Source organism: Trachypithecus francoisi, unplaced genomic scaffold, assembly GCF_009764315.1.
Source record: "Trachypithecus francoisi isolate TF-2019V2 unplaced genomic scaffold, Tfra_2.0 Lachesis_group3, whole genome shotgun sequence".
Classification (NCBI taxonomy): domain Eukaryota; kingdom Metazoa; phylum Chordata; class Mammalia; order Primates; family Cercopithecidae; genus Trachypithecus; species Trachypithecus francoisi.
In genome coordinates, this window is record NW_022681468.1 from 145,225,754 (window position 1) to 145,290,277 (window position 64,524).

The 64,524-nt window shown below is 42.3% G+C and overlaps 2 protein-coding genes, 1 long non-coding RNA gene, 3 other non-coding genes and 1 pseudogene across 6 annotated transcripts; 3 read left to right on the top strand and 4 right to left on the bottom strand.

Annotated features, from left to right (window-relative positions):
• Positions 1-1,096: 1,096 nt before the first annotated feature.
• TERB2 (telomere repeat binding bouquet formation protein 2) lies at positions 1,097-23,459 on the bottom strand. Its single transcript, XM_033187251.1, has 7 exons — positions 23,370-23,459; positions 23,175-23,256; positions 21,681-21,820; positions 18,684-18,745; positions 14,685-14,770; positions 6,706-6,794; positions 1,097-1,851 (listed from the first exon to the last, which is right to left on the bottom strand). The coding sequence occupies exons 1-7, from the start codon at positions 23,431-23,433 to the stop codon at positions 1,709-1,711; spliced, it is 666 nt and encodes a 221-aa protein (XP_033043142.1). The 5' UTR covers positions 23,434-23,459; the 3' UTR covers positions 1,097-1,708.
• On the bottom strand, positions 6,985-7,088 carry LOC117071661. Its single transcript, XR_004432426.1, has one exon. It is a non-coding gene; the product is annotated as a U6 spliceosomal RNA (small nuclear RNA).
• LOC117069248 lies at positions 9,435-10,080 on the top strand (annotated as a pseudogene).
• On the bottom strand, positions 17,648-17,751 carry LOC117071655. Its single transcript, XR_004432421.1, has one exon. It is a non-coding gene; the product is annotated as a U6 spliceosomal RNA (small nuclear RNA).
• Positions 23,460-31,432: 7,973 nt separating the features above from the next.
• On the top strand, positions 31,433-31,535 carry LOC117071663. Its single transcript, XR_004432428.1, has one exon. It is a non-coding gene; the product is annotated as a U6 spliceosomal RNA (small nuclear RNA).
• Positions 31,536-36,095: 4,560 nt separating this feature from the next.
• LOC117070736 lies at positions 36,096-39,607 on the top strand. Its single transcript, XR_004432031.1, has 3 exons — positions 36,096-36,496; positions 38,771-38,912; positions 39,248-39,607. It is a non-coding gene; the product is annotated as an uncharacterized LOC117070736 (long non-coding RNA).
• LOC117070735 (golgin subfamily A member 8S-like) lies at positions 38,655-59,807 on the bottom strand. The gene is made up of 19 exons (XM_033190266.1): positions 59,726-59,807; positions 57,913-58,029; positions 57,272-57,331; positions 57,017-57,089; positions 56,116-56,156; positions 55,804-55,851; positions 55,631-55,715; positions 55,429-55,535; positions 54,292-54,378; positions 54,079-54,186; positions 53,794-53,881; positions 52,975-53,093; positions 52,543-52,611; positions 51,124-51,199; positions 50,637-50,695; positions 39,449-39,549; positions 39,266-39,366; positions 39,021-39,176; positions 38,655-38,934 (listed from the first exon to the last, which is right to left on the bottom strand). The coding sequence occupies exons 1-19, from the start codon at positions 59,771-59,773 to the stop codon at positions 38,750-38,752; spliced, it is 1,728 nt and encodes a 575-aa protein (XP_033046157.1). The 5' UTR covers positions 59,774-59,807; the 3' UTR covers positions 38,655-38,749.
• Between the last annotated feature and the right edge of the window lie 4,717 nt (positions 59,808-64,524).

Sequence of the window (64,524 nt, forward strand, 5' to 3'; positions counted from 1 at the left end):
GGAAGAAGTACAGTTCTACGATGATAGCTTCACAAATTACACTCTCATTTACAAGTCACGAAAATGTAATAAACCAGTCAGACTCTATATAGCATGATCATACGAATAAAGATAACGAACGGCCTTCTTGAAATCACTACACCTCAATACTAATCAAACTGTCTAGGGTCAATGGTCTTGTAGTCTGAGGTGTTATCTGAGCTCATTGTCTCACAACCAAGAAAATTAAGGAGCCTGGACACAAGGGTGAGGTTGTAGCGAAAGTTTCATAAGCAAAAGAAAGAAAGCTCTCCACGGTGGAGAGGGGACCCAAGTGGGCTGCTGTTTTTACAGATAAATCCAAAAGCTTTTATGAGAAACTCCCCTCATCTCTGTAGCTGTTTGTGTAACTTCACTTATGTATGAAACTGTCTGTGTAACTCTCTTTATCTGTGTATGTCTTGGGTAAGCACAAAGTGCAGCTTCTCTTGTTTGTGTAACTGTGGGTCTGTTTTAGGTAAGTCCCCCACCTCCCTGTGCAATGTTGCCATGGAGCCCAGCACATAAATGCCTGAAAAGGGGAGGAAATTTTTTCCTGAAAGCCTGCTAATCACACAAAGAACAAAGGCTCTATGCTGGGCCTTGCTTTCTTATCAGTGCAGCTGCAGTTTCGTTTTTCCCAGGTTGCTCTATTTATGCCTGTAGCTGTGATTTTTTCAGGCTGTTTCTCAGAGGACTAGCCTTAGTGGTCTGCCTAACTGATTTTTCCTTTTCTTCTCTTTCACTATTTCAGCTTATTTAAAAGACAAGCATGTTGGCTTGTTTCTGGGTCTGCTTTGTGGATCTGCAGTCCTATTATACCTGGCACAGAAGCTACAGCATATGCTATTTGGGAGAGTAGGGAAGCACTTGCCTAGAAAATCAAGAGGGTTGTGTTCCAATTCTGTTTTGGCCCCCAGTTAGTCCCCCTAAGTAAGACATCTTCTCAAGATGCTTATTTCCTCATTAAAAACAATAAGTGAACTGGACTTGTTCTTTAAGGTCCTTTCTAGAACTGTGATTCTAAGGTGACTTGCAGGTTCATCTAACAAGACATAACACTCATAGTCTGTTTATGTTAAGTCACTTTTCAAATATTTATTATCAGAAACCATCCAACATGAAATATGAATTATTAAAATATTTTTCTCCATATGTTTCAAGTCAGAAACAGTAATTCAGAACTCAACTAGCATCCTGATTTTTTAAATCATAAAACTTAGCATTCACAGTATTCAATCTAGAAAAAATATAATTAGTAGAATGTTAAAGCCAAAAGAGCATTTGACAGACAGAAAGAGAAAGAGGAGAGAGAAGGGGAGGAGAAAAAGAGAGAGGGAAAAGAGAAAGAGAGAAATAGAAAGAGAGAGAGAGGAGGAGGAGGAGGATTGAGAGATGGAGAGTTTGAGACTGAGACTTCTCATGAAATATATTTTAATGACAATTACTCCTTAACAACTGTGCATTGAGAATATTTGAACATATTGTTATAAGCTAGGGAAAAAAAGTCCAGCCCAAATGTGAAAACACAGAACCAAAATGATTCTGAATTTCCTAAAGACATATTTTGAGAAACAGAAAAATTCTTTCCCACTTCTCTATCCCCCAGTACCAAAAGGGAGCATTTTACGTTATGCACATCTCGATAATATTTTATAGAAAATAAATGCCAAGATATTTACAATTTAATTTAATATTTATTCTTCAATTTGTTTTTTATAGCAGACATATTAATTTCATTTTGAACATGATATGCCAAATACCCTGAGCTTCCAGGAATGAAGTCATGTAGCTCCCCAAGGAATTTCTTCATGGCATCAATTGATATATAACCTACAAAATAAAATAAAAAATATATAGAGATATATACTTGAAACCCTCTCATACTATTTGCTTTTCAGTGTCTTTGATTTATTAGAGTAAGACTTCTAAAGAATGTTTTTAGAAAAGAGGTAAAAAGAAGAAATAATACCAGTGAGAAGATGCTCCATGAAACCTTATAACTATCAGGGAACACCTCCTCTTCCCCTTCCCACAACTTTCTGCCACCTTTTAAGAGATTAAAAGGTGGATTAAAGCTGCTTTGACTATTGAGATTGTGATGTCTAGGTTGGGGCTAGAACATAAAAGTACTTAAACTAAAATAACTGGGAAGTATATCTAGCTTAGAGGGTAATCACTTAGAACTATCCATCCAACCAGCTACTAACAGTGCAAAGAGTTCATCTTCCCTGTTTCAGCAGGTAACACTTTCCTGCACTGCTAACACTGGAATAGGATTAAAAAAAGATAATGAAAAATCGATATTACTGTTCAGTCAACAAAGATAATGGATAAGAGTAATTTTGATGTCAATTAGTTATCCAAAATAGATAAGAGTCATATAAAAAAACACTGCCTAGAATGGGGACAGTTTAAGGACTCTATCACTAAGCAATATTAATTTGATATCAATTGCTTACTATTTAAATGATTACATTTTATGTGTAACACAAGTGTTTGTGGCTTTTACTAAAATTGAAATCTAATTTAAAAGTAAATATTGTGTGAAAAAATTCTGATAGAGCTCAAGGATGACTGAATTTAGAACACTGTACCATCAAGATCAACAGGATATCCATGCATACTGTTTAATCATTTCTAATAAAAAATAATAACTTCACAGTTAATAAATTAACTATGAATCCAAGCATATAAAATTGACTAGTATCTTTAAAGATATTTTAATCATGGTCATTTACTTTAGGAGCTCTTCAAGCACTATTACTATACTCTATGAGTTCATAATCGTTGCCTAATGGCTGTGTATCTGTGTAAAATAAACTAGTGCAGAAAAATATCACTATTAGTGTTTAGTTAATTGCACACATACACTGTGTGAAACCTCTGAAAATGTGTGAGGATAGGAATTTAAAAATTACTACATTGGTAAAAAATATTCCTGTAAGTATAAGAAGGATAGGATATTTATAGCATCAGAAATAGATTATTGTAGCATTTTTGAATAGGTAAGGACTTTAGGATGAAGTGGACAGAAACCTAATTTAAACTAATTTAAACAAAAGGGGAGTTTACTGGAAGGACATTGCCATATCATCCGAGCTGTGAGGAAGGCAGGGATATTGCTGGGACTCAGAGTTAATTAGAACCAGCTATGATCGCTCTCAACTAGTCTGAAGTTTTTAGGGTTTTTTTTTCCTGGTCTGTGTGTGTGTGTAATTTTTTTTTTTTTTTTTTTTTTTTGACAGGGTCTTATTTTGTTACCCATGCTGGAGTGCAGTGGCACTATCACACCTCACTGCAACCTTGGTCTCAAATTTTTCTCTATGTGTTGGCCTCATTTTCCTTTTTGGAAGCAAGTTGGCTTTCTTTTCATGGTAGAAAATATGGCCAATGACAGCGCCTAAGTTTTACATCTTAGACTTTTGATCACCTAAATGAGAATGACTTGATTTGCTAAGTTCCATATCTAAAAATCCAGAAGAAGATCTGCCATTAGCCCAGTTCAAATCAGACATTCACTCTCAAAGCAAATGTTGAGGGTGGGGAGCAAGCTCATGTTTAAAAAAATGTCTGTTCCTGTGTTATCCAGATAAACTGGGAGGGAGAAGGGAATTCCTAAGAAAGGCACTCCTGGTGGACAGTCCCACATGCATCTGTGATAGCCAGCCACTCAGTGGTCCCAACTGATCCCCACCTCCTGATATTCACAGTCCACTATCATTTTGTACTTGGTTTGATCTGTATAACCAATGGCATATGACAGAAGTGATGCTATGTCACTTCTGAGAGTCAGATGTAAAAAAGACTAAGGCTTTTGTCTTGGACATGCTCTTTCTTATTATTGGATTTTTTACTCTGAGGGAAGCAAACTACCTACCATGTTGTGGATAGTCTTTATGGAGAGGCCCATTTGGTGAGGAGCTGAAGCCTTTGGCCAAAATCCAGCAAGGACCCAACACCTGCCAATAACCACTTGAGTGAATTTTGAAGTGGATTTTCCAGTCCCAGTTGTACGTTGGAATGACTGCACTCTAGCTGACAACTTGACTGCAACCTTACAAAAGGCTATGAGACAGAAGTACCCAGCTAAGATACTCCTGGATTTCTGACCTTAGAAACTGAAATAATAAATGTTCACTGGGCCAGGGGCAGTGGCTCATGCCTGGAATCCCAGCATTTTGGGAGGCCAAGGCAGGAGGATTGCTTGAGCCCAGGAGTTCGAGACCAGACTGGGCAACCCAGTGAGACTTCATCTCTATAATAAATAAATAAATAAATGTTCATTGTTTTAAGCTGCTAAGTTTTGGAGCACTTTGATTTACATCAATAAATAACTAATATAGCATCTATTATAGATTTCCAAACTTTTAATTATCAGAACCTTTTGATTTGAAAATTGTTGCCAGCAAAGTATTTACAATTATTAGTAATTGCTTTCTTACTCTTATTAATCACATATGTAACTGTCAATCAGAACTTCTTATCATGGGTGATAACAAGTGATAGTAGTCTGAGAGAATTTAATTCCAGTCAAAAACTGAAAACAAAACAAAAAATCTTTTGATGTTTTAGGGGATATTTGGCAATGTCTAGGGACATTTTTGGTTGTCACAACTGGGGGAGAGATTTGTGCTGCTATGGGTATCTAGTGGGCAGAGGCCAAGGTAAATATTCTATAATGCACAGGGCTGACACTCTCCTACCCTCGCGCAAAGAATTATCTGGCCTAAAATGCCAGTAGCACCAAAAGTGAGAAACCCTGTTCTAGGCTATTGCCCCAACTTGTATTTTCTATAAATAAAGACCACAATTAATTCTATTTTCAGAAATTTAATAGTCAATGAGTTGAACCCAACCCATTCCAAGGAAGAGATAGTCAAGTTTTAGTCTCAAAAATTGATACCACAGCCTAAATTAGAACTCTTAGTCACTAAATGTTTAATTAACACAAGCTGATTTTTTCCAACAAGAAGTTATTCCTTCCTGTGCAAGCAGATGGGCATGACAAAAAAGAGAAGGACTTGTCATTTCACATCAAAATTAAAAACAAATAAATTATCTCTAAAAATAAAGATTTCTTTCAAAAAATTGCTATTATTTAATGCAGAAATACAAAAAAGCAAATGTATCCAATTGAGCAAATAAAAACATTAAAAATTTTTACTTTATTTCTACCAATAAAATTCACAATAGAGTATTACCACAGATTGAAATTATACTTTTAAAATTGTAATTTTTAAATAGTTTTAAAAATTTGTTTTTGTGTTACACTGTTATGTCTTTTTGAACAATCAGACTGTTTTTTATCCAGCAATAATACATAAAGCAGCACTATTACATGTCCAAATTTAGGTATATGTCCTTATCTATGGCTGATTTTAATATTTAGTGTTGCTCTTTTAAATATACTAATAAATGTTTGGTAAGTCCAAATGAACAGGGATAGTAATATGGCAAGACATCTAGGATCTAGGAAACTGGACTAGCTGCAAGAGGTAGTTTTAACATTGCTAAATAAAGAGAAAATGATGAATACACAAATTATTTTTTAAATAAGTGTTCAAAAACCCATACTTTATTTTTTTATTTTTATTTTTATTTTTTTTTGAGACGGAGTCTCGCTCTGTCGCCCAGGCTGGAGTGCAGTGGCGGGATCTCGGCTCACTGCAAGCTCCGCCTCCCGGGTTTACGCCATTCTCCTGCCTCAGCCTCCCGAGCAGCTGGGACTACAGGCGCCCGCCATCTCGCCCGGCTAGTTTTTTGTATTTTTTAGTAGAGACGGGGTTTCACCGTGTAGACCAGGATGGTCTCGATCTCCTGACCTCGTGATCCACCCGTCTCGGCCTCCCAAAGTGCTGGGATTACAGGCTTGAGCCACCGCGCCCGGCCAAAAACCCATACTTTAAAAATTGTTCTTTTAAAAACAATTTTTAAAAAAATCTTTATTTTTAAAATTGTTATCAATCACTCCACTGAATACTACTCAGATCAAAGTATCTAAATATCCATCTCACTCAACACAATTCAAACCCTAATGGCCACTTTTCAGTTGGTCTCCTTGGATCTACCCTCTCAGTGTCAGCTGTGGTTAGTTGTCTTCTCCTTATGTAGGACACTAGTATAGGAAATCCAAATATGGAGTCCATGGACACCTGGGTAATCCATGTATAGGGTTCTGGGCATCTGTGAGTCTTTTACAATTATATGTAAAGTTTGTGTGTTATGTTTTTTGTTTGGTTTTTAAAAGATTTATATATTTGATATTGAATGGAATGGCAGTGTGTGTGTTATGTTTGTATGTGTGTATGCTAAGGAAAGGGGCCTGTGTTTCATCAGATTCTCAAAAGAAACTATGATTGGGGCTGTTCATCTAATTTATCTTCCAAACTGGGACACCTGAGAATTAAAAACTAATGCCAGAACAACAGCATAAACCACATGTAAATAGGGACATGTGGTCACCCTACCTTGATACCATTGTTTTAGCATGGAAAATATAAAAGCATATTCCTGGGTCAATTCTGCTGGTAATTTACTCAATATGTAAAGGATGTCTCCTCCATTACCATGCTTAATAGAGAAGGCTCTACTTTCTAGGCATTTGAAATACAACAGCTTTATTCAACACAATATTCCCTTGTTTATTCCCTACCTGAGTTTACTCTAAATTTTATTTTAAACTACCTGTTACCATGTTGTTAACTGGGTAATTCTGTAGAGGGAAGTACATCTGCTTTTCTACAACTGGAGTTCTTATAAAATGCTTTTCTGGGCTGTAAAATAAAACATACAGAAAGTCACATAGATATACTATGTATATGTCTATATGTATTACATTTATATTAAAATATATTTATAATAAATATTTACATTTACTACAGTATATTACACCACATATGTATATATTTGGATTTGTTTTACAAGTGAGAACTCATTCCAGGCAATATATATAGTGATTTTAAAAAATATATAAAATGCTTCACAAATACGCATGTCATCCTTGCGCAGGGGCCGTGCTAACCTCTGAATAGTTCCAGTTTTGGTATATGTGCCGTCAAAGTGAGCACATATATAGTAATTTCATTGCTCTTTGATCAGACTTCAGTCTTAATGGGGGAAAATGTTAACTATGAACTTCTTTTGTGCTTTTAAGTAATACAAAAACCCATATAGATATTCTGGTGTTCTTGGCCACTTTACAAAACAAGTATTTGAGTCTCTAGAGTCCTGGGTCTTTTTCTCAATACCCCTGAAAGTACAGTAATGCAATACTATATATTCAGACAAAATACACGTATACATATGTAATATTAAATCTGCCAAAAGAAAAGCATAGTAGATTCTATTTTAAATGATCACAACATTTTTGTTAGTGTTCAAATAATTGGGCCTCTATTAATTAGTACTTCCACAGTTTACTATAACAAATAAAAACTGATGTCTGGGCCCGGCTCAGTGGCTCATGCCTGTAAATCCAGCACTTTGGGAGGCTGAGGCAGGTGGATCACCTAAGGTCGGGAGTTCAAGACCAGCCTGGCCAACATGGTAAAACCCCATCTCTACTAGAAATACAAATCAGCTGGGTGTGGTGACATGTACCTGTAATCCCAGCTACTCGGAAGGTTGAGGCAGGAGAATCGCTTGAACCCAGGAGGCAGAGGTTGCAGTGAGACAAGATCGTGCCACTGCACTCCAGCTTGGGCAACAGAGTGAGACTCCATCTCAAAAAAAAAAATTGGTGTTCTAATTATACAATTATAAAATCTAAAAAAAAAATTATGTTCTAATTTTTAAAAGCTAAAACGTGGCCAGGAACAGTGGTTCACACCTGTAGTCCTGGCATTTTGGGAGACAGAGGTGGGTGGATCACTTAAGGTCAGGAATTTGAGACCACCCGGGCCAACATGGTGAAACCCTGTCTCTGCTAAAAATACAAAAATTAGCCAGGTGTGGTGGTGGGCAGCTGTAATCCCAGTTACTTAGGAGGCTGAGGCTAGAGAATTACTTGAACCTGGGAGGTGGAGTTTGCAGTAAGCCAAGATGGCACCACTGAACTCCAGCCTAGATGACAGAACGAGACTCTGTCTCAAAAAAAAAAAAGCTAAAAGGATCTCAACTAAAAGATCCCATTTTCATTCATGTCTTTTCGAACAGTCACTATTTAAAAGTGACAATGTTTACTATACTTAGACCACATATAACTAATAATATAATTGTATAAAAAGAAAAACCTCAATAATTAAAAATTGGAGTCATCCTTAAATTTATTATTTTCCTAAAACGCTAGAAGTACACTGAGTAATAGCAAAGGCTTTATTTTCCATTTTTAAGGCTGGGTGCGGTGGCTCATGCCTGTAATGCCAGCACTTTGGGTGGCCGAGGGAGGTGGATCACCTGTGGTCAGGAGTTCCCGACCAGTCTGGCCAACATGGTGAAACCCTGTCTCTACTAAAAATACAAAAAATTAGCTGGGCATGGTGGCGCACACCTGTAATCCCAGCTCCTCAGGAGGCTGAAGCAGGAGAATCACTTGAACCTGGGAGGCAGAGGTTGCTGTGAGCCGAGATTGCGCCATTGCACTACAGCCTGGGCAACAAGAGTGAAACTCCGTCTCAAAAAAAAAATAAAATAAAAAATAAAAAAATCTTCTATTTCATTTAAACTCTCCCAAAAGAAACTACTCATTAGGATGAAATCCTACAAATAAAGCAAAATTGTGTTCCCAGAAAAGTCAGGGACCACCCATTATTTAATTCTGGCCAAACAATAACAGAAAAAGGGAAAAGAGGTTGGGGGGGCGGATGAAAAGGAAGACATATTGTGAAAGAAGGAATACTTTCATTATTTTATAAGTCTCGCTCTGTCGCCCAGGCTGGAGTGCAGTGGTGCAGTCTCGACTTACTTCATGCTCAGGCCTCCCGGGTTCACGCCATTCTCCTGCCTCAGCCTCCCGAGTAACTGGGACTACAGGTGCCCGCCGCTGCGCTTGGCTAATTTTTTGTATTTCTAGTAGAGACGGGGTTTCATTGTGTTAGCCAGGATGGTCTCGATATCCTGACCTTGTGATCCGCCTGCCTCAGCCTCCCACAATGCTGGGATTACAGGCGTGAGCCACCGCGCCTGGCCAGAATACTTTCATTATTAACAAATGATATGACTATGCACCCTGAAGAGCCAAGAGAATCGATTAAAATGTCCTTAGAATCTTAAGGAATTCCAAATGGGTAGATATAAGACCAATACCCTCAATTCAATAACTCAAGAGTGGCTGCTTTCGCTGGTAAAGTGGAGGTATCTTCAAGGAAATCGGAACCCGTGGTGATCCCTCGCAACTCAATCTGTTTGGGGCTGTTTCTAAACATTAGGGAATGGAAACTCGGTGGCGGCCCTAAGTAGCCTGGTTTCGGGCTCTCATGGATGCACTCATATAAGGTGATACCTGTATGCTACATTATGAAAAAACCCCAGCAACTCCAGTTTCAACATATTGAGGAGACGCTTCTGTTGCTTCCCGTTTTGCCCATATGAAGACATCAAAAAAGGACTTAAGGATTCAAGAGAAGTCTTATGTTAAAAAAAGAATTAGATTTTTGGAAGAAAAGCTTACAGGAGCTCAATTAGATGAAGAAACAAGTTTTGTGGAATAGCAACAAGTAAATAAGGCCTATTATGTATATTGAAACATTTGCATTGATAGAGATAATTTAGAGAGCAAATCAGATAAAATGAGTCAACACAACTCTGAATCTTTAAAAGTATTGAATGAACAGATGCAATCTAAAGAAGTAGAACTCTAGCTAAGGACAGAGGTGGAAACTCAGCTGGTGATGAGGAATTTCAATCTACCTTCATCAAACTGGGAGGTGGAAAAGTTAAGCTGTGACCTGAAGATCCATGGTTTGGAACAAGAGTTGATGAGGAAAGAATGTAATGATCTCAAAATAGAACCACTCAAAAACCAAACAAATCTATTTGTATCAGGAAGACAATCTGAAGAGCAGAGATCTCTGAAGAGTAAGAACTTCAAGTGATAATAAGCAGAATGCATACTGGCAACTGAGGAGATAAATGTCTAACTTATATCTGGTGACTCAAGTGCTAGCTGAACTATTAAGAAAACTGAAAACCCCAACTGCAATCAAAAAAGCCTGCACCTCAGTAGGATGCATTGAAGACCCTTGGAAAGATGGCACAAAACTGCACATAATGAATTTTACTGCAACATATACAAGACATCCCCTTCTCTCACCAAATGGCAAAGCTCTTTGTTATACTACATCTTCCCCTTTACCAGGAGATATAAAGGTTTTATCGGAGAAAGCAGTCCTCCAACCACGGACAGATAATGAGAGAGCCATTCCTAATGAGGGCACACACTCTTATGGCAGAAATTCTCCGGAAGATCACTTTGAGTATTCCCAATCCCTCCTGACACAAGTGAGACAGCATTTAGGGAAATTAAAAGTAAAATTTTGGTTGGGCGTGGTGGCTCATGCCTGTAATCCCAGCACTCTGGGAGGACAAGGCGGGTGGATCACGAGGTCAGGAAGTCGAGACCATCCTGGTTAACACGGTGAAACCCTGTCTCTGCTAAATATACAAAAAAAATTAGCCGCACGTGGTGGTGGGCGCCTGTAGTCCCAGCTACTCAGGAGGCTGTGCCAGGAGAATGGTGAGAACCCAGGAGGCAGAGCTTGCAGTGAGATGAGACCATGCCACTGCACTCTAGCCTGGGCGACAGAACGAGACTCCGTCTCAAAAAAAAAAAAAAAAAAGTAAAACTTTGCCTTTTAACCAATGTGCCACCACTGCATTACTTGGATCAACATAATCAAAATTTCCTTTATAAGACTTAACTCTGAAGAGATTTATCATTTCATCACAAGGACACTATCTCTCAGTGGTTCTCTCAAGAAATTACTTAACAAACTAAACGTAGATTTTGGTTAAAAGTTTGGAGAGTCCTTTAGTACATGCATTTGAACATACTATATGATATTATGTAGTTTATTTCTAGTATGAAAGAATACCCTCCAGCTCCATATTCTAAGAAACAGATATATGCTACTATTTTTTTTTTTTTTGGTACATGGCCTCACTGTTTCACTTTGGTTGAAGCACAGTGGAATGACCACAGATTGCTCACTGCAAACCTCAACTCCTAGGCTTAAGCAATCCTCCTGCCCCAGCCTCCCAAGTAGCTAGGACTACAGGAGTACACCACTACACCCAGTTAATTTTTTTTTTTTTTATCTTTTGTAGAGACTGGGTCTCTCTCTGTTGCTCAGACGGGTCTTGAACTCCTGGCCTCAAGCTATCCTCATGCTTCAGCCTTCTAAAGTGCTGGGATTACAGGTGTGAGCCACCATGCCTGAACTGCTACTATACTAATTAATAAATACCTTGGGCCCAGAAGTTCAAGACCAGCCTCAGCAACATAGTGAGATGCCATCTTGACAAAAAAAAAAATTAATTAGGATGGGCAAGTTGGCACACATGTAATCCTAGCACTTTGGGAGGCCTAGGAGGGTGGATTGCTTGATGCCAGGTGTTTGAGACCAGCCTGGCCAACATGGCAGAAACACGTTTCTATTAAAAATACCAAAACAACTGGCCATGCATGGTGGTACACACCTGTAGTCCCAGCTACTCAGGAGACTGAGGCATGAAAATTGCTTGAACCCAGAAGGTGGAGGTGGAGAGGTTACAGTGAGCCAAGATTATGCCACTGTACTCCAGCCTGGGTGACAGAGTGAGACCCTGTCTCAAAAAAAAAATTTCTTTTTTTTTAATTAGCCAGGCATGGTGGCACACATCTGCCGTCCTAGCTACTCAGGAGGCTGAGGTGGGAGGATTGCTTGAGCCCGGGAGTTCCAGATTGCAGTGAGCTATGATCATGCCATCTCACTGTAGCTTGGGTGACACAGCAAGATCTTGACTCACACACACACACACACACACACACACACAATTAAGTAAATAAATAAATAAACATAAGGTGTTTAAGAAAGAAAAAAAAAACAACTCCTCTTTATACCGTAATTTCCACATCTGGGAATTTACATGAAGAAAACTATCAAAAAAGTAGAATAAGATTTATTTTTAAAAAGATGTTCATGGAGGTGTCATAAAAGTAACAAATTGTAGGCCAGGTGTGGTGGCTCATGCCTGTAATTCTGGTAGCATTTTGGGAGGCTGAGGAAGGAGGATCTCTCACCAGGGAGGTTGAGGCTGCAGTGAACTGAAATGACACCACTGCATTCCAGCCCTGGGGGTCAGAAAGAGCTTTTGTCTCAAAAATAAATAAATAAATAAATGTGTTAAACAAACAAAATGAAATGCCATATGCTGCCATTTCACACCATAATATCAAATAAGATTTTTCGACTAGGCCTGGTTTATGCCTGTAATCCCAGCACTTTGGGAGGTTGAAGCAGGTGGATCACTTGAGGCCAGGAACTTGAGACCAGCCTAGGCAACATGCTGAAACCTCATCTCTACTAAAAACACAAACAATTAGCTGGTGTGGCAGGGTGGCATGTGCCTGTAGTCCCAGCTGCTCGGGAGGCCGAGGCACAAGAATTGCTTGAATCCAGGAGGCAGAGGTTGCAGTGAGCCGAGATCACACCACCGCACTCCAGCCTGCACTCCAGACTCCAGAGGAAGATTCTGTCTCAATGAAAAACAAAAAACGAAAGTTATTACTGGGAGAGGATTTGGGAGAAATTAGGATTTTATACTAATTCTGTACTGCCTGATTTTTTGTACATCAAGTTTGTATGATGTAAAAAAAAATCAATGTCCCTAGTAGTATGCTAACAAGTGCTCCAGCAGGTAAATTGAGGGTATATTTTATCTATGTTCACACTGCACCCTCTGCTGTTTCCATAAAGAAAAGGCTCGAAGTAGACACCTACCCAGGGTTTATTCATATCCTTTGTCCATTCATATCCTTTGTCCATTGTTTTTCGATTGGACGTATTTTTCCCAGATTTGTAATACCTCTTTGTATATTAAGGAAATTAGCCTTTATGGGAGAAAAACTTGAAAAATTATATAAATTACATCATTACTTTTTATTTTGAAGACAGATAACTACTGTTTGATCATTTTTATTACAGCAGCTAAATACCAGACTGCAGGGTACCCCAGTCCCATCCTCTCCTCCCCCAATTCTACTCCTGGCTTTCTTTCCGTGTCCTGACCAAAAATCACAGGGTGCTTTGACTGCTCTGTGAGACAGCCCAGTGCAGGGTTCTCCCAGCGGGCTTGAACTCAAACCAGGACCTTAAACATTTCCAGGCACTGATAAAAGTATCTAGGTTGCTGCTCAAAACACTGAAAGAAACTGGCCTCAGCCCTGAGCCAGATTCCTTAAACCCTCATATAAACTCCATACCCAGACCCCCTCACTGTGGATATACCTAGGTAGAACACCCCTTTTATCTTGTCCATTGCAAGGATTGGTGCAGTAATCTGCAAGTTCCCTCAATAAATGCTTTAGACTGATTAATTAGTGGCTCTTTCTTTAGAATCCCAACTGACCACAACTTGGGACAGTCTGGGGCACTCCCTTGTGGGGACTCCCCTGCCTCCACTTTTAGGTTGACTCCGGCCACAGGTTTGGAGGATAAAACACACACTTCTGAAGAATCAATGTTCCCTATGAATATTTGAAAAGCAACTGAATTGGAAACCATAGAACTAGAACTAGATCATGTATAAGCCTGCAATGAGAAGGCCTCTCATAAATTGGTCCTAATATAATGGCAAGGCCATGTTTGTTTGTCTTTTTAAATTAATTTCTTGTTTTTCTTTGAGACAGAGTATTGTTCTGTCACCCAGGCTAGAGTGCAGTGGCGTGATCACGGCTCACTTCTGGGCTCAAGCGATCCTCCCACCTCAGCCTGCAAATAGCTGGGACTACAGGTATGTGCCACTATGCCCAGCTAGTATTTTAAATTTTTTATAGAGATGGGGTATCCCCATGCTGCCCATACTGGTCTCAAATTCCTGGGCTTAAACAGTCATCCGGCTTCAGCCTCCCTAAGTGCTGAGATTATAAGCATGCGCCACAATACCCAGTCTAAATTTAATTTCTTAAACCAAAGTAATGTATTACAAGCAATTTGGAAAGAAGAGGGGAAATCATTCGCCACTTTTCATCCTAATAAAATTACTGCTAATATGTAGTGTATTTCCTTCCAAGTAAAAAATATATTTTAAGATTCTTTTGTAGTTCATAAGCATGATGATTGGGTTTTCACACACAGAAACATATAATTTTTAAATAATTTATTAACTGTTATCATACATAAAATCCTTGTTTCCTTTCTGCAGAGACAGTATAGTATGTTATACTATGAGATAGTATAGTATGCTACATAGTAAATACATAGTATAGTATTTAATGACTAACATTTAAATGAATGGGCTCTGACTCACTTCAAATCCTGCTTCTCCCCTACTTAATAAAAGTTTGTATGACTTTGGGGAAATTGCTTATCTTTCTAATCATAGATCTCTTTTTTTTGTATAATGGGAATGATTATAATGCTATCAGTCTCATAGGAAAACTGAAAATTAAATGAGATAAGCACACAATCAGTGCTCACAGATGTCTACATTGAATTGAGTATCAGTGAAGTTTATGAATTCAGTACCTTTCGGATAATTCTTCTTTGTGCTCTGTTGCTAGTTCACCGTTTTCCCCAAGGGTCTTTATTTCATTTGGTGTTACTTCATCATGCTGTGGATAGAAAAATAAATCACAGTCTAAAAAATCATCATACCAATGATCCAATCAGTAATGTTTTTAAAAGGGAAAAATAAACTGGCAATATATATATCAAAAGCCATAAAATATTTACACATTTAAGTCCACTCAATCTAGCTTGGTGGAGAAAATTTACAAAATTTTGTCCACACACACATATAATTATACTATATATTTTTAGAGACACATAAAGAAGACGAGAATTTTAAATATACCAGCTGTGATTATGTCAGATAAGCAAAACTTTGACTGATTTTATTCTCCTTTCAAGTATTGAAATTTCCTCTAATGTGGTCATATTACTTTTTAGTCACAAAAATAAGGAAACTAAAAAACTTGCTACTAATTTAAACTTTCTTAAAATCCTTGACTTAAGGATTCCTGGGCTTCCTGTGAGCTACAAATCAAAACTATAAAATAAGCTGAACAAATTATATTTCTCCTTCAAAAGGACAGTGAAGTATTTAGCTATAAAGATATAAAATAACTCAATGTATGTTAAGCTTTTCCTAAATATTTTGTGAAAGCAACTTAGATACTGGTGTCTATCACATAATCTATTTTACATACCATTGAGAAGTTTCTTTTCTTTTCTTTTTCTTTTTTTTTTTTTGAGACAAAGTCTTGCTATGTCGCCCAGGCTGGAGTGCAGTGGCATGATCTCTGCTCACTGCAACCTCCACCTCCCGAGTTCAAGCAATTCTCCTGCCTCAGCCTCCCAAGTAGTTGGGATTACAGGCACCAGCCACCACATCTGGCTAATTTTTTGTATTTTTAGTAAAGACGGGGTTTTGCCATGTTGCCCAGGCTGGTTTCGAACTACCAAGCTCAGGCTATTAGCCTGCCTCATCCTCCCAAAGTGCTGGGATTACAGGTGTGAGCCACCGCGCCCAGACACTATTAAGAAGTTTCTATATTTATATAAAAACTTAAATCCACTCCAAACAAGAATAATGATAATGCTCCCCAGATTTACCCTTGTTATTGCCATTCGATGAGTACCTCCCACTTATATATGCTATGGTTACATGATTATAATTGGCTAACACTCATACCAACCAATATTGTGAAATAATTGACAAACTTTTTTATCATGTAGTAATATAACTTCTAGAGTCAACATCCATACAAGCATGTTCTAGTAATTTTTTAGTAGAAAAAACATTGGATTGGGTTAGAGCTGAGAAAATTTAGCTCCACTTTGCTAATATCTGCCAACGTGTACTAAAACAGGTCATTATATTTTCTTTCCCTTAGTTTTCTCACGTATAAAGCTAAATGATGAAATTAGTGATCTGTAAACTCTAAAGTTCTGGTAGAGTCAATAATTACCATCAAATAATAACCATTGCATTACTGCTCACGTTCCTGGAAACACTGTGAAAAGTCAAGGATTAGATATTTCAGTCCTTAGTACAACATACTGTTACCTCCTAGACAAAAAAACTGAAAGAACTATTATTTTCAGATGATGATGCCCTGGGAAGAAAAAACAAATTAATGACAGAAATACAAAATATATGTTGATAGCCTGACTTTGGACATATTGTAAAGATTTTCTATATGATATAGCTGTGGGTTTAAAGTTTAAACAAAATAAAAAATAAAAGTGAAAGATTTTCTCCCTAAGTCTTTATTGTGAAAATTTTCAAACTTACCAAAAGGTTATATAATAGTACAATAGGCCAGGCGCAGTGGCTTATGCCTGTAATCCCAGCACTTTGGGAGGCCGAGGCGGGAGGATCACGAGGCCAGGAGATCAAGACCATCCTGGCCAACATGGTGAAACCCAGTCTCTACTAAAAATACAAAAATTAGCTGGGTGTGGTGGCAGATGCCTGTAATCCCAGCTTCTCAGTAGGCTGGGGCACGAGAATTGCTTGAACCCAGGAGGTGGAGGTTGTAGTGAGCTGAGATCCCACCACTGCACTCCAGCCTGGTGACAGATTAAGACTCCGTCTCAAAAACAAAACAAAACAAAAAAGAATAGTACAATAAATACCACATACCTTTCACCTGGATTCACAAAGTGTTAACATTTCCGACACCTTGAGTGCCTCCTCTCTCTTTTTATTTTTGTGGAACCACTTGAAAACATTTGCAGATATGACATTTCCACTCTCTAATACCTGGCATGTGTTTTCTAAAAATACACATTGTTTTATCTTTACAATGCCACTATCACGCTTAAGAAAATAAAATGTAATACAGTATCACCTACTACACAGTTCATTGTTAAATTTTCCCAATTGCTCTCCAAATGTCTTTTATTCCTTTTTTTATGTCTCTTAATCTACTGTGGTCCTATTGCCTTTTTTGTATTTGATGGCATTAACTGATGTTAGAGTCCAGGTCAGTTAATTGTCTTGTGGTATGATCTGTGTTCTGGATTTGTCTAAATGTTAACTCATAATTAAATTCGGGTGAAGTGTTTTGAACAAGAATACTACACAGATAATACTGTGTATTTGTTATATCATATCAGACTGAACATACTGAAAGGTTTCTCCAATATTGGTGATGCTAAGTTTGCTAAGTTAAAGTGGTGCCGGCCAGATCTCTCCATTGCAAAGGTACACTGTTTAACTTTGGAACTAATAACCAATCTGTGGGTGATAATTTGAGATCATGGGTTTAGAATCCATTAATGACCTTATCTAAATCAATTATTACATGAGAGTTTTAAAAATGGTGATTTTCGATTTTATCTTTCTTTCTATATTTACTAGCTGCTATTTTGTAAAGGAAAATTTTCCTTATCCCACCCTTTTCTTCCTTATTTTCTTCCTTCTTTCATTTCTTCCTTCTGTCCTTCCTTTTTTCCTTATGTCTGCTTTTGGAGTATCATATATATATATGGAATGCTTCACGAATTTGCGTGTCATCCTTGCACAGGGGCCATGCTAATCTCTATATTGTTCCAATTGTAGTATGTATGCCGCTGAAGCAAGCACATGGATTCTTTTTACCTAACATATTATATTCCATTATTGTCATTATTTGTTTTAAAGCTCAATTGTTCCCAAATTTGGCTATTACTGAAAGATTTTGAAGTAAGTCAAAAGCATAAGTAAATCTGAGGCAGGATGGCAAAAGCTACAAAACAGCTATTTTTCCAGTATTGTACACATTTTTTTTCTGTTTTTGGTTAATCAAGCAGCCCCCGAACCAGAATAGGTTCAGACAGACTCGTGTACACATTTATAGAGGGGTGTTATTCAAAACATTCAACAAACAGCAGCACATCACAGAAATTAACCAATTAGAATCTACACTGGCAGTAAAGAACTGGTAAATACTATGCACCGATTATTCTCTTCTTATTACTAACAGAAGCAAATTTTCAAGTTTCTTATGGGAATAATTTTATTTATACAAAATAACCTCAACTTTACTAATGTACTACTATAAAACAAAGTCGAACCAAATGATATTCAATAACAGCATGCCCTTTAAATTTCTTAATCTGGGCCAGGCACAGTGGCTCACGCCTGTAATCCCAGCACTTTGGGAGGCCAAGGTGGTCAGATCACTTGAGGCCTGGAGTTCGAGACCAGCCTGGCCAACATGGTGAAACCCCGTCTCTACTAAAAATACAAAAATTAGCCGGGCACGGTGGCACATGCCTGTAATCCCAGCTACTTGGGAGGCTGAGGCAGGAGAATCGCTTGAATTCGGAAGGCAAAGGTTGCAGTGAGCCGAGATCGCGTTGCTACACTCCAGCCTGGGAGACAGAGTGAGACTCCGTCTCGAAATAAATAAATAAATAAATCTCTTAATCTGACTCACTGGTGCTAACATGTCATAAGTAAACATTTTAAGATAACTTCGCTTTCAGAAAATGTGAAACTGTCGATTCTAAACAAGTACCTTAATTTACTCTTACCTTTTCTATCAGAAAATGTTGGTCTTGTTCCCAAATAAAACTACCGATTTTTCTTCTTATTTCTGTGATGAGAAAAACAAATCCAATACTGTTTTTTTTAAACCTTCCAAATTTTGCTTAAAGTCTGAAATTTCTAGGCCAGTGTTATTCTATTTTCAACAAAATCACATAACACACTTGTTAAAATGCAGATTCCTGTTGAATCAGATCTTTGAGGAGGAACTCTGGAATTTGCTTTTCTAAGAAACTCTCCAGATGATTCTAATACACTTTGCTAATCATTGTTGTAGACTTTTCCTGCTAGAATATATTTATATCTATATTTGTATCTCTATATACGTTAGATGTGTGTATGTGTGTATATATATATCATTGAGGTATGTTCATCCACTCTTCTTTTATATCTATATTTGTATCTACATATACATTAGATATAAATCAGTATCTATATCTGTATCATTAGATATACATTAGATGTATACATGTATACATAGATATACATGTGCATAGATATATCTATATAATAATGCATATGTATCTATATAACGCATTAGATATATTAGATGTATATCTAATGTCTATATAGCTATGGATATTGATACAGACACAGATATATAGATACAGATATAAAAGAAGGGTGGATGAACAATATGTCTAGTTAACATGGTAGTATAGGAATTCTACAATGGTCCGCATGTCAAAGGACAATGTCATCATCCAAACTCAATGATCTCAAAAGTTTTCGCAGTAGTCAAAAGGACAAAAAAGGTGGTATTACTCTAGACTTTTGCTGTCCAGTATGGCAGCCACTAGCTACATGTAGGTACTGAGCACTGGAAATATGTGGTTAATCCAAATTGAGAGGTGCTGTGAGTATAAAATAAATACAGGATTTTGAAGACTTAGTATCAAAAAAAGAATGTAGGGTATCTCAATTTTTATAGATTATATATTGAAATAATATTTTAGATGTATTCGGTTAAATAAAATATATTCCTAAAATTAATTATACTCAGTTAATTATGCAATTAAGTTTTTTAGAGAAGGGGGTCTCACTATGTTGCCTAGGCTGGAATGCAGTGGCTATTCACAGGGGTGATCCTGGTGCACTGCAGCCTCAAATTCGGGGCTCAAGGGATCCTCCCACCTCAGCCTCTAGAGTAACTGGGATTACAGGTGCATGCCACCTTACCCAGCTATTTTTTATTATTAATGTGGCTACTAGAAAATGTAAAATTCATGTTTTGAATGTGGCTCACATTTGCATCTCACGCTTCTACTAGACAATAGGCAGATTTAAAAAGGTATGCTTTTAATTTTTAAAAAGAAGCACGTTTTCATTTAAAACAGATTTTTGAAAATTTAAATACATGTTAATATAAGATGCTAAACTCAAAGGCAGAATAGGAGTGAGAATTTAAAATCCTGTAAGTAAATAGGAGTGATAAATTAAATCACAGTCATTCTACAATATAAGCTCCTTGAAGGTGGGTATTCACTGATTGGCACAAGTAGTTTTTAAAATCAATTCCCACATCCAGTCATTAATCGATCTGTGTAACCACTTAGAACAATTTAGTGTTATTACTTATAAGTAAGTTTCACCAGGACATCGACTATGGAAGGAACCAAATCTCTGGGGTTTCTAATGGCTCTTTTATAGAAATAATTTTTAAGTTGTTTTCTTTTCTTTTTAATACTCTCCTCACTGGGAATATGTACTCAGCTTCAATCTGTCTTTTCGGAGATGAACACATATCTATTGGACAGGCAAGCTACATATCAAGAATTGGGTAATAATACAAAACCTATCAATGGGGTAAAGTTAGCCCAGGCCAGCCGCAGTGGCTCACACCTGTATTCTAACCACTTTGGGGGGCTGAGGCGGGCAGATCACTTGAGGTCAGGAGTTCAAGACCAGCCTGGCCAACATGGTGAAACCCCATCTCTACTAAAAATATAAAAATTAGCCAGGTGTGGTGGTGGGCGCCTGTAGTCCCAGCTACTCAGGAGGCTGAGGCAGGAGAATCACTTGAACCCAGGAGGTGGAGGTTGCAGTGAGCTGAGATCACACCACCGCACTCCAGCCTGAACGACAGAGCAAGATTCCATCTCAAAATAATAATAATAATAATAATAATAAAGTTAGCCCAGAAAAAATAGGCAGGATTTGGGTAGGATAAGAAAGGGTGTTCCAAGCAAGGAAAACTAAAAGAACCAATCTCAGAAGCAGTTGATTTACTTCCCCATCGTATTTTCTAGGGGTCCTGAAAAAAATCGATGTGAAAGTGCTTTCAGGTGTATTTTAAAAAATACAAATACATGGGTTTATTATCATAACCAATCTTTAAATATCAGAAGAAAAAATTAGGAAAATAATGAAGAGACTCAAAACTAGCAAAGAACACTTTTATTAAATGCTCACCACGAGACACCTTAAAACATTATCTTATTTTTAAAAATAATTGGAAATTATTAAAATAAATAAAGACAGGGCCTCACCATGTTACCCTGTTGTTGCCCAGGCTAGTCTTGAACTCCTGGGCTCAAGTGATCTGCTTGCCTCAGTTTCCCAAAGTGCTGGGATTACAGGCATGCCCTACCGCGCCAGGCCTATTATCTCATTTTATCCTCAAAACAACTTCAGAGAAGTAATTTGCTAAAAGATCACAAAACTAGTAAGCATTAGACCCTAGCCTGTGAATGAAAGATCTGCGTCTGTCTGTCTCTCCATTGAATCCCCAGCACCTACCCAGGTTGCAAACTGGCATACAGGAGAGCTCAATGAATATGAATAAACAATACATAAACAAAGTCAGGATATACACCCAAGGCAAATTGATCCAAAGTCCATGCTTTTTCCACTTATGTTAAATAGATACAAAATTCAAAAATATGTGACTGAGAACAAAATAAGTACAGTTGAATTTGGCTGTTTCACAGTGATTAGCTGGATTTGGCTGTCTGACAGGTATTGGCTGAATGATCTTTGCTAACCTTTTTGCAGGCAAGCAGGAGGAAGAATGAAATGACCCAAAGCCACCGAGGTTTTTATTTCAGCATTAGCTACTGCAGAGAGATAGTAGGCATGAAAAACTGTAGCATTATCTTCTATGTAATCAAGGCTCTGATATATTCTAGGAGAAAGAAAGGAAATATTTTAGGTTATGAAACAAATAAGAATATATTCAACCTTTCAAAAGAATAAATAAATAACTGAAAGCAGAGAGACAACGACATTGAAGCATACATGTATGCTGTCCTTTTCTGGCAAGGAATGAAAAACATATGGCATAAGATACTACTTTCTGGGGGCCTATATCTGGCACATCTCAGCTTTACAGGGTTGGTTAATGACCATATGAATTAGGAAACTTGATCTAAAACGGTAGTGTTTACTGGGCATCAACAGTGGATTGACCTAGCAGCCTATGGGTCTTATCCATGGTCATTGCTATAAACAGGGATCAATTTATCCTGACGTGAGGAGCGCTCATGCAGTCAGAAAAACCTTCACATATAGAAAGTAACATATTTTCTATAGGTGGAGATAAGAAGAGCATTACAAGAAAAAGGCATGCGTGAAGGCACAATAATGGCAGTTCGGGTTGACTGGGCTACGGAAGGCGTGAGAAAAACTGGGAAATAAACAAGGTAGGCACAGACACGATCTAAATCTGTAGGAAATCGGTGGGTGGAGTGGGGAGTGGGGAAAGGAGGATGTGGTAGGGCCCTGATCTGATGTCTGGTTTGTAAACAAACTCTGCAGCCATGCGAAGGGGGATCTCAGGGAACAGATTCGAGGCACAGTAACAGCTTAGGAAGTTACTTTGATAGTGCCGTCCAAAAGGGAATTAAGGTGCTACTAAGTTAGTGGCAGTGAGGATGAAGAACAATTACAGGGATCTAATTCATGGTATTCGGCCACTGGCTGTTTCATGGCGTAGGGTTGTTATTCACAATTTTGGAGAATACAGGCCCTGGCGCAGGTGTGAAGGGATATAAGATTTGATTTAGACTTTGAATATGAGGGGCCTTCAAGGCGCCATATGCAGGTGTAGAAGAGGCAGCTGGAAACACACACTTGGAAATCAGGAAGAGGCCTGAGGACCAGGGAGAAGCCTGTGACACTGCAGCAGAAAGGAAAGGTGGTTGTCTATTTCTTTCTCTCAAATCTAGGACTGAAAACTTGCCCTTTTCCAGCCTCACCCTATCGTCAATATTATTTATTTATTTTTTATTTTATTTTATTATCTTATTTAATTCTTGAGATGGAATCTTCTCTGTCACCCAGGTTGGAGTGCCATCTTGGCTCACTGCAACCTCTGCCTCCCGAGTTCAAGTAATTCTCCTGCTTCAGTCTCCCGAATAGCTGGGATTATAGGTGTCCGCCATGGCGCCCAGCCCCATCAATATTAGTGGACTGCAACTTCCTTCCCTAACTCCCGGCTCATCCTAACATAAGTGGCGCTGCCAGGTGGCCCTCAGTACCTCAGCGTGTCTGGGTGCGAGGCATCACAGCTGAACAAGAAGTCGGCGGCTCGCGGGTCACTGATCGTTCCCCCTTCAGCCACTGTGGAGGTAAGAGCACGGGGTGAACCTATCAAGCACCCTGGACCCAAAGCATCAGAGAGAGGAGGATGCTCCCCTCACCACTTAACCCGCTGCTTCCACTCAGCTTCCTACCCCAGAATTGCCTCAGATCCCGGCTAACGCTGCGGCAAAACCAACCGCGCTGCCCTTGAAACATGGCGTCGCCAAGCCTGCGGGGACGTGAGAGAGGAGGCCTCAGAGCTGAGATCCCTGATTGGTTCCAGGTCCAACGCCAAGCTCAATGATTGGTTCCCAAGAGAAATGGCCGGGAAAGGCCTGAGGCCCTCAGATGAGGGACGGTCACTGACTGCTTATCCGGATCACTTAGGGGCCTCTCAGCCTTCCCCTGATAAGAGGAGGAGAGCGACTCGAGTTGCTGAGAGTTTTTTGTTTGGTTGGTTGACTTTGTTTTAAATTTTGAGGTGGCGAGTGTTAACTCTAAATATTAACAAAGTTACCATGCAGTGTATGTACAGGCATAGGGCAGAGTCTGCAGCATCAAGTATTATTTTTGAAGCAAAATTCATTTCATCATTTCATCTATAAACGTTTCACTTTGAATCCCTTAAAAGTGAGGACTCAAAAAACACACACACAACCGCGACACCATCATCACACTTAAAAGATAATTCTTTAATATAGTCAAATATCACCAGTGTTCAAATTTCTGTTTTACTCAAAATTGTTTTCCTTTTACAGTTTTCCGCCTCTTACAATAGTTGTGATAAGTAGTTATATTTTTCTAGTATTGTGTTCCTTTAAACTAAACATTAAAAAATTGTTTATATAAAGTTGTCCATAAACTCTTTTACTATCTTTTTAAATATCTGTGAGATCTCTAGTCACGGTTCTTTTTTTTCTTTTTCTTTTCCTTGTTTTTAAATTTTTCCTCCTACTTTAGTCACCTCTCTGACAATCATTTCTCATTTCTGATTCTGGTTATTTGTGCCTTCCCTTTTTTTATTTCCTAGTCTCATTAGAACTTTGTCAATTGTATTAGCCTTTTCAAAGAACATACTTCTGGTTTTATTGATATTCTCTTTATATATTTCTTTTGTATATCATTAATTTTAGCTTTTAATCATTTCCTTCCACTTTTCTTTGTTTAAAATTGCTGTTCTTAGGCTGGGCACAGTGGCTCATGCCTCTAATCCCAGCACTTTGGGAGGCTGAGGTGGGCAGATCACCTGAGGTCAGGAGTTCGAGACCAGCCTGGCCAACATGGTGAAACCCTGTCTCTACTAAAAATACAAAAAATAGCCAGCAGTGGTGGCGCATGCCTGTAATCCCAGCTACTAGGGAGGCTGAGGCAGGAGAATTGCTTAAGCCCAGGAGGCAGAGGTCGCAGTGAGCTGAGATCACACCACTGCGCTCCAGCCTGGGTGACAGAGCAACACTCCATCTCAAAAAAAAAAAAAAAAAAAAAAAATTGCTGTTCTTTTTCTAATTTCTTGAATTGGATGATTGTTTTTCATCCTTTATTTTTCTAATATGTGATATAAAGCTGTAAATTTCCTTTGAAATCTGTGCCACATGTTTTTGAGATGTCTTTTTATTATTGGTCAATTCAAAGTATTTTCAGATTTCCCATATGAGTGTTATGACTAGTGGATTATGAAAAATGTTTTTAAATCTCCAAGTACATATGATTTTCTAGTTATCTAGTTGTTATTGATTTCTGGAGTTTGAGACCAGCCTGGCAACATGGTGAAATGCTGTCTCTACTAAAAATATAAAAATTATCTGAGTGTGGTGGCACATGCCTTTGGTCCCAGCTACGTGGGAGACTGAGGCAGGAGAATCACTTGAATCCAGGAGGTGGAGGTTTCAGTGAGCCGAGATCGTGCCACTGCACTACTACAGCCTGGGCGAAAGAGCAAGACTCCGTCTCAAAAAAAAAGAAAAAAAAGGTGTTTTGTGTGATCTTTTCTCTTGAAGACCAGGAAGAGTTTATCTTTAAATGTCCCATTTTACTTCATGTGCCCTTCACACTTGTAAACTATTCTTCACCTTTTTTATCCCAATACATGCATAGTTACATTGATATATTTGTTTTTAGCCATAACAAGTTTTGATGTGCATTCTTGTCAATATTGTTTCCTTCAAAATCTATAAAGGCTAATGATTTTACTAGCTTATGACTTAAAGTTTACTGTTTCAGGAGAATTTTCCCAAATACTCAGTTGCCTCAAATTTATTTCAGCAAAAATTTCTTACAATATACTTTTAAATATTATCTCTTATTAGTTTATTTCATTGTTTTACTACTTTTTTCCTGGCAACTTTGTGAATAGTGCCTTTGCCAAACTTTGATTTCTACCACTTTTCTGTGACCTCTTTTTTCCTTATGTCATTTTCACTCTCCAGGTTGTTTTTCTACCTTTCTTCAATGCTAGTCATTATATTTTCATTTGAGTCTATTCTCTTTTGTGTCCTTGTGGTTCCCTTTATCTTTTTTTTTTTTGTTGTTGTTGTTGTTGTTGTTGAGACGGAGTCTCGCTCTGTCGCCCAGGCTGGAGTGCAGTGGCCGGATCTCAGCTCACTGCAAGCTCCGCCTCCCGGGTTTACGCCATTCTCTCGCCTCAGCCTCCCGAGTAGCTGGGACTACAGGCGCCCGCCATCTCACCCGGCTAATTTTTTGTATTTTTTTTAGTAGAGACGGGGTTTCACCGTGTTAGCCAGGATGGTCTCGATCTCCTGACCTCGTGATCCGCCCGTCTCGGCCTCCCAAAGTGCTGGGATTACAGGCTTGAGCCACCGCGCCCGGCCGGTTCCCTTTATCTTTAGGAGATAACTTTGTCTTTCTTTCATTTATCTGCCGGCTTCAATTAACTATATTTTCATTTCCTTATATTTTTGCCCACTTTTATTCTTATTTTTTAGATAACTGACTCAGTTGGCTTTTCATATCCACAAATGCTTATCTGAATAAATTTTATTCTATTTGAAGAGTTGGCTTAGAATTTTATTCTGATTCATAGTTATTTAATTTGGGGAGATTTGAATTAGTCAAAGTATATTGGATCTGATTGTTTTATTTATTAATGATTTACTTAAGTTACATGAACTTGAAAATTTCTTAGACTGATTTAAATAATTTATGAACACTCTTAGACTGATTTAAATAATTTTTATTTACTCCTGACCTCAAGTGTTCTGCCCTCCTCGGCCTCCCAAAGTGATGGGATTACAGGCGTGAGCCACCATGCCCAGCCTATCAGACCTTTCAGAAATAACATACAAAGGAAAACAATCATAAGGTGAGTAACAAATTCAAAATACACTCTAATATACAGAGGATTTTATATCCAGCCAACTAACCTCTGAGTACCAGGACTACACAAGAAAGTATTAAAGATACAAGAACATATAAAATCATTTACCTACAAGCCTTTCCTGAAGAAACTACAGGATGAGCTTCATCCAAACAAATATTACTGGGAAATCCTCACTGATATGGAAATCTTATATATTGTGTAAGTTAAAAATAATGAAACTAAAAATGAGAGAAGAAGAGAGAGGGAAAGAAGAAAGTAGAATAAGTTAAATTTTTTTAAATATAGAAGCAATTAATACAGGACTTGTAGAAAAGGAAACACAGCAATTATAATAAACATAGTTATAAAATATTGTGACACAGTTGAGGCCAAATCTATCAAAAGTCATATTTATCAATATGAATGTCTTAACTACCAAAAAAAGACATCACTTTGAATCACAAAACACAGCCCAAATATTTGCAGAATATAAGAGACACACCAAAAACAAAGTGATTAAGAAAGGTTAAAAATTTATGCATGGCCGGGTGCAGTGGCTCACACCTGTAATCCTAGCACTTTGGGAGGGTCAGGTGGGCAAACCACCTGAAGTCAGGAGTTCAAGACCAGCCTGGTCAACGTGGTGAAACCCCGTTTCCACTTAAAAATATAAAAAGTAGCCAGGTGTGGTGGCGAGTGCTTGTAATTCCAGTTAGTCAGGAGGCTGAGGAAGGAGAATAGCTTGAAGCAGGCGGAGGTTTCAGTCACCCGAGATCGTGCCATTGCACTCCAGCCTGGGTGACAAGTGCGAGACTCTGTCTCAAAAAAAAAAAAAAAAAAAAAAAGGCATATTAAGCAAATGAAAACATTTAAAAGAGCAAGGTATAGCGATCGCGATCCTTATGTAAATAGTATTCCATACACAAAACATTAAGCAAGACAAAGAAAGCAAGCTTTTTTTTTTTTTTTTGAGGAGGAGTCTCGCTCTGTCGCCCAGGCTGGAGTGCAGTGGCGGGATCTCGGCTCACTGAAAGTTCCGCCTCCTGGGTTCACGCCATTCTTCTGTCTCAGCCTCTCGAGTAGCTGGGACTATAGTCGCCCGCCACCACAGCCGGCTTATTTTTTTGTATTTTTAGTAGAGACGGGATTTCACCGCGTTAGCCAGGATGGTCTCCATCACCTGACCTCGTGATCTGCCCGCCTGGGTCTCCCAAAGTGCTGGGAAAACAGGCGTGAGCCACCGCACCCGGCGAAAGCAAGCTTTTAATGCTAAAACCCAATTCACGATGAAGATACAATACTTACCAATATCTGCGTAAAACAAATCACATTCTGCGTAAACAGAAACCACAGAAGCACTAATGAGTAGTTAAGAAGGCTCTCATCGGCCGGGCGCGGTGGCTCAAGCCTGTAATCCCAGCACTTTGGGAGGCCGAGATGGGTGGATCACGAGGTCAGGAGATCGAGACCATCCTGGCTAACACGGTGAAACCCCGTCTCTACTAAAAATACAAAAACTAGCCGGGCGAGGTGGCGGGCGCCTGTAGTCCCAGCTACTAGGGAGGCTGAGGCAGGAGAATGGGGTAAACCCAGGAGGCGGAGCTTGCAGTGAGCTGAGATCCGGCCACTGCACTCCAGCCTGGGCGACAGAGCGAGACTCCGCCTCAAAAAAAAAAAAAAAAAAAAAAAAAGGCTCTCATCATTGGGAACTTTAAAACACTAATCTCAATACAACACACATCAAGTGGAAAAAATAACCAAGGATATAGAAAACCTAAACATCATAAAATCAATAAAGAAAATCGTAAGAATAAATATAAACATTACACCCTTAGAGAATATACTTTTTTTGGAGACACAGCCTCACTCTGTTGCCCGGGCTGGAGTGCAGTGGAACAATCTCAGCTCACTGCAACCTCCAACTCCCTGGTTCAAGCAATTCTCCTGCCTCAGCCTCCCAAGTAGCTGGGACTACAGGTGGGCGCCACCGTGCCCTGCTAATTTTTGTATTTTTAGTACAGAAGGGGGTTTCACCATGTTGGCCAGGCTGGTCACGAATTCCTGACCTGGTGATCAGCCCACCTTGGTCTCCCAAAGTACTGGAATTACAGGCGTGAGCCACCACACCCCGCCTAGAGAATATACTTTGTCAAGAACACATAGAATAGTCACAAGAAATTATCATATAATAGATCACAAAGATATATCTGCAAGTTCCGTAAGTACAAATATTATTAACAACACTTTCTAGTTACAATTCAATGACACTAGAAATTATTAGCAAAGTAATAAACACAAAGACTGTTTCCCATGGAAATTTTTAAAAAATTGTTAACTATGGAGTAAAAGTAAAAGTTAACTATGGAGTCAAAGGGGAAATGGAAAAATTCTAAAAACAGTGATAAAATATTACAGATCAGCATCCATGGGCTCATTTAATGTAGAAATCAGAGGAAAATTCTTAGCACTGAGCACTCTATTGGACCATTTTCACATTGCTGATAAAGACACACCCAAGACTGGGAAGAAAAAGAGGTTTAGTTGGATTTACATTTCCATGTGACTGGGAAGGTCTCAGAATCATGGCGGGAGGTGAAAGGCACTTCTTACATGCTGAGGGCAAGATAAAATGAGGAGGAAGCAAAAGCGGAAATCCCTGATAAATCCATCAGATCTCCTGAGACTTACTCACTATCACAAGAGGAGCACGGGAAAGATTGGTCCCTATGATTCAATTACCTCCCCTTAGGCGGCTCCAACAACACGTGGGAATTCTGGGAGATACAATTCAAGTTGAGATTTCAATGAGGACACAGCCTAACCATGTCAAGCACATTTATTAGAAATGAAAGAATTCAATATATGATTTAATTTCACAGATGGAAAACACAGAAAAGTAATACAATAGCAAAGTAATACAAAACAAACAAAAAGCCCAAGAAAAAAAACAATAAAGATGAAAGGAGAAGCAATTGGATAGGGAATAGAAAAACAAGAGTGAAATGCAGACCTCAATAGAACTGTATCAATAGTGCATTACATGTAAATAGGTATAGCACCCCAACGAAAAAGCGCAGAAGACCAGACAGAATATAAAAGCAAGAAACAACTGAATTCTTGTCTATTAGGTACAAAATTTAGATATGATGACACAGATTGATGAAATTGAACAAGTGGGAAATAAAATACCATGCACATTATAAGCAAAAACTTCAATGTAAATATCAAACATCAAGACAAAAGGGACAAAGAAGGACAGTTAATAATGTTAAAAGTGTCAGCATATCAGTAATATGTAAAAATTATTGCCATACATGTGCCTAAAAACAGAAGTAGGATATAAAATATTTAACAACTAACGGGAGAAAAGAAACTCCAAAATCATAGTTGGAGATTTTAACACTAATCTTGCAGCAATTAATAGAAGAGGTGACCAAAAAAAAAAAAAACCAAAAAAAAAAAAAAGACCACTTCAAAATAAATGATCTGATGAATGCCATTAACTACTTTAATCAAAGTAATATTTATGAAAATCCTAAAAGCTGAGAATAAATATCCTTTCAAGTCCAAATGCAATATATTTACCAAGAATTTGCATATACTGGGTCATGAAACATGTCTCAATAAGCTTTAAAATTTAAAATTTTACAGAATATGTTCTCTCACCAAAACTATCCTAATTTAGAAATTAACAGAGGTAAAACATCGAGATATTCCCCAACATCTGGAAGCTGAACAACTCACTTTTAAACAACAGATTGCCCAAGGAATACATCACAACTAAAAACAAAATATTTTGAAATGGATGAAAATTAAAACACAGAGTATCAATATTTCTGAGAGGTATGGAAAACAGTGTAGATGAATCGATTTATGTATATGTTAGGAAATAAAGCAAAAACTCTATGTCAATGATACATTTAAACCTTAGGAAGCTAAGCAAAGCAAAAAGAGTAAATTTAGATGACAATAAGTAAGCAGAAAAAACATAGGTGACAGAAGAAATTGATGAAAACGAAAGCTAAAGAGCAATTGAGAGAAACAATGAAAACAAAAGGGTTTTTTTTATAATGAGCCCTAAAACTGGCAACACTTCAGCAAGTTACTAATATCTAGAATGAAAGGAAAGCTACTATTAAAATTCCAACAAAGGAGTAGATAATTTCCAACCTATTTTAAGTGACCAGCATAACTCCAGAAGTAAACAATATCCCTATGAACGTAGATGCTAAATTTCTTAACAAAATATTGGGAAATCAAATGCAGCAATTTTTTCTTTTTGGAGACACAGTCTCGCTGTGACACCCAGGCTGGAGTGCAGTGGCACGATCTCGGCTCACTGCAAGCTCCGCTTCCTGGGTTCATGCCATTGTCCTGCCTCAGCCTCCCGAGTAGCTGGGACTACAGGCACCTGCCACCATGCCCGGCTAATTTTTTGTACTTTTAGAAGAGACAAGGTTTCACCATGTTAGCCAGGATGATCTCGTTCTCCTGACCTCGTGATCCGCCTGTCTCAGCCTCCCAAAGTGCTGGGATTACAGGCGTGAGCCACTGCACCCGGCCATTTACCAGTTCTTTACTGCCAGTGTAGACTGTGATTGGTTAATGCCTGTGATGTGCTGTTTGTTCAATGTTTTGAATAATACCCCTCTATAAATGTGTACACGAGTCTGTCTGAACCTATTCTGATTCGGGGGCTGCCTGATTAACCAAAAAAAGAAAAAAAAACTGTACAATATTGGAAAAATAGTTGTTTTGTAGCTTTTGCCATCCTGCCTCAGATTTACTTATGCTTTTGACTTACTTCATAATCTTTAAGTAATAGCCAAATTGCAAACAATTGAGCATTAAAACTAATGACAATAATGGATTATAATATGTTAGGTAAAAAGAATCCATGTGCTTGCTTCGGCGGCACACATACTACAATTGGAACAATACAGAGATTAGCATGGCCCCGAGCAAGGATGACATGCAAATTCGTGAAGCATTCCATATATATATATACATGATACTCCAAAAGCAGACATAAGGAAAAAAGGAAGGACAGAGGGAAGAAAGGAAAGAAGGAAGAAAAGGATGGGATAAGGAAAATTTTCCTTTACAAAATAGCAGCTAGTAAATATAGAAAGATAAAATCAAAAATCACCATTTTTAAAACCCTCAATATAATAATTGATTTAGATAAGGTCATTAATGGATTCTAAACCCATGATCTCAAATTATCACCCACAGATTGGTTATTAGTTCCAAAGTTAAACACTGTACCTTTACAATGGAGAAATCTGGCTGGCACCACTTTAACTAACCTAGCAAACTTAGCATCACCAATATTGGAGACATCTTTCAGTATGTTCAGTCTGATATGATATAACAAATACACAGTAGTATCTGTGTAGTATTCTTGTTCAAAACACTTCACCCGAATTTAATTATGAGTTAACATTCAGACAAATCCAGAATACAGACCATACCACAAGACAATTAACTGACCTGGACTCTAACATCAGTTAATGTCATCAAATACAAAAAAGGCAATAGGACCGTAGTAGATTAAGAGACATAAAAAAAAGGAATAAAAGACATTTGGAGAGCAATTGGGAAAATTTAACAATGAACTGTGTAATAGGTGATACTGTACTACATTTTATTTTCTTAAGCGTGATAGTGGCATTGTAAAGATAAAACAATGTATATTTTTAGAAAACACATGCCAGGTATTAGAGAGTGGAAATGTCATATCTGCAAATGTTTTCAAGTGGTTCCACAAAAATAAAAAGAGAGAGGAGGCACTCAAGGTGTCGGAAATGTTAACACTTTGTGAATCCAGGTTAAAGGTATATGGTATTTATTGTACTATTCTTTTTTGTTTTGTTTTGTTTTGTTTTTGAGACGGAGTCTCAATCTGTCACCAGGTTGGAGTGCAGTGGAGGGATCTCAGCTCACTGCAACCTCCACCTCCTGGGTTCAAGTGATTCTCATGCCTCAACCTCCTGAGTAGCTGGGATTACAGGCATCTGCCACCACACCCAGCTAATTTTTGAATTTTTAGTAGAGACTGGGTTTCACCATGTTGGCCATGATGGTCTCAATCTCCTGGCCTCGTGATCTGCCCACCTTGGCCTCCCAAAGTGCTGGGATTACAGGTGTGAGCCACTGCACCTGGTCTATTATACTATTCTTTAACTTTTTGGTAAGTTTGAAATTTTTCACAGTAAAGAGTTAGGGAGAAAATCTTTCATTTTTATTTTTTATTTGTTTTAAACTTTAAACCCACAGCTATATCATATAGAAAACCTTTACAATATGTCCAAAATCAGGCTATCAACATATATTTTATATTTCTGTTATTAATTTGTTTTTTCTTCCCAAGGCATCATCATCTGAAAATATAGTTCTTTCAGTTTTTTTGTCTAGGAGGTAACAGTATGTTGTACTAAGGACTGAAATATCTAATCCTTGACTTTTCACAGTGTTTCCAGGAACGTGAGCAGTAATGCAATGGTTATTATTTGATGGTAATTATTGACTCTACCAGAACTTTAGAGTTTACAGATCACTAATTCATCATTTAGCTTTATACGTGAGAAAACTAAGGGAAAGAAAATATAATGACCTGTTTTAGTACACGTTGGCAGATATTAGCAAGTGGAGCCCAATTTTCTCAGCTCTAACCCAATCCAATGTTTTTTCTACTAAAAATTACTAGAACATGCTTGTATGGATGTTGACTCTAGAAGTTATATTACTACATGATAAAAAAGTTTGTCAATTATTTCACAATATTGGTTGGTATGAGTGTTAGCCAATTATAATCATGTAACCATAGCATATATAAGTGGGAGGTATTCATCGAATGGCAATAACAAGGGTAAATCTGGGGAGCATTATCATTATTCTTGTTTGGAGTGGATTTAAGTTTTTATATAAATATAGAAACTTCTTAATGGTGGCTGGGCACGGTGGCTTACGCCTGTAATCCCAGCACTTTGGGAGGCTGAGGCTGGCTGATTGCCTGAGCTTGGCAGTTCGAACCAGCCTGGGCAACATGGCAAAACCCCATCTCTACTAAAAATACAAAAAATTAGCCGGATGTGGTGGCTGGTGCCTGTAATCCCAACTATTCGGGAGACTGAGGCAGAGCAATTGCTTGAACTTGGGAGGTGGAGGTTGCAGTGAGCCGAGATCGTGCCATTGCACTCCAGCCTGGGCAACAGAGCAAGACTCTGTCTCAGAAAAAAAAAAAAAAAGAAAAAGAAAAAGAAAAGAAATTTCTTAATGGTGTATAAAATAAATAAATTATGTGATAGACACCAGTATCTAAGTTGCTTTCACAAAATATTTGGGAAAAGCTTAACATACATTGAGTTATTTTATATCTTTATAGCTAAATACTTCACTGTCCTTTTGAAGGAGAGATATAATTTGTTCAGCTTATTTTATAGTTTTGATTTGTAGCTCACAGGAAGCCCAGGAATCCTCAAATCAAGGATTTTAAGAAAGTTTAAATTAGTAGCAAGTTTTTTTGTTTCCTTATTTTTGTGACTAAAAAGTAATATGACCACATTAGAGCCTGTTGGCTGTCAGGGCTAGACTGCGCCCCACAGGCGCCATGGCAGTCCCCATGGAAACACCCAGGTGCCACCAGGCAGCATACAGGTAACAGGCCTGGAAGTTCCCCAGCAGCGTAGCTGGACATGCTCAAGACACCCTGGGGCTCCTTGTTTGTTGGCACAGACTCCAGGACCCAGTGAGGGAAACAGGAACACACCAGGCCAAGGAGTATGGCTAAATCCGTTTATTCCAAAATAAAAAGCAAAATAAACAGGAGTCGCATCACCAGGGATGCATGACCCCATCCCAGCCTCCTCCCTCTGTCCTATGCTAGCAATAAATAAGTTTCCCAGCCACAAATAATTATTAGAACCTCCTCCCCATGTGCCAGCTCCAACCACCGCTAGATACGATACAGAGGCGGCCCTACCCTCTGGAATATACAAAACGCTACACAGACACAATATGTACCCTGGGGAAGAAGGGCCACCCCAGCAGTCCATGTCCTCCCTGGTCCACAGTTAGCCCCACTGTCCTGCCTCTGCTGCCTCTCTGAATAAGAAGATGGGAGCCCCACTGAGGGAAGAGTTGCTATGGTAAGAGTAAGGAGGCCGTCAGGCCTTCTCCAAACAAACCAACTCCACCAACCTTAAATAACAATCATCATCATCCAGAAATGTAAGGACTCAGCCCTGGTCAAGGTGGCAAAGGGTCTGTTTGTCTTTCCCCATTAGAGGTCTTGTCTTGCTACCCTAATTGTAAAGGGGTGACTGGGAAGGGGTGGTAGGGACATGGTGGCGGTGAAGACTCCAGCCCAGCTTCTCCAGGCTTTGCTGACAGGGACCTGCTTTTAATTTTTATTTTTATCCCATGACTTGTTTTTTAAATCCCATAACTTCTTTTTCACAATTTTTTTGCAACTTTTCATGAAACGTTTTTCTACTTTTTTGCCACAGGTTTTTTTGCCACAACTTTTTTACATTTTTTATCCCATAACTTTTTTAATCCCATAACTTTTTTTTGTGTTCTTTTAATAAACACTTGCATAGTTTTATTACAAGTTTGTAACAATGAAACAGATTATCTCATGCCAAGCATGCCCAGCATTTGCACAGTATCAATACCTTTAATACCATAGTTTTCAAGACACGCAAAATAAAATTTTAAGGCAAAAACAGCACTTTACAACAATTTAATAATTTATTACATTACAGTAGCATGACACCAGCAGACAATAATACCACTTTAGGCAAAAGTCTTTCAGTATTTCCTTATACATTCTGTTTACAAGAATTCATAAATTGGTAAAATTCATTCTAAGAAAACTTGGCAAATAAAGCTTTGGACTGGAATTGGCATTTCTTTCTCTACTTTTCCTTCCCACCGTTTCTTTCTTTTAAACTATAGTATTCATATTTTAAAATGCTTTAACTTATTTCAGAACATTGATAGCAGTTACATTTTTTAATAGTTATATTATTTTAAAATGACTAAGATAAAGTTTTAGAGAAACTATATTATGGATAGGGCTGATTTACATTTTCAAATTTTCTAAAAATCAGCTTTGGCATTAGAGCTGATTTTTTTTTTCATTTCTGGAAAATCTATCAGGTTTAATCAAATACTTTAAAAATGATTACTATATATTGCAATCTTTAAATAGGTGTTTTGATTCTTCCTAAGAAAATTCAAATTTAGGCTGGGCGCGGTAGCTCAAGCCTGTAATCCCAGCACTTTGGGAGGCCGAGACGGGCGGATCACGAGGTCAGGATCGAGACCATCCTGGCTAATACGGTGAAACCCTGTCTCTACTTAAAATACAAAAAACTAGCCGGGCGACGAGGCGGGCGCCTGTAGTCCCAGCTACTCGGGAGGCTGAGGCAGGAGAATGGCATAAACCCGGGAGGCGGAGCTTGCAGTGAGCTGAGATCCAGCCACTGCACTCCAGCCTGGGTGGCAGAGCAAGACTCCGTCTCAAAAAAAAAAAAAAGAAAATTCAAATTTAGTCAGTTGAACTCACATTTTAACATTCTATGTTTCTGATGAACTCTAACCTTCCAATGTTGCCTTCTAAGCAAATCGAAAGCTGCCTTACACTGAATGAGGAAGAGCACAAATACTTGGCTGAATGAGGTATCGCAAAAGACTGCGTGCACTTTGAAGAAAGACTTAAGTTATTGTCATACGATTGCCATTCTTTTTAGCTTTTTCTTAAATATATGACAAATAGCTACACAAAGAGTGGAATTTCAGTTAATACAGTAAATTTATTTTCCAGACGGACATTCAGCTGAAATACGCCGGCGTGTGATTTAACCCATCGGCACCTGATGAACACAGTATGGTCAGATTGGTCACAGATGCTAAACACTGTCTGAAGGTCATTCCCAGTCACTGATGTTTATCAAGGTAAAAGTGAAGTGATTTCAATGACAAAAGTACCTTCAAAATAATTTATCCATGTATTAGGTAAACCCAGTTTCAGAATGATAAAGAAAAAAATTACACAAAATAATGTGGCTAATTCACAGTGGTCCAATTTCTAGCCTGGGGGTTTAAAATGGACTTAAAGTAACTGTCTTTAAACTGAACTCAAAGAATGCAAAAGCGGGAAGTTCAGAAAATAAAAGGCAAGAATAGGACTTTAAGTTCATTTTAAACCCATGGGCTAGAAATTGTACCACTGTTAATTAGTCGCATTATTTGGTCTAACATTTTTTATCATTCTGAAACTGGGCTTATCTAACATATTGATACATTCATACAATTTGGAAGAGTCAGTTGAAGTCACAAGGACCCAATATTTGCGCTCTTTCAGTGAATGCAGGCAAATCTGTTATTCCATCGGTAAAATCGTATTTTGGTCTCCTGTTAATGTCGTATTTATAAAAGTGTCATGACGATGCCAAATGCTGAAAATGGAGATGGTCTAGTAACTAGAAATCCCCACCCAGGAAGCACACGTACATATCTCCCTACATGCTAATACTGTGATGTGTTTTGGAACACAGACATTAGAACCTCATGAAGTTTTAACTGTTGAGTCTTTCCCAAGCATCATCAAGTTATGATTTAGGCAATGTCTGACTGAAATTCATTCATTCATCATGCATAGGCACAATCACATAAATATTGCACAAAATACATCCCTAACTGAAACCAAGAGGTACAAAAGCATACTTCACTCTTGGTAAAGAAGTTTGTGAGGAAATACCACTCTGTGATTGTGCAGACACGTTTCCTGATAATACATTGACATTCACAAACAGTAGATTTCACTGCAGTTTCTAAACATTTTAAGTTTCATAAACTTCTTGATTTTCAAAGATAGTATAATACTGTCTACTAAAACTCCTTTTTGTTTCAACTAAGTACTCCCACATATATTAGTTTATGATAATGTTTGTTATTATTTTTGAAAGTGTTTTCCATTCAAGGAAAAGAAGTAAATTCCTATGTCAGAGTAACCAAGGTATTTGAAGAATAGGTATTAGCCAGAGAGGTCTAGATGGTAAAATCAGTCTTCAAGCCTCAAAGAAGCGCCATGAACAGAAAGGAAAGCCAGGCGTCACACAGCTTTCCTTCACTCTAATTCATTCTTGACAAGAGCCTCTATGCCTGTTCCAGGGACATTAAACTCTTAAAGGATTTCTTATGATCTGTACTAAATACATTAAGAAGAATGCCAGCCAGCGCCCTTTTGTGTACTGGGCGCTATAGTCATGTGATTAAAACAGGTAACATGAACTCTAACTTTAAAATGTATTCTAGATACCAATGCTCTAAGCTAGGAAAGGTTTTCCACATCCACAGTCAATGATGGGAGCCTTTCATTCCTCAGAAATAATCCCTTTTTAGGTCATGGAAAAAGAGTACAACTGCTGCAGCTCGTGATGCAGTATCTTCATGAGCCCAGCGCGCACACAAATCCTGAGGGAACTACCCTAGTGCAGCGCTCATTCCTGGCACCGGAACCAAGGAAACACGCTCTGTCCCGCACGTACCTGCCGGAGCAGGCCACTGTCCTCTTCCGCGAGATTTAAAAAGCTCCCCCAGAACGTGATTACTCCTATCAACAATACCCAGAAAATGGGGGTAAGGCTGTTTCCAGTTCTCAGCCTTTAAACAACTCTAAATATCAGTACTCACGGTGGCATATATTACAAAGTAATCAACAGTGCACACTTGAGGGCAAACCGCATATTGAGCTAATGAAGAGCTCACTGTGATTAAGATTGGATCAAACAGTAGCAGAATATAAGCAAATTTTATCTGAATTCTGTAATGAATATACATGCTGCCATAACATTAGAAAAGCAAGGCAGCCTATTCCAAACCAACGAGAATAGTTTTGTGCAAATAGTAGGTCTTTGTGTGTTTGAACTCCCACCACATAAGGGCAAACTCGATATACATGCTAATGACCTACAATTATGAAATTAGAAAATGGTAAAGGATGCCAGAGTGAACCTCAGTGAAAGCCACAGAGACCCAATCTCTTTTAACTTTTTACAAATAAACTTAAACTACAAATTAGAAGCACAAATAATCATGAGTGGCTCTAACATTCAAATGAAGGAAATGGATTGTGTAGGAGATTAACCCCGTAACTTTGTTTCTTTTTCAAACATTTCTTGACCATCTCTTTGATGATGGTGATGTTTATCTCCTCCTTCTCGGCAGCCAAGCCCAGCCAAAGAATGGCACAGAGCGCTTGCTGCCCAAGCCTGGGTGCTCCTGGTGGTCCTGCACGATGGGCTGTGCAGTAGGGTCGTCGTTGGGAGAACCCTCCTTGGACTCTCCTTGCGCAGGCTCGGCGCTGTCGGTGAGGCTCACCTCACAAATATCTTTGGAGAGAGGGAGGCGGGGATCTGAGCACAGTGCGAGCGCCCCCTGCTCCTGCCTGCCCGCCTGCATGAGGGCTCTTACTCACCACCATGCTGGTCGGCAGCCCCAAGCTCCTGGGGAGCTGGGGCTTCTGGACTGGGCTCATCAGCAGGGTTCTGGGCAGCGGCCAGGAAATTGCTGTGCTTGTTGTTGTACTTGCTGCAAGCCGTAACAGCATCTCCTGCAGCGCCAGCAGCTTCACCTGGAGGGAGGGGTGCTCAGGTGTCACGCCGCTGCCGGCGCCCAAACTCACGCCCACCCCCACCCTCGCAGAGATGTTGCACACCCTACCTTCATCTCCTCCCTGTGCTGGACCAGCCTGATGATGTCCTCCTCCCATTGCTGCATCTTCGGCACTGCCCCCTGCTTCTATTATAAGCTGACGAACATTCCTGCGGGAGGACAGCGCTCAGACGCTGGGGCCCCTCCGAAGGCCCTGCAGCTCCCCCTGCCCTGTCCTGGCCTCCCACTCACTGATGGCATCTCTCCCTCCGGTAATGGATGAATCGAAGTTCCTGTTTCTTCACCAGCTCACTCAGGACCGCCGTCTTCTCCCGGTGGTCCATAATGCCACTCTGGAGCCAAAATAATGGGGTCACATCTCCGCAGCAACCTGCCCTCAGGTAGCATTTTCAAGTCATGGCGAAGCTGGAGGTGCGTCCTGGCATGGGCCAGCTTCCCTATGACTTCCTCAGGGCCCGGTAGGTCTCCCCACTCACAGACTCGCCCCAGTCCCTGGGGCTGGGACCGCTGCCTGTGGCTCCTTCTGGGCCGAGGCCACCCAGTGAGCCAGGCGCTGGCAGCATACCCTCTGCTCTTTCACCTGCTCTCATAACCGTGCCTGCTCCTCCTGGGCACTGGCTCCAGCGGAGCTGAAAAATGCCACCTGAGGGCAAGACGTGCGCATTCGTATGGGGCATACACAGAACAAATGGGGCAGAGAGGTGGAGCACAGCCTCTTGTGATCCCAGGACTTCGGACTGCCGAAAGGGGTGGATCGCTTGAGCCTAGAAGTTAAGGCCGGCCTGGGCACCATGGTGAAATTGAGTCTGTTTTTTTTTTTTTTTTTTTGGTTTTTGTTTTGAGAGGGAGCTTCGCTCTTGTTGCCCAGGATGCAGTGCAGTGGCAGGGTCTCGGCTCCCCGCAGCCTCCGCCTCCACCTCCTGGGCTTGGGTGGTTCTCCCACCACAGCCTCCCGAGTGGCTGGGATTGCAGGCGTGAGCCACCACGCCCGGCTAATTATGTATCTATATATTTTTGTTGTTGTTGGTGTTAGAGATGGGGTTTCTCCATGTTGCTCAGGCTGGTCTCAATGTTCTGACCTCAGGTTATCTGCCCGCCTCGGCCTTCCCGGGTGCTGGGATTGCAGGCCTGAGCCAGTCCCTAAGGCCCAATTTATTAATCAGACAGGAATAGATTGGCCTGGCGTGGCGGCTCACGCTTGGATCCCAGGTCTTTGGAGGGCTGAGCGTGGCGGATTGCTTGAGCCTAGGAGTTCCAGACCGGCCCAGGCAACATGGGGCAACCTAGTCTCTCTCTTTTTTTCATTCTTGAGGCGGAGTTTCGCTCTTGTTGCCCAGGCTGGAGTGCAGTGGTGGGGCCTCCGCTCCCCGCGGCCTCTGCCTCCTGGGTTTGGGTGGTTCTCTTGCCTCAGCCGCTTGAGTGACTGGGATTGCAGGCGTGAACCACCATGCCCGGTTAGTTTTTTATTTTTTGTTGGTAGAGACTGGGATTCTCCATGTAGGTCGGGCTGTTGGTCTCCAGCTCGTCCCCTCGGGTCCTCCGGCCTTGGCCTTCGGGGGTGCTGGTATTGCAGGCATGAGTCACTGAGTCTGGCCCCAAACCCGGTTTCAACGAAAAATAAAAACCACAATGATGAGCAGGGCGTGGTGGGCCCCGGGGGTAGTCCCAGCTACTGTGAAGGCTGATGGAGGAGGATTGCTTGAGACCGGGGTGGAGGTGGCACTGAGCCAGATGGCGCTGCTGCAGTCCAGACTGGGAAACAGAGAGGGACTGTGTCTCAGGAAAAGGGGAAGGGAAAAAAAGGAAAAGAAAAAGTAAATAAAATGGCTAAATCAAGGAACAGCTTGACAGTATGTTATTGAGAGAAACAGAGGCAAAGGTTAGCAGACACCAATGTTCACTTAGTGGGAACTGCAGGTGTTCCCCGGACAGGAGGCTGCTACTTTTCAAAAGAAATCTGTTATTGACAAAAAAAAAAAAAAAGTAGCTTTGTTACAATATACAAACAACTAAACTTTATATAGCCAGGACCCTCTTCTAGCGCTGCTCTAAGCCTTTTCCTGCTCTGAAATAGCTACTATTGTTACCGCCATTGTAGAGAAAACAGATGCCAGAGGTTGTTGTGGAAGGACCACGGAAACTAACTATGAAATTGACTTGTTATAAGTTTCCGACTGAAAGGTTCTTCCTGCTCTGCTCCTTACATTGCCACATTTTAATTAACATCTCTCTTAAAATACTGGTCCTTTCTATATTTGGAGGGACTCCTCTTGCAGTTTCAAGTTTTTTCCTTGCAGGAGGCATTTGGTCACAAGATCACCTGCATTTTCTGTCAGTTTAAGTTTAGACATTGTTCAGTTGGGAATGTAAATATGAGCAAACAGGTTATCTGATTGAAACAGATAACCTAGAAAAAATCACTTATGAGTAAGTCAAGAAAATGTGAACTCTGGATTTATGGCTATTTCCCGAATGTATTACTTCTTTGGTATTTAATGACATTGCGAATATATTTATTTATTTTATATTTATTTATTTATTTTTGAGACGGAGTCTCGCTCTGTCGCCCAGGCTGGAGTGCAGTGGCTGGATCTCAGCTCACTGCAAGCTCTGCCTCCCGGGTTCACGCCATTCTCCTGCCTCAGCCTCCCGAGTAGCTGGGACTACAGGCGCCCGCCACCTCGCCAGGCTAGTTTTTGGTATTTTTTAGTAGAGACGGGGTTTCACCATGTTAGCCAGGATGGTCTCAATCTCCTGACCTCGTCATCCGCCCGTCTCGGCCTCCCAAAGTGCTGGGATTACAGGCTTGAGCCACCGCGCCCGGCCGAATATATTTATTTTAAAAATTCTTTGTCTTCTACAGATACATATACAGTAATTAAAAAATGATATGTTTATAGGTTTGACTTCAAAATATTCAGAGGAAGAAGGAATGTATAAAATGAAGTGGGAATATAAATGAAACAAAGCTGGCTGTGGCCAGGTGCAGTGGCTCACATCTGTAATCCCAGCACTTTGGGAGGCCAAGGCAGGCGATGACCTGAGGTCAGTCAGGAGTCCAAGACCAGCCTGGCCAACGTGGTGAAACCCCATCTCTAGTAAAAATACAAAAATTATCCGAATGTGGTGCCGGGCACCTATAATCCCAGTGCCAAGATCATGCCACTGCACTCCAGCCTGGGCAAACACAGCAAAACCCCACCTTTAAAAACAGAAAGTTGGCCATGCCATGAATGAAAACTTGTTGATGATGTGTATATGTAGGGCAATATTAATTATCTCAACTTTTTTTAGGTTTGAAGCTTTTTATGGAACACATGCACACATACCTTGATAAGGGCTACTTCCCCATTATTCTCACAGTAGCCTTCTGATTTTCACTTCATCTTCATTCTTAGAGAGTCTGGATTTTTCTTTTATGGCAAGTTCAAGTATATCTTGGCAAGGACTATCCAGCATGTCTATTTTATGAGACAGGGTTTGCACAGTACCTACTCAGCCATATTATCAGAAACAGAAATATTTTCCAGATTCTGTTCCTGTCCTGTTTTAGATTTTTTAAGTTCCAAGAACTGTCACCTTCTACCAGACACTCTGATGTTGGAAGACAAAGCATATTTTGTAAGTGGCATGATTTCTGGGCTCAAATTTAGAACACAGCCACAGCTTTCAACAACCCCAAAATAACTTATTGTGACTCACCAAATTTAGAAAGATGGAGATTATTAAAAAAAAGAAAACCTTAATTTACTATGTGACCTCTAAGTGTCTCGGCTGAAAATTGTAAAGATAGAAAGGTAAATCAAAAGATATAGAGACTGTAATCATGCACTTAAGCACTAAGTCAAAATTTTTGGCATATGTTAAAGTTTAATTTTATCACTTTTTTTTACAGGAACTATAGCTATTTGCAAGTACATATAAAACTACAATGTTACATATAAACGACCAATTAAGAACTTTTCAAGAAATGAGACTAATCTAGCAACTTTATTTAAATGTTTAACTTAAGGGAATAATTAAGGATGTCCATACAAAAGGATTTAGCCGTGACATGAGAATGTTCACCCTGGCAAATCAATGGAAATTGTTTTTTTTTTTTTGCCTGACTTCTTTTTTTATTTTTTATTTTTTTTTATTTTTTATTTTTTATTATACTTTAAGTTCTAGGGTACATGTGCATAACGTTTATATCATGTATAACACCCCAATGCAATCCCTCCCTCCTCCCCCCTCCCCCTGATAGGCCCCAGTGTGTGATGTTCCCCTTCCCGAGTCCAAGTGATCTCATTGTTCAGTTCCCACCTATGAGTGAGAACATGCGGTGTTTGGTTCTCTCTTCTTGTGATAGTTTGCTAAGAATGATGGTTTCCAGATGCATCCATGTCCCTACAAAGGACGCAAACTCATCCTTTTGATGGCTGCATAGTATTCCATGGTGTATATGTGCCACATTTTCTTAATCCAGTCTGTCACAGATGGACATTTGGGTTGATTCCAAGTCTTTGCTATTGTGAATAGTGCCGCAATAAACATACGTGTGCATGTGTCTTTGTAGTAGAGTAATTTATAATCCTTTGGGTATATACCCAGTAGTGGGATGGCTGGGTCATATGGTACATCTAGTTCTAGATCCTTGAGGAATCGCCATACTGTTTTCCATAATGGTTGAACTAGTTTACAATCCCACCAACAGTGTAAAAGTGTTCCTATTTCTCCACATCCTCTCCAACATCTATTGTTTCCTGACTTCTGAATGATTGCCATTCTAACTGGTGTGAGATGGTATCTCATTGTGGTTTTGATTTGCATTTCTCTGATGGCGAGTGATGATGAGCATTTTTTCATGTGTCTGTTGGCTGTATGGATGTCTTCTTTTGAGAAATGTCTGTTCATATCCTTTCCCACTTTTTGATGGGGTTGTTTGTTTTTTTCTTGTATATTTGTTTGAGTTCTTTGTAGATTCTGGATATTAGCCCTTTGTCAGATGAGTAGATTGCAAAAATTTTCTCCCATTCTGTAGGTTGCCTGTTCACTCTGATGGTAGTTTCTTTTGCTGTGCAAAAGCTCTTTAGTTTAATTAGATCCCATTTGTCAATTTTGGCTTTTGCTGCCGTTGCTTTTGGTGTTTTAGACATGAAGTCCTTGCCCATGCCTATGTCCTGAATGGTACTACCTAGATTTTCTTCTAGGGTTTTTATGGTATTAGGTCTAACATTTAAGTCTCTAATCCATCTTGAATTAATTTTCGTATAAGGGGTAAGGAAAGGATCCAGTTTCAGCTTTCTACTTATGGCTAGCCAATTTTCCCAGCACCATTTATTAAAGAGGGAATCCTTTCCCATTTCTTGTTTTTGTCAGGTTTGTCAAAGATCAGATGGCTGTAGATGTGTGGTATTATTTCTGAGGACTCTGTTCTGTTCCATTGGTCTATTTCTCTGTGTGGTACCAGTACCATGCTGTTTTGGTTACTGTAGCCTTGTAGTATAGTTTGAAGTCAGGTAGCGTGACGCCTCCAGCTTTGTCCTTTTGACCTAGGATTGTCTTGGCAATGCGGGCTCTTTTTTGGTTCCATATGAACTTTAAAGCCGTTTTTTCCAATTCTGTGAAGAAAGTCATTGGTAGCTTGATGGGGATGGCATTGAATCTATAAATCACCTTGGGCAGTATGGCCATTTTCACGATATTGATTCTTCCCATCCATGAGCATGGTATGTTCTTCCATTTGTTTGTGTCCTCTTTGATTTCACTGAGCAGTGGTTTGTAGTTCTCCTTGAAGAGGTCCTTGACATCCCTTGTAAGCTGGATTCCTAGGTTTTTATTCTCTTTGAAGCAATTGTGAATGGAAGTTCATTCCTGATTTGGCTCTCTGCTTGTCTGTTACTGGTGTATAAGAATGCTTGGGATTTTTGCACATTAATTTTGTATCCTGAGACTTTGCTGAAGTTGCTTATCAGCTTAAGGAGATTTTGGGCTGAGACGATGGGGTTTTCTAAATATACAATCATGTCATCTGCAAACAGGGACAATTTGACTTCTTCTTTTCCTAACTGGATACCCTTGATTTCTTTCTCTTGCCTGATTGCCCTAGCCAGAACTTCCAACACTATGTTGAATAGGAGTGGTGAGAGAGGGCATCCCTGTCTTGTGCCAGTTTTCAAAGGGAATTTTTCCAGTTTTTGCCCATTCAGTATGATATTAGCTGTGGGTTTGTCGTAAATAGCTCTTATTATTTTGAGGTACGTTCCATCAATACCGAATTTATTGAGCGTTTTTAGCATAAAGGGCTGTTGAATTTTGTCAAAAGCCTTTTCTGCATCTATTGAGATAATCATGTGGTTCTTGTCTTTGGTTCTGTTTATATGCTGGATTACATTTATTGATTTGCGAATGTTGAACCAGCCTTGCATCCCAGGGATGAAGCCCACTTGATCATGGTGGATAAGCTTTTTGATGTGCTGCTGAATCCGGTTTGCCAGTATTTTATTGAGAATTTTTGCATCGATGTTCATCAGGGATATTGGTCTAAAATTCTCTTTTTTTGTTGTGTCTCTGCCAGGCTTTGGTATCAGGATGATGTTGGCCTCATAAAATGAGTTAGGGAGGATTCCTCTTTTTCTATTGATTGGAATAGTTTCAGAAGGAATGGTACCAGCTCCTCCTTGTACCTCTGGTAGAATTCAGCTGTGAATCCATCTGGTCCTGGACTTTTTTTCGTGGGTAGGCTATTAATTGTTGCCTCAATTTCAGAGCCTGTTATTGGTCTATTCAGGGATTCAACTTCTTCCTGGTTCAGTCTTGGGAGAGTGTAAGTGTCCAGGAAATTATCCATTTCTTCTAGATTTTCTAGTTGATTTGCGTAGAGGCATTTATAGTATTCTCTGATGGTTGTTTGTATTTCTGTGGGGTCGGTGGTGATATCCCTTTATCATTTTTTATTGCGTCTATTTGATTCCTCTCTCTTTTCTTCTTTATTAGTCTTGCTAGCGGTCTGTCAATTTTGTTGATCTTTTCAAAAAACACTCCTGGATTCATTGATCTTTTGGAGGGTTTTTTGTGACTCTATCTCCTTCAGTTCTGCTCTGATCTTAGTTATTTCTTGCCTTCTGCTAGCTTTTGAATGTGTTTGCTCTTGCCTCTCTAGTTCTTTTAATTGTGATGTTAAAGTGTCAATTTTAGATCTTTCCTGCTTTCTCTTGTGGGCATTTAGTGCTATAAATTTCCCTCTACACACTGCTTTAAATGTGTCCCAGAGATTCTGGTATGTTGTATCTTTGTTCTCATTGGTTCAAAGAACATCTTTATTTCTGCTTTCATTTCGTTATGTACCCAGTAGTCATTCAGGAGCAGGTTGTTCAGTTTCCATGTAGTTGAGCGGTTTTGATTGAGTTTCTTAGTCCTGAGTTCTAGTTTGATTGCACTGTGGTCTGAGAGGCAGTTTGTTATAATTTCTGTTCTTGTACATTTGCTGAGGAGTGCTTTACTTCCAATTATGTGGTCAATTTTGGAATAAGTGCGATGTGGTGCTGAGAAGAATGTATATTCTGTTGATTTGGGGTGGAGAGTTCTATAGATGTCTATTAGGTCCGCTTGGTGCAGAGATGAGTTCAATTCCTGGATATCCTTGTTAACTTTCTGTCTCGTTGATCTGTCTAATGTTGACAGTGGAGTGTTGAAATCTCCCATTATTATTGTATGGGAGTCTAAGTCTCTTTGTAGGTCTCTAAGGACTTGCTTTATGAATCTGGGTGCTCCTGTATTGGGTGCATAGATATTTAGGAGAGTTAGCTCTTCCTGTTGAATTGATCCCTTTACCATTATGTAATGGCCTTCTTTGTCTCTTTTGATCTTTGATGGTTTAAAGTCTGTTTTATCAGAGACTAGGATTGCAACCCCTGCTTTTTTTTGTTCTCCATTTGCTTGGTAGATCTTCCTCCATCCCTTTATTTTGAGCCTATGTATGTCTCTGCATGTGAGATGGGTCTCCTGAATACAGCAGACTGATGGGTCTTGACTCTTTATCCAGTTTGCCAGTCTGTGTCTTTTAATTGGAGCATTTAGTCCATTGACATTTAAGGTTAATATGTTATGTGTGAACTTGATCCTGTCATTATGATATTAACTGGTTATTTTGCTCATTAGTTGATGCAGTTTCTTCCTAGCCTCGATGGTCTTTACATTTTGGCATGTTTTTGCAATGGCTGGTACCGGTTGTTCCTTTCCATGTTTAGGGCTTCCTTCAGGGTCTCTTGTAAGGCAGGCCTGGTGGTGACAAAATCTCTAAGCGTTTGCTTATCTGTAAAGGATTTTATTTCTCCTTCACTGATGAAACTTAGTTTGGCTGGATATGAATTCTGGGTTGAAAATTCTTTTCTTTAAGAACGTTGAATATTGGCCCCCACTCTCTTCTGGCTTGTAGAGTTTCTGCCGAGAGATCTGCTGTTAGTCTGATGGGCTTCCCTTTGTGGGTAACCCGACCTTTCTCTCTGGCTGCCCTTAAGATTTTTTCCTTCATTTCAACTTTGGTGAATCTGGCAATTATGTGTCTTGGAGTTGCTCTTCTGGAGGAGTATCTTTGTGGCGTTCTCTGTATCTCCTGAATTTGAATGTTGGCCTGCCCTACTAGGTTGGGGAAGTTCTCCTGGATGATATCCTGAAGAGTGTTTTCCAACTTGGTTCCATTTTCCCCCTCACTTTCAGGCACCCCAATCAGACGTAGATTTGGTCTTTTTACATAATCCCATACTTCTTGCAGGCTTTGTTCATTTCTTTTTCTTCTTTTTTCTTTTGGTTTCTCTTCTCGCTTCATTTCATTCATTTGATCCTCAATCGCTGATACTCTTTCTTCCAGTTGATCGAGTCGGTTACTGAAGCTTGTGCATTTGTCACGTATTTCTCGTGTCATGGTTTTCATCTCTGTCATTTCGTTTATGATCTTCTCTGCATTAATTAGTCTAGCTGTCAATTCTTCCACTCTTTTTTCAAGATTTTTAGTTTCTTTGCGCTGGGTACGCAATTCCTCCTTTAGCTCTGAGAAGTTTGATGGGCTGAAGCCTTCTTCTCTCATCTCGTCAAAGTCATTCTCTGACCAGCTTTGATCCGTTGCTGGCGATGGGCTGCGCTCCTTTGCAGGGGGAGATGCGCTCTTATTTTTTGAATTTCCAGCTTTTCTGCCCTGCTTCTTCCCCATCTTTGTGGTTTTATCTGTCTCTGGTCTTTGATGACGGTGACGTACTGATGGGGTTTGGTGTAGGTGTCCTTCCTGTTTGATAGTTTTCCGTCTGACAGAAGGACTGTCTGTTGGTCTGTTGGAGATTGCTTGAGGTCCACTCCAGACCCTGTTTGCCTGGGTATCAGCAGCAGAGGTTGCCGAAGATAGAATATTGCTGAACAGCGAGTGTACCTGTCTGATTCTTCCTTTGGAAGTTTCCTCTCAGGGATGACTCCACCCTGTGAGGTGTGGGGTTCAGACTGCCCCTAGTGGGGGATGTCTCCCAGCTAGGCTACTCAGGGGTCAGGGACCCACCTGAGCAGGCAGTCTGTCGGTTCTCGGATCTCAACCTCCGCGTTGGGAGATCCACGGCTCTCCCCAAAGCTGTCAGACAGAGTCCTTTGCCTCTGCACCGGCCCCCGCTGCTTTCCCTATTGGACCTCAGCTGTGGGCTGTCCCCAGAGGTGAAGTCTACAGAGACAGGCAGGTTTCCTTGAGCTGCTGTGAGCTCCACCCAGTTCGAGCTTCCCAGTGGCTTTGTTTACCTACTTAAGCCTCAGCAATGGCGGGCGCCCCTCCCCCAGCCTCGCTGCTACCTTGCGGATAGATCGCCGCAGACTGCTGTGTTAGCAGTGAGGGAGGCTCCGTGGGCGTGGGACCCTCCCGGCCAGGTGTGGGATATATTCTCCTGGTGTGCCTGTTTCTTAAAGCGCAGTATTGGGGTGGGAGTTACCCGATTTTCCAGGTGTTATGTGTCTCAGTTCCCCTGGCTAGGAAAACGGATTTCCTTCCCCCTTGCGCTTCCAGGTGAGGCGATGCCTCGCCCTGCTTCAGCTCACGCTGGTCAGGCTGCAGCAGCTGACCAGCACCGATTGTCCGGCATTCCCTAGAGAGATGACCCCAGTACCTCAGTTGAAAATGCAGAAATTACGGGGGGCTGAGGCAGGAGAATGGCGTGAACCCGGGAGGCGGAGCTTGCAGTGAGCTGAGATCCGGCCACTGCACTCCAGCCTGGGCGGCAGAGCCAGACTCCGTCTCAAAAAAAAAAAAAAAAAAAAAAAAAGAAAATGCAGAAGTCACCGGTCTTCTGTGTCACTCGCGCTGGGAGTTGGAGACTGGAGCTGTTCCTATTCGGCCATCTTGCTCCGCCCCCGGAAATTGTTAAACGTGCAAAAGGGAACTGTTGGAATAAATTGCAATACCTTCATATGATCATATATCATAACTTTTAAAATGGTATTAAAGAGTTGCATAAATGACTTAAACACATATTCATAACACATCACTGAATAGGAGAAATACAGGCCAGCAAAGAACATAGAGTTGGTCCACTTTCTACAAAACAAAGACTAAAAGCACGACAGCAGGGAAGGGGGAATGTGTCAATGTATACTTGTGTATATGTATATATATGCATAGCAAGTAGGAACTTGAAAGGATATATATCAAATTGTTTACACAGATTACCTCAGAGTGGTAAATAACTTTGGCCTTTGGTGTTCTGTATTCCACATATTCTGAATTTTCTTCTTTTATTTAACAGAGACGGGTTCTTAGCCAGGAGCAGTGGCTCACACGTGTAATTCCAGCACTTCGGGAGGCTGAGACCGCCGTCTTCTCCCGGTGGTCCATAATGCCACTCTGGAGCCAAAATAATGGGGTCACATCTCGGCAGCAACCTGCCCTCAGGTAGCATTTTCAAGTCATGGCGAAGCTGGAGGTGAGTCCTGGCATGGGCCAGCTTCCCTATGACTTCCTCAGGGCCCGGTGGGTCTCCCCACTCACAGACTCGTTCCCAGTCCCTGGGGCTGGGATCGCTGCCTCTGGCTCCTTCTGGGCCGAGGCCACCCAGTGAGCCAGGCGCTGGCAGCACACCCTCTGCTCTTTCACCCGCTCTCATAACCGTGCCTGCTCCTCCTGGGCACTGGCTCCAGTGGAGTTGAAAAATGCCACCTGAGGGCAAGACGTGCGCATTCGTATAGGGGCATACACAGAACAAATGGGGCAGAGAGGTGGAGCGCAGCCCCTTCCCTTGGGGCCTCAGAGAGTGCACCTGTTGCTCACAGGGGAAATGGTGTCTGACCACTGGCTCTCGGAAGGGGTGAGGGTGCAGAGAAATCAGAAGGCAGGGAAAGTAAGAGCATAAAGGGGTTTTCGAGGGACCAGAGAGGAAGGTGGCAAAATAGGTGCAGGGGGAGTCAGGCTCACCATGGCCTCCCAGCTCTCCAGGTCCTCCTCCTCACTGTCCAGATGTCCTCCTCCATCTCCTGTGGGGGGTGGCCAGAGGGCTCCTCAGACAACCCAACAAGGCAGGTACTGTGGGCCCAACTCTGCCCCCACCCTCACTATGTAACCCTGAGCCAGCCCTTCCCAGAGAGGAATGAGCTGCTGTTCTTTTTTTTTTTTTTAAGAACCAAGGTCTTGCTATACCGCCCAGGCACAGTCCCACTACCGGTCAGTGCAGGAGTTCTGACCTGCTCCGTTTCTGACCTGGCCCAGTTCAGCCATCCTTAGGCAACTTGGTGGCCCCCGCTCCCAGGAGGTCACCATATTGATGCCGAACTTAGTGCAGGCACCCAGTCGGCATAATGACCAGCTGTTCTAAAGGTCTCTTCCAACTCCTCAATCCTATGCTGCTCACAGTCCCCCCTTCCTCCTGGGGCTCTCTCCTCTTCCTCTGAGCGGTCTCCCGTACCTTCCCCAGGGAGAGCCATGTGGTTCAACGGGGCATTCAGCTGCTGGCTCTGCTGGCTGGCAGCCTCCAGGTGTTCCTAAGGGGCCAGGAAAGAGTGAGAAGTCATGGAGTTTGCCAGGTCGTCCCCCTCACAGCTCCGTCTTCAGCAGCTCCCTCCCCTAGGTCTCCTGCAACTTTTGGCGGGCCATCTCAGCCACCGGTTTGCCCCAAGATTCCTGCTGCTGCAGCTGGTTCATTAGCTGGGTCTGCTGCAGTAACTGCCTGTGCAGCGCCTCCTTCTCAGAGGTCAGCTGCTGATAGGCGGCCACCTGCTGCTGATAGGTGGCCACGGACTGCTGCAAGTGACCCAGGTAATGGTCTGGCTGCTGCTGCAGACTCTGAGCCTCTTGCCTCTTCAGCTCCACCTACAGGAAGACCCTGGGCATGAGGGCACCTTGTGGCTGGCTTCCAGATTCTGGGCCCATTAATAGGGTCGCGAGGGCACTGTGGGGCTCTGTCACCTGCCCAGGACCCTCACCCCTTACTCCAGGCCTAAGTGACTGCCTCCTTTTCCTAGAACACCATGCCTCCTTCCCCAGGCTCAAATCTCATACCCTCTTCTCATCATTTAAACTGTAGGCCACAGACTGCTGGAAAAGCAGTGGGAGCCAGCCGCCATCTGCTAAGTGTGCTACAGGCCTAGTGCTTTCCATGTATTATCTCATTTAATCCTCAGCACCTCTGTAAGGAAAATGCTAACTTCCTTTTAAAGTTAAAGAAACAGAAACTTAGAGATGCAAAGTACTTGAATGGTGACCAGTGAAACCAAGGCTGGAATCCAGTTGTAACCTAAGGAGCCTTTTTGTTCTGTTTTGAGACAGAGTGTCACTCTGTGGCCCAGGCTAGAGTGCAGCGGTGCAATCTCAGCTCACTGCAACCTTCACCTCCTGGGCTCAAGAGATTCTCGTGCCTCAGCCTCCTGAGTAGGTGGGATTACAGGCATGCACCACCATGCCCGTTTTGTTTGTTTGTTTGTTTTCATAATTTTAGTAGGGATGTTACCATGTTGGCCAGGCTGATCTCAAACTCCCGACCTCAAGTGATTCTCCTGCCTCAGCCTCCCAAAGTGCTGGGATTATAGGTGTGAGCCACCGTGCCTGGCATAAGGAGCCTCTTATACCACTGTGTCTTCCCCTATGACTGGGGGCTCCATGCCTCTAGCTGGGATGACGATTTCCAGACCTGAGAGTAGCCCAGGGGTACCGACCTCTAAAAGTCAGAAGGCAGGAAGGAAGAAGCAGTCACAAGACTGCCCTGGAGGGTGCTGGGGTCACCTGCCCCCAGGCTGCAGCTGCCTCTGGCCTGGCACATCCCTCCCCAGAGGCTGGTGCCCGCCTCCCAGCCCTTCTTGGATGGGGCAGAGGTTACTGTCTCCTTCACCTCGTCCAGCTTCTCCAGTAGCTCCTGTGCTTGCTGCTCCACCTGCAGTGCGCTCTTGTTCTCGTTGTTCTGGACAGAGAGAAGCAATCAGCAGCCACCCACTGCAGCTGGAGACCCCAGAACTTGGTGTCTGCCTCCCATGGCACCGGAAAGGGTGGAGGCAGGTTAGAAAAATCATCCCCTCTCTCCCACAGCCACCAGAGCAGGGCTCTGGCTCACAGGTGCCTTTAGAAGTAATATTTCACGTGAGGGCTACACTGCCCCGTTTTACAAGTTGGGAAACAAAGGCCTGGAGGACTAGGGAGGAGGGCAGGCTCCCCAGGTGGGGCAACGCACCAGCTCCTCAACGCCGCTTTGTGGCTCAGCCAGCTGCTGAAGTCTCTCCTCCTGCTCCCAAAGCCTCTCCTTTTGTGCCTGGTTCAGGAGACTCACGTGCTGATGGTTTTCCACCTGGGCCTGGAGCTCTGCTGACACTCGCTCTAGTTCCTTCCTCAGGTGCTGCAGCTCCTCCTCAGGGGGCACTGCTGGGGGCTCCGGGGACAGGGGTTCAGCTGAGAAAGGAAGCAGACAATAAGGGCCTCTGGATTCTCAAAAACAAAACAAAACAAAACAAAAAACAACAACAAAAAAACCCCTCCTCGGCCGGGCGTGGTGGCTCAAGCCTGTAATCCCAGCACTTTGGGAGGCCGAGACGGGCGGATCACGAGGTCAGGAGATCGAGACCATCCTGGCTAACCCGGTGAAACCCCGTCTCTACTAAAAATACAAAAAACTAGCCGGGCGAGGTGGCGGGCGCCTGTAGTCCCAGCTACTCAGGAGGCTGAGGCAGGAGAATGACATCAACCCGGGAGGCGGAGCTTGCAGTGAGCTGAGATCCGGCCACTGCACTCCAGCCCGGGCGACAGAGCGAGACTCCGTCTCAAAAAAAAAAAAAACCCTCCTCTTGGTGCACAGCTCCTCTCAGGCTCCCCAAACTTGGCCTCACTGCGAATGATTCCTCGCACCCGGATGGTAGCCAATCTTCCAAACCACTTTCAGATGGAGAGCACTGTGGGTGACTGACAATGGGCCCCATTGCTGATGGGGACACTGAGGCTCACGGAGATGACAAGACTTGCTGTCTCCCGGCACAGACCTCTTTCCCTCTGCCTCAAAGCCCTTCCATCCACCCACCTCCCTGGGGCATTCTAAGCCCCCCCCATAGCCCTCTGATGCCAGGCCTGCTCCCAGGTCATGCCAGCCCCATCTTACCCATCTGGTTTTTGCATTTGGACAAGCGCCTCTCCAGCTTCTCTATCAGACGCATATTATGCTGCTTTTCCTTCTTCAAGGTGCAAACCTGCCCAAAGCGTGGGGATAAAGGGTCCTGGAGAGAAGGGCTGGTGCCTGGACAGGCTGCCGTCTCCCTCTTTGCCCCCCACCTCCACAAAGCCCAGACCCATGACCACCTCTGGCTCTACTATTCCCATGTTACAGACGCTTAGAAAGATCCAGTGACCGATCTAAGGTGGGGGGTGCTGAGGGGTCAGATCTCACCTCCTGCGACATTTTTCTCATCCTCTGCTGCCACCGGGCCCTCTCTCCTTTTAGACGTTGAGCATATTCATCTCTCTCTAGCTGGACTTGTTTAAGTGAATCCTCCATCTGCAAGAATGGGCACAGAAGTTAGGAAGGGCTGTCACTGGTCCTCACCTGCTCCTGGCCACCTGGGGTCATCTTCCTTCCCTCCCTCCCTCTGCAAAACCTCACCTGTGTCAGCTGTGCTTTCCGCAGTGCCTGCTCCCGTATGGACCGCTCTAACTTCCACTCCATACGTGCTTTCCTGTGGCTCGAGGACTGGATGGTGAAGAGTGAGAAGTTTCTATATAGGGAACCTGGGCCATTCCATACAGTGCCCCTTAAACAAGCTAGGGCTAGGCTGAATATACAACTCGGTCAGTAAAGATGGAGGCATTTCCAAGTCTGTGGTCTGCTTTTTAAAAGAACTCAGTCAAGTTGGAAGGGACAGGGAAAGAGATCGAATTTACAGCTGGCTAACAGAGGCCCAGAGAGATCAGATAATATTGCTATCGTTACTACTGTTATTACTACCGCTGTTTGAACCTTTATGGAGTGCTTCGCCAGGTACCATGCTAGCAATCCCCTTTAATTCTCGCAACCACCACAGGAGACAGTGACTATGATTCCCTCTACTGTGTACATGAAAAATCATGGAGTATTTGAGGTGAAGCGCTTGCCTAACATCACTTAGGCAGAGCTGGGATTTGAACACCTAGGTCTATCCAATTCTCTAAGCCCATTTTTCTTGCTGGGGATGGGGGCACAGATAGGAAGGGGAAAATTAATCTTTTGTTTACTTTCTGAAAGGATGATACATTCGCATAGTTCAAAACTCAGAAGGTACAGAAGGGAAGTATCTCCCAGCCACCCTGTTGCTCTCTCCTGAGTTTTCTATGAACCTTGCAGACATGTTTTCTGTATATTATCATAGTATGTACACACACACACACACACACACACACACACACACAGGTTTCCTCTCTCTACAGAAATGGTAACATACTAAAGGTACTCTCCTGTACCTTCACGAGTAAAGTACCCAATATCCCACCTAGGACTTGGCCAAGACCCCAGTCAGGTAAGGGCAGGGGAGGCACTTGGCCTCCAAGTTCTGTGTCCAGTGCTCTCTCCCCACCACACCCCCCAACCCAACCACAGCAGCTGACTCAGCCCCAGGCTGCCTCTAACAACCAGACACAAAAGCAGCGAGAAATGGCCATGCTGCCTTCTGGGCAGGACACTCCATCCTGTAGAAGGGACCTGTAGGCTCACTCCTCCATCTGCGAAGCTGGGCTCCCAGGGGATGGGGCAGGTGGTCAGACTCACTCTGTCCTTCTCCTTCTGTGTGGTGGTGATAGCAGAGAGAACCTGCTCTAACTCTCCTTTACGCTGCAATGAATGTTGCAGGCGGCCAGCCAGATCCTTGGACTCCTCTGTAATGAGAGAGTTGAGATGGGGCCCAAAGGACTCCCCCTAAAGACCTGTCAAAGTGCCAGGCTGAAGGATGACAGGGTGCCCAGATTCCCACCTTCTAAGTATCTGAGAGAGCGTTTCATGCGATACAGGTCCGTACGTAGTTTCCGCTTCTGTCTACTCAATCTCTGGACTCGAACCTTTGGGAGAAAAGCCAAGCAAGTGCTGAAAGAGAAGGAAAGAAACATTCTCCGGAGGACAGGAGAAAACTTCACACCCTCCACTCACCTCTAGCTCCCTTTCAGCTTTCTGTTTCTCACTGTTTGCCTTCTTTTCCTATAGGAAGAGGAAGACAGAGCTCTTACCAGAGGGAGGCAGAGATGGCACAGCAAGAGACATGCCCCAGAATGTCATCAATGCCCCAGGACAGGCCCACCCATGGCATCAGGTTATCAGGGACCCTGTGGGGGTGGGGTGGAATCTGAGGGGTGAGCCTTCTTCCCCAGGCTGGGAGTGGGCGAGACGAGACTGGGGCCTCTACATCTGAGTGCCCCCCAAACCCAGCGGTCATGTCGCGAGGAAAGAAGGAAATCACGTTACTTCTTCCAGCTGATGTTCCACTTGTTTCTTCTCTTGTTTCTGTGGGGAGAGTCAAATGAAGGTGACAGAGGGCGGCCCCCTCAACTCTATTCCCCAGGCCAGGAAGCAGTAGGCAGGGGCCAGGAATGGATTTTAAAGGCAAAGTTCTCAGACATAATGGGAATACGAACTGGTCAACTCTCCTCAAGCTCCCAAGGACAGAGGATTTGGGTGTTTGTTGGTTTCACTCACAGCCACAGAACTCGAAGTCTGAATGTGGAATCTCTTGAGAGGACAGTAATATAAACGTCTAGAGATGGAGTTTGAGAAAGGCCCCCCCCTTCTGCCTGCTTGTGATTTAGAAAAGTGCGTTCATTCAGTAAACATTTACTGAGCACGAATGGGCCAGGAACGGTTCTTCACAGCAGATATAGGACAGAAAATGACAGACAGGAGCCCTTGGCCCTGAGGTTTCCATTCTAGGGGCCCTTTAAGTCTTGGACTCTCAGAGCTAACAGACACCTTTGATACTCACTACCTCCTCTGGAAACACGAGTCCAAAAAGCAGAGGCGGCTTGTCCAGAATCAAAGAGCAAATTAGGGACTGAGTCACGGCAGAAATACGGGCCCCCTGAAACCAGTCAGGCTTGCACTTCCCCCGAGAGGCAACAACCCCAGGGTGTGTGTAGCAAGGACTAGAGCAGGGGTGTGTGGAGAGGAGAGAGTCGGCAAAGAGGGCAGCAAAAGAACAGCCACGCTGCGTGCTCTGGGGTCCCTCCAGGTGAGGTCTGGGTGCCCCTGCTCCCTATTTGCCCTTGGCACCAGGGGCCCCCAGTCCCTTTCTTCAGGGCCCCAAGGGGAAACTGGAGCCCAGGATTGTCAGCGTGGAATCAGGGGGCCCCACTGGATTCTTACCAAAGATTTATGGTGTTCTTCAGTAGACTGATTTTGACCGGCCTTGAGTCCAGGGCTGCTGCTAGTTCTTGGGATGGGCTCTGAGGCACATGTAGAGAAGAGGAGGTGGAGGAGGAGTGGGGGAGAGGTAGGGAGAACAATCATTAGGGCTGGGGTGTGTGTGGGCTGTCTCAGCTGGCACAGGGGCACCCAGTCCCCGCTGTAGGAGGAGGGTGGAGGGCTGGCCTGCAGGGTCACTGCACCTCCGCCCAGAGCCTCTTACCTCCAGATCCTTGAGGGGTGCAGATGACATCAGACCCTCTCCGTCGATACCTGTTGCTGACTACAAGAGATGAGAGTGCACATGGAGATGTTCTGTCCCTCAGTGTCTAAGCCCTCTGACTTCCTTTCTTCCCCATCAACTGGCAACATTTTCTTTTCTGCCTGTCTTGGACCTTTGTCCCATAACTCCTTTATGCCAACTTCTCTCATGGTTCTTATCTCCCCACCATCCGACCCTGGGGCCCTTTCAGTGACTCCTGATGGCAAATGGCTGTTCTCATTGTCCTGGCTTCCCCTTGAGACTGGGGATGAGGAAAATCAAACAGCAATGACCACATCCTGGTGTCCTGGGTGTTTACAGCAGGCCATGTACTAGGGATTAACATAAAACAATAACAAATCTCATTTAAACCTCACAAATGGAAGTCAAACAATAATACCACCTCTATTATACAGATGTGCAAAGAGAGGCCCAAAGAGCTCAAGCAACTTGCCCTAAATTATATCCCTGGCAGATGGAGAGGCAGGATTCAAACCCAGAATTCTTAACCAGTACCCAACAGTCCATCCACAATCTTAACAATTACCCTCTACTGCCCCTTGGGCCCCCTGTCCCCAGGAGCCTGGTCAGCCAAGACTCACATCCCCAGTTGAGTGGCAACCACCAGAAGTGGCTGTCTCAGGGACACTGCCATTTGTTTTCCTGTTCTTCACTCCTGCTGGACCACCAGGGCTGTTTCTCTGCCAATATTCTTTTAACTGTGGGAAAGAAGAGCAGTAATCCTCGTGATGAGAACCATGAGCCCCTACAGCCACATCCTCCTTTACAGTTTTTACAAAATACTCTTATATACCATCTGATTTAATGACACCAACAACTGTACAAGGTGTTGTCCCCATCATTTAGTGACTGAGAGGGATTGATATCATGGCTAGAAAAAAAAAAGAAAAAGAAAAAGAAAAAGGTGATACTGGAACTTCGAAACTCAGTCTTCTGACTCCAAGCTCTGGGATTTTGCCAAAAATCAGCAGCTGCCAGGGACCAAAACCAGAGGCAGAGGTAGAAAAGTAAACATTAGGTAGGCAGGAACTGCATGGTTTAGAGTCATACATCCTCACACATCTGTTAGTATCAAGAAGTGCACCAGTACCTCTCAAACTTCTATATCAATGTGTCCTCCTATCAGAAGGCAGCCTTTCTGTTAAATCTGGGAATTCATCAGAAAGAGGACAACCCAAGCCTCATTTCAGAGAGAAGTCCAGTATACTCTCAGAAGCCTATGTGACTGTCATCCTTAGTACATTAATGTTTTTTCTCCTTATCTCAAGAGAATCAAGGGAAACCGATGCTTCAGAAAGATGTCCCACATTTATCCCGTGGCACTCAAAGTTCCCCAGGTCGAGATAATATGAGGAAGATTCAAGCTGTCAAGTTCAGTTTCCCAAGATCTATTCCACAGAAGATGAGCAAATCTCACTTCAGAGACCACTGACTGAAGGGTAGTCTGGTCCCAGAACCATGGAGAAATAGAATATGAGGTGGAGAACTCAGAAAAAAAAATGTTAAAATCTCTCTGGAAAGTAGAAGCCTTGGAGAAAACCAAACCAAACCCATTCTCTCATTGTCACCCAGAGATACTGTCAATGTTTTGAGCTCACAGGGGAAGTGTAGGCTTTTCCCCCTGTCAATGTCTATGTTAAAGGAGTGAGGCAGCCTGGAACCCCTTGCTCCTAGGTCCCATGGTCTCCATTCCCCTTCCAGCTGCAAATTTGCGCTATGACCAGAGGAAGAAGAAATGGGGTGACAACACTTAGGGCACTGGGTCATAAGATCAAAGGCCGGTCTTCCAGTAGTGACAGTTCCTAGGCAGATTGTGACATCACTACATTCCACTCCTCCTGGTTGGGCGGGGGGGGCACATCAGCAAAATGTCCGAGTCCCACTCCACTATGGGGGAGGGAAACACAGGGTTGGGACCCAGGTCCTTGGAGACACCAGCACAAAGAGCCCAGGGAGTTTGACCTTGAGGCAGCAGGAGGGGAGGACAGAGTCTGCAGTAGGGAGCCCCAGGAATCACCAGCCCAAAGTCACCCAGGGACAACTGGCGAGGGTGGGGCCTAGGGCTGGGGGACCCAGGTGCTTGGAAACGTGAGCCCAAAGAACCTAGGGAGGTCAAGTTTGGGTAGGCAGGAGGTGAGGGCCCAGTAATGGAGGGGGAAGTCCCAGGAGTCACACACCAAAGTCACCCTGAGGTGATTGGTGAGGGTAGGGACTGGGCTGCTTGCTGAAGGGGCAGGGCTGATTGACAAGACTTTGGTGGGGGCAGCCCAGAGGTGCCAGGGTTGGGGGGCCCAGTTTGGTGTGCCTCAGGAGTGATATCGACTCTGGCAGTGGTCTTGTTGTCGAAGGGGATCTGTGGCTAGGTTGGGGGGCCATGACCTGGTGCATATTTACCTTTTTCTTGGCTAAGGCCAATTTACTCTGTCGAGTTTCTTCTGCCATCGCAGGGTGGGGAGGGAAGTGGGATTGGGGCCACGTCAGCAAAATCCCAGCGAGCACTGATCAATGCTTCCAGTCACCTACCAGGCAGCTGAGCAACTGAACCAGGGGAGGCGTAACCAGGGCTCCAGTAGAATGCAGAAAAAGGGCGTGGCCTTAATGCTCCAAGCCCATTGGTCAATGAGAAAGATGAAAGGGAATTGGGGCGTGGCCAGGCAGCAGTGTGTCCAGAGGGACCTGTGGCTCACAAGGAAAGCTGCCCATGCAACCACTGTCCCCACTCACTCTGAGAGAGGGAAGGGGCCGCCCAATCTGGGAGAGGGAAGGGGCCGGCTTATGTTTTAAAAGCTTTAAAACTTTTTTTAAAAAGTATGTACACTTTATATATGTGTGTGTCTGTGTGTGTGTATGTGTTCCTCCAGAGCTGTCTTCATTATCCAGCTTCTATGCAAGGTCTTTGATTTTGATCTGTATTTTTCATCTTCAAATACAGTACAAAAATTACCATATTGCCTTAACTGAGATACAGAGCCTATAAAAATGGAAAATCTATAGCATGCTTGATGGTTAATGAAGCAGACTATATTATCCAACATTCCAATAAGATAAGATAATCACAATGATTTCTCTTTTTTGGAAAAACATTTCTTTTATTGTCTTACGTTATTGTTATGATTTTTTTTTTCTTAAACAAGAAACAAGTCTAATATCTGTAAAAACACAAAGCTTTTGTGCTGGGTGCGGTGGTTCACGCCTGTAATCCCAGCACTTTGGGAGGCTGAGGTGGGCGGATCACGAGGTCAGGAAATCAAGACCATTCTGGCTAACATGGTGAAACTCTGTCTCTATTAAAAATACAAAAAATTAGCCAGGCGTGGTGGCGGGCACCTGTAGTCCCAGCTACTTGGGAGGCAGAGGCAGGAGAATGGCATGAACCCGGGAGGCAGAGCTTGCAGTGAGCCAAGATCGCACCACTGCACAGCAGCCTGGGCTACAGAGAGAGACTCTGTCTCAAAAAAACAAAACAAAAGAAGAACTTCTATTTCTCTCACTTTCTAATATAATTTTAATATCTCCTCCTGGGATTCCACTAAAATTTATTTTAGACCTTATTCTGATCTCCCTCTCCCCCTCAACCCCACCAACTTCTGCTCTATCATCTATCCTCAGGTCTCTCTGTGTAACATACCGACTTACTTTTTGGAGAGAATTGTCTAACCCATTAATTCTTTCTTCCAGTGTCAAATCCATCCACTGAATTTCTTTTCTTTTTTTTTTTTTTTTTTTGAGGCGGAGTCTCGCTCTGTCACCCAGGCTGGAGTACAGTGGCCGGATCTCAGCTCACTGCAAGCTCCGCCTCCTGGGTTTACGCCATTCTCCTGCCTCAGCCTCCCGAGTAGCTGGGACTACAGGCGCCCGCCACCTCGCCGGCTAGTTTTTTGTATTTTTTAGGAGAGATGGGGTTTCACCGTGTTAGCCAGGATGGTCTCAATCTCCTGACCTCGTGATCCGCCCGTCTCGGCCTCCCAAAGTGCTGGGATTACAGGCTTGAGCCACCTCGCCCGGCCCATCCACTGAATTTCTTATTTCAACAATTACATTTTTTATTTCCTTATTTCATTTTATTCTGGGACAGAGTCTCACTCTGTCACCCAGGCTGGACTGCAGTGGTACGAATCTGAGCCACGGACTCCTGAACTCAAGTGATCCTCCCACCTCAGCCTCCTGAGTAGCGGACTATAGGCAGGTGCCCCACACCCAGCTAATTTTTTTGTTTTTTGGTGGTGGTGAGGTATTTTTTTGTAGAAACAAGTTCTCACCGTGTTGCCCAGGCTTGTCTCCAACTCCTGGGCTCATGCCATGCTCCCACCTCAGCCTCCCAAAAAGTGCTGGGATTACAGGTGTGAGCCACCCTACCCAGCTATATATTTTATTTCTGTAAGTTCTATTTCTTCCATTTTCCTTTCAGGTCTTCCTCATCATTCCTGGTGGTCTTACTGCTTCCTCAATTTTATGAGTGAACTTTTTTACATATATTAGACTTCACGTGTAACTGTTTTCTCATAATTCTAATATTTGAAATCTGTGTTCTGTATCTGGTAATTCCGAAAACTATAGTCTTCGGGAAACATATTATTCATTGTTTCTGATAATTCTCAAGTATGTTGGGTTGACTACTTGAATGCTATGATTTCACTGAATTCATAGTTGCCTGCTTTTAATCTTTGGGAATCCTACAGGCTTAAGTTAGAGATAATTTCCTACAAAAAGTATCTGTGTCTGCTTTTGATGAGAGCTGTGGCGACAACTAACATAAGCCCACTTTACCACCAAGCGTAATCCTGACATTCTCTTGAATTCTCTCGGAGAATCTCAGGATTACACAAGGTTCACAAATTTGGCTCCCCAACCTTGCTCATTCATACACAGAAGACTAGACTGCTTAGTATTGTTGGTGACTCCCTTCCTCCTACCCTGGAAAAAACAAAACACATCTCTCATCTGAATGTGATCACAGACTAGGAAATTCTGAAGGTGAATAACTGGAGGCTGTGGGCAGCAGGGAAAGACAGGTGTCTTTCCTGACCACAGAAATAGGTCAGAACCTGCCCTAAAGGCTGTGTGCTCCAGGATTTCACTATTTAGCTCAACTACCAGTCCCTCCATAAGCGTGAACGGAAGCTTGTTAGAGCACCATGTGGCCTTTAAACCACAAACTCTTGCTAAAAGTCATGCTCATGGTAAAAAACCTATGGCTTTGGAAGGCTTTCTCGGTAATGTCCTGGAATTAAGGTTACAGCCCGTGTTTCATGTTAACTGAACAGAAAACCAGCCTGAACAACATCCTTCTGCCCCGTGGCTTGCTCTCAGCTCCTCTTGGTTGGGCCTTGGGCAGCCAGACTGTCTGGTTTTAATCCTTGCTCTGCCACCTGTGACCTTGGATAAGTTATCGACCTTGAGTTACTTCATCCACAAGATGCAGATATTAGTAATAACCTCTTTTTAAGTTCTTAAGAGGATTGAAAGAGTAAATAAAAAGTAAATAAAAGTAAATAAAAAGCATCGAAGCAGCCTGGGGGCCTGATATTTGAACCAGCCTCTGTCCTCATATTCAGTTGAGGCTGTGGTCCCAGGGCTGCTAGGTTACACAACTCCAAGGGACAAATTTGCATCATCAGTTCATGTGAACAGCATCCGCTGAAGCTGTGCAGTGCACAACCTGTGCAGCCATGTGTGACAGGCTTGTGGCCCCTTTTTCTCTCATGAGGGGCTCTGACAAGTTGATGAATGATGTCCCTGCTCCTGTGTTTCTACCCACATTCAAGGGAAACCACACTTGTTCTTCTGGACAAATCCCTCCAATTCCATCACCTTCAGGACTTTGAAGCTTATTTCCAGCCATCTTAGACAAGGGCTGGGAATGAGGTAAAGACTCAGATACCTCCTCACTGAGGAGTGACCCTGGCCGAGCAGTGGATGAAATGGGTACCCAGACACAGGTATGCAGTGTAAGAGCAGACAGAGGACTGCCCGGCTCAAGTGGCCAAAGTGCAGCCCCGAAAAGCTGGAACTGCTTGCCTTTATTCAGTGCAGGCACAATGCCAGAAGCCTGGAGCAAACACTGGAGGTAATCAACATTTATTGTTCCCCGTTCTGTCATGTGCACAGATGATCAAAGGTCAGTTCCTGGTCAACATAAGTAAACAAGCCTGTTTAAGATAAATTCCCCCACACTCCCTTGTACCTACTCCTTGCCCTCTGCCTCAGGGTTAGAGAACAGCTGCCTTCAGCTATTCTCCCCGGGGCTCTGCAGGAGCTTCCAGCCTTTCAGAAGGCCTGCTCCCTTCCCTTTAGTTTCTCCCACCACTCTGACCAATCTCCTACCCTTGTGGCCCCTTTTTCTTTTTCTTTTTCTTTTTTTTTTTGAGACGGAGTCTCGCTCTGTCGCCCAGACTGGAGTGCAGTGGCCGGATCTCAGCTCACTGCAAGCTCCGCCTCCCGGGTTGACGCCATTCTCTGCCTCAGCCTCCCAGTAGCTGGGACTACAGGCGCCCGCCACCTCGCCCGGCTAGTTTTTTGTATTTTTAGTAGAGACGGGGTTTCACCGTGTTAGCCAGGATGGTCTCGATCTCCTGACCTCGTGATCCGCCCGTCTCGGCCTCCCAAAGTGCTGGGGTTACAGGCTTGAGCCACCGCGCCCGGCCGACCCCCTTTTTCTTGCCTTGCCTCATGAAGGGCTCTGACAAGGTTGAAGAATGATGTCCCCGCTCCTGTGTTTCTACCCAGCTTCAACGGAAACCATGCTTGTTCTTCTGGACAAATCCCTCCAACTTTGTCACCTTCAGGACCTTGAAGCTTATTTCCAGCCATCTTAGACAAGGGCTGGGAATGAGGTAAAGACTCAGATCTCTCCTGAGGAGCAGGCATCAAACTGGCCAGGTTATCTTCGGCCCTCCCCTGGCTTCTCACTCTGCATGGCTCCCAGAGTCTGGCCAATATCTGGGCCACAGCACTAGTCCAGCCTCCTGCTCCCTGCCCTCGATCGTGTCCCAGTGTCCTCCCAAACCTGATCTGAACACAAGTGGCGTTGTCTATACTTCTGTGTGAGAAGGTCCCCGCCCACTCTGCACAAGCCTTGCTGGCCTTGGGGAACAGTCACTGGCCTCTACGACCCTGGGGCTGGTGATCACATAGCTGAAGCAGAGACCCTGATGTAAGCAACTTTTCATGTGTGTGTGTGCCTTTTTCTTGGG

Excerpts from the sequence above, each read along its gene's own strand:
- TERB2 (XM_033187251.1), bottom strand. The coding sequence starts at position 23,433 with ATGTTTCAAGGGCAGCGCGGTTGGTTTTGCCGCAGCGTTAGCCGGGAT. Across the intron at positions 21,821-23,174 it reads TCGCACCCAGACACGCTGAG|AATATATCAGAGCCTTGATT; the intron begins GTACTGAGGGCC and ends TCTTTCTCCTAG. Across the intron at positions 18,746-21,680 it reads TCCTGCTTGCCTGCAAAAAG|AAATAAGAAGAAAAATCGGT; the intron begins GTTAGCAAAGAT and ends TTCTCATCACAG.
- LOC117070735 (XM_033190266.1), bottom strand. The coding sequence starts at position 59,773 with ATGGCAGAAGAAACTCGACAGAGTAAATTGGCCTTAGCCAAGAAAAAG. Across the intron at positions 58,030-59,725 it reads TGGCCTTAGCCAAGAAAAAG|TTAAAAGAATATTGGCAGAG; the intron begins GTAAATATGCAC and ends TCTTTCCCACAG. Across the intron at positions 54,187-54,291 it reads GGAAAGCACAGCTGACACAG|ATGGAGGATTCACTTAAACA; the intron begins GTGAGGTTTTGC and ends CCATTCTTGCAG.